The sequence below is a fragment of the Etheostoma spectabile genome, chromosome 12, assembly GCF_008692095.1.
Source record: "Etheostoma spectabile isolate EspeVRDwgs_2016 chromosome 12, UIUC_Espe_1.0, whole genome shotgun sequence".
Taxonomy (NCBI): domain Eukaryota; kingdom Metazoa; phylum Chordata; class Actinopteri; order Perciformes; family Percidae; genus Etheostoma; species Etheostoma spectabile.
In genome coordinates this window covers 6,925,897-6,997,985 of record NC_045744.1, presented here as the reverse complement: position 1 = coordinate 6,997,985, position 72,089 = coordinate 6,925,897, and the positions used below count along the sequence as shown (strand labels likewise).

Genomic DNA, 72,089 nt, shown 5'->3' with positions numbered 1-72,089 from the left:
AATCACATTGTGTATAGAGTCGGTGGGCGGGGCTTAACATGATGACGCAGCGTTGCGAATTTCCAACCTACTTGAACACAAAGAAGATGGTCTGTCAGCTTTGGCCGCGACTCGGCATAATCACATGGGATGCTTACGCGGTTGATGGCTGTGTAGCGTTAAAATGGCGCCAAAGGAGCTACGCTTCATCCTTCATCCGCTTACCCCCCCGACACATACATTTTCTAACACCTAGCAAGCTATCACACACTTAATGTTAATGTTAGGGCCTTTAAAACTATCACTCCCAAGGTTGGATCGGTCCCAAATGGAATAGATAAGAAGGTGGGTCCAAAACCAGTTCAGAGGGTTTATTAAAGTTTGGACCCGATGTCAGTGGATAGTTTGGGGACCGTGAATGTATGTACAAAATTTCATGGCAAACCACCCCATGGTAATGCATTTGAGGTAAAAAAGCGGACACTCGATTCACAGCTCTGTATTGGCGCTGACAGTGAACGATGCTGAAAAACAACTAAAAAACTCTAAGCCAAAGCAAAGCATGAAACATACAAATTTATCATGATTTCAGTGTCCTCAACATTTATTTATGTGGTCATATGCATGTGTGAATATGCCCTCATAATGATTTGTGTGTGTTGTTCCATTTACCTGTATAATGGTCTCTAACTGCCTGTATTTAATAGTCTCCTGGCATGACTTCTTTGGGGAAACACAGAGATTTGTAAAATGCTGGAACAACATTGTGTGCTGTGTGTTACTGTATGGCTTTACTGTTATTAGGGCATGAGTCTTGAGCTTTATATGTCAAAAAAATGTCAAATTATTTTGGATTATACATGGTGAAGACATATTTTACATATGTATTTCTTTAGTATATTTCAGCATGTTAGATAATATTTGATGAGGAGAGCATCATCGAGCAATTGTGTTACACCGCAAAATCAGCAGTGTTTGTTATTGTAAGTTCTGACACTTCCAGATATTGAGCTCTGAACATCTACATTTCAATAACAACCAAGCAACCTTCACCTGCTGATGAGGACATTTGATGAAGTCAAAGGCTGGATAACAAGCAAGTGAGAGATTTTCAAGGTTAAAAATTAACTGTCAAACTCTAATTTCCTTATAGTAATTGCATTTGTTCAAGTGTTACTGCAAAATTTACAATGGCAACTTGCTGTGTAGGTGTTTAATAAATATTGTGTGTGTGTGTGTGTGTGTGTGTGTGTGTGTGGTGTGTGTGTGTGTGTGTGTGTGTGTGTGTGTGTGTGTGTGTGTGTGTGTGTGTGTGTGTGTGTTTGTGTGTGTGTGTCCATTAGTGGCCCATATGTAACAGAACACTAAAATGCATTTTGCTTTATCCTAAGAGCAAATATTACACAAAAAATAAAATAAAATGTTCCTTTAATATTGTGTTGCAAACGACTGATGTTGGTCCTTTTGGAAATTGGCACTCACAAATAATTATAATACTTGCTCTCATCTCTTTTTATGCATAATTAAAGCAATCCATTTCACATGTAGCAAAAAGTGGTTTTTCAACCGCAAAGTTTGTAATACAAATATCTTGTTTTTCTAATTTATGGAAGTATATGACAGTAGCATATAGTCTTTTTTGTTGTAGTTTTGTGTGTGTACATTTGTGTTTCTCACCATTTTATGCCATCTCCACGCTGATATTTTCTTCTTTGCTGAATAACCTATTTACAGTATTCCTTGACTGCTACACCAAATGTCGTATGTCACACTCATACCAAACAACTTGGATTCAGTATTTCACCTTTTTTTCTTATCTAATCTCTTCTATTGCTTTTATCTTAAGAGTCAGCATGGGTGTTCGCTTCTGTCTCTCTCTCTCCGTCTCTCTCTCTCACACACTCACTCACACGTTAACATGCACATCGTGCAGACACAGACACACACACATGCACACGCACACACACACACACACACGCCAGCAGACAAACACCTTAACCTCAAACCTCATGCTAGGTGCAGACAAGACCACACATACTGTTTCACATACAAAATGTTTAGAATGCCATAAACATTTATTTCGGTTGAAAAAAATATTTTTTTCCGTGTGTGTGTGTGTGTGTGTGTGTGTGCACTCTCTCTGTTATTGCTGAAGGAGAAGGAAAGTTTTACTACACATTTAGGCCACCAGATAGAAAGAGATCAAAGATGACCAAATATTTTGGGTGTGTTGTCCATAAAACGAGACATGGTTTAGACATTAAAAGAGCTAAATCCATTGCTTAGTCAATGCTTACCCATGAACCATTTTCAGATTTTAAAAATCATTCTGAACTGGTGATCCAGTTGCTGATCCTCACAGGCCTTAATTGGTCATATTTTTTTATTATTATGTGTTTTTTTGTTCATACTTTAATTTAAACTATATCAAACTACTACAACTTCCTGTGTGCAGTAAGATTGATCTGATAAATCCATTGAACAAAAACGCTAATCACAGGAACAGGTAATACTATAAACTACTATTGTGTCATTTGATATTGTAAAAGACAATAAAGTAAATGTGCTGTATTTATACAGAGCTTTTCTAGTCTTAACGACTACTCAAAGCGCTTTTGCATCATACAGGATACATTCACCATTCACACACATTACACACACACTGTGGCCGAGGCTGCCATACAAGGTGCCACCTGCTCATCAGATATACATTCATTCACATTCACACACCGATGCGCAGCACCGGAGGCAACTCGGGGTTCAGTGTCTTGCCCAAGGACACTTCGACATGGGACTGCAGGTCAAGGGATCGAACCACCAACCTTCCGAAAGGCAGACAACCGCTCTACCACTGAGCAACAGCCGCCCCTAAAGCAGACTTGATATCCCAGGTCATTTCTGTAATTTGAACAGAGCATTTAATATAACATGTATTATACCTAACTATTTATATACTGTATACAAAGACTGTCTCTATGTGTCAGTCTGTCTTGGGCCACTTACTGTGACTGGGAGGTCCCTCAACCACACAGGGCAAACATGTAGACACACACAGACACACACACACACACACACACATTGAAGAGAGGGAAACTGGTTGAAAAAATGTGGTCAAACCACGATGGGGATTTTCTCTGACATATTTTCTTCCTTTCTTCCTTCTATCCTTCATCTTATGTTGCTCCTTATGTTCCTTATTCATTAAATTTGTCTTGTACTACTGTAACATTTTCACATGAAACATGAAATATATCACCCTTTTTGCAACTATATTTGGGGAAAGAAAAAGCACAAATGTACTAATTTTTACACCACAAGCTTGACGCAGTTGAACAGAAGCTATTACTCTCTCCATTCAAAACACCTGTCCTCGAATAGAAGATCACCCAGACAAAAAGCATCATATCATATTTGGGCTAATACAAAATAGAAAGGTTGACTGAGAGGATTTGAAAGACAACACTCTTAGTCAGTTGGACACACAGTTGGACAGATAAACAGCGTACAGAGAAAAGTGCCAGCGCCTTTGGGCAGGGAGTTGCCCAACTGTTCCCACTCTGGCTAGTCAAAACCCAGCCCAGATATTTCCTGGTTCTGACACCAGCTTGGCTCTCAGATCTCTCCTGCTGTGGTGAGAAACAAGAGAAGAATTACTTGACCTGTGTTCATGTGTAAAAGAATGAATTTCAAGCTCTGGTGACGCAGACTGTTGTACTTTTGGAAGAAAAAGAATGTATTCATTTGGAAAACATGCTGCATATCAGAGTTGTTTGGGTCGATGACACTTAACAATTTGCAGCTGGTTTCAAGAGGTGACAGTGACCAACTCTATTTGGTTTTGGGGTATTGGGGTATAAACTTGCACAACAAAAGGCTGAGTCTTTGTAAACAATACGGGAAAATACATTTACTGTAATTAAAAGCATGTACATCAAATCAGCTGACTACTAAGAAAAAACTGATTTAATGTCTGAGTCTCTTTATACAGAATCAAAATATCTGCAGCCTTGTTAAGCAGCAGTGCAGTGAGACATCTTTATCTGTGGCTTGTGTGTGTTTGGGTTAATCTCTGACATTGGGTGAACTTGCCTGTTTTGGTTTCCACGGCAGCGGTAAGGGTCCCACAGTGCACGGGCCCTAGAAGTGGCGCAAACACAAACCACAGTATATCTGTTTGTGTGTGTGTGTGTGTGTGTGTGTGTGTCTCTGTGCTCGCATGCGTATGTGTGAGACCACATTTGAATGTGTATGTGCTCCATTGCCCACTCTAAATTTGGGGGGGGCTTCACACACATACACGCCTGGCATCCCACGCACACAAACACAAACACACAACACAACCCCTACACATTTAGCCCTAAAAAGGGAAAAAAACACGGAGGATCGGTTTGTTTCCCAGGGAAAAACTTTGTAAAAAATTTTACAAAAGTAAATGTTACAAAAAAACAAAAGGGAAAAGTATTTTGTGGGAACAAGGCTCAAAAGCACACAGCCCCCCTTTAATTCACAAAAAACATACAAATTTCCCAAAATTAACTGTCAAGACATCGAGTTTTAGCTCAGAAAATTTTAACTCCGATAAACAACGTTGCAAAGTGTTTGTACACATTCAAAAAACCACCGAAAAAATTTTTTTAAGCGTACTTTTCTTCAAAATAAAAAAAAATGGCGCTACTTCAGAACGCCCACCCCTGCTAAAACAAGCGGGGGCCCGGGCCACACCACATTTAACACTTTGCAAACTTAACTTAACTACTCAAACTTTAAAAAAAAAACCCCCTTAAAACACCCTTGAATTTTAGCAATTATACCAAAAGAACTTTTTTTATATCCTAAAGTACCTAAAAAGGGGAAAATATCAGAGAGGATACGGTTATTTTTCCCTCAGGGGAAAATTTTTTTGGGTAATGGGAAAAGACCGGACCCCCCCGGACTTGGGGGGGAGACCAGACCCTCGATTCATCCCAAAGAGTTTTATAGTCACAGATCGTACTTTTACCCTTAAAAGGGCCCAAAAACAAAGAAGCAATAATACAATTTAAAATTTATTTAAAAATTAACCCCGTCACACGCTCCCCCGCAAAAAAAAAGTTGTCCCAACCCTTATAAATTTTGTCTCAACCATCTCTACTGCAGAACCTGGAAACCTTTTCTGTAAGTAGTATTAACGAGGCCCAAAGGTACTTTCAAAAAGAACCAAACAGGTTTTTTCACAGTCCCTCCCTTTGAAGGGCTGTATAAATTTGCCCATAAGCCTTTCCCACCTTTAGATCAACAGTCCCTTTTTTAAGATATATATCAAGCTGAAAAAGCTCAGGACAGTCAATGAAACACAGTACCCCCGGGGAACGCATAGCCCCCCATTACTAAAGCCACCTAAGGGGTTAAAGGGGTTTTTTTTGGCGCGGTGGCAGCCAGGAAATCATGGGGGTACAGGGAACAGGGAACTTTTTTGGGGGCTGATACTGTAGCGGGAAAGGTATACCTTGACATAGGGGTTACTTTGGGGATTTCCTCTCTTTTGGCAACTGGTAGGCTGGCCGGGGGTTTTTTGCTGCAGATTAAAAAGGAAAGGCCTTGGGGGACGTCCAGGAAATTCTCCCAGGGCAGTCAAATGTTTTTGTGTCCCCCAACGTTTTCAACATGGGCTGTGCTGGGAGGTTCAGGAACTTCGCCACAACTGTCTGTTTCACGATTCGGCCCGGGTTTTCCGCCCTTTTTGCGGGCTCAGCATACCTCTCCTAGGTACTAAAGGGGAAATTTTGGGAGCCCCTGTAGGGCTCATGATAAGGTCTTTTCACCCGTGCTTGTCAGAATTAGAGGCTGTGATGCAGGTGGTGCTCCTTTTTCCCTTATTTTTGCACCTTCATTTTTTTGGTTTTTGGCTCAAGGGGAAAGTGGTCCGGACAGAGAAAGTTTCTATGCAGCCCTGAGCGCCCTCTACCCTTTCTGGCTCATTCAAAATCGGCAGGCTAACCCCTTTTGGTCCACACGGTAAATTTGTATTTTTCCCAATAATAGGGATTTGCCTGGTCCTCCTTTGGGCAGTTTTTTACAGTACTCGTCCCAGGCTTAGCACTGAACTCCAATTTTAGGCTATTTTTCTTACTTCTTCAGCAGCTTTTAGCATTTTTTTTTGCATGGCTTGTTTTTCTTTCCTCGTTCTTTTGCCCAAAAGTCCGCGGGTTTGGGGAACCGCCCTGTCACAAGCCAAAGAGCATGTAAACGGGAACCCTGGTGATCCCCCAAAACAAAATAAAATGGCGAATAGCCACCCTTGCAGGGTGCTTTTAAGGCTAGACCATTTATTCAGAGACTCCTTCCTTTTTGATTTTGTGTCTCATTTAGTTTTTCACATTTGCAAAAATTCCTTTCATACGTTCCATTTACCGTTCCCCTGGGGGTGGGGGTTTTTGTCCTGGCCCCCTGCCAGGCCAGAGGGCTTTAACTGAGGAAAATTTGGATTTAAAAATTTCCCCCGGGGCAGGGGGGATGCGGGAGGGGAACCAAACTTCAGGAAAGTCTTTAAAGATGAGATTTGCAGCATTTTTCCGATTTTGGGGGGTGGCGAGGCTTGAGTGAACTGGGAAAATGATCAACATTAGGGGATTATTCAATCCCCCTTTGATCTTTCAAGATGGGGGATCTAACAACCGTTCAAAGGGTTTGGGGTGTCATAAGTTGTCGGGGAGTTTTCTTATTCGGGCCTGTTTTTTGCTTCACGTACTTTTTTAGTCACATGTGTCAATGCAGATGAAAATTAGGGCCAAAAAGCGTCACGTTAGTGATACAGTACGGTCGTACCCTGTGCCCCATTTAGTGAAACTCCCCATCACTTTCCCTTTGTACTGCTCTTTGGGACAACTGCTTGGGCGTAGGTTCTTACAGAACACCTGTTACGTCAATTTGTCCCATTCTCTGAATAGGCTTTTTGGCTTTGGGACGGACTTTTTGCTTTTTAACGGGCATTGGAACCAGCTGTTTGAAAGAAAAGCACAGGAGGGATACCGGGGATCAGATTTTGGGTTTTCTGTTCCTACTTTGGGGATTGAGCTGATTGATCAGGGGTTGCTCACTTCAGATACTGAATAGGCAGCGGAAAGTGCCAAAGGGGAAAAAAGACCTTTCGGCCCCTGCTTGTATTGGGGCAGCTAGGGGTCTGGCGGAAGCTCCCAGAACTTTTCTTGATTATGATCTACATCCAGTGGCCCTACAAAGCCTGATCACGTTCTCTCGGCCGGGCCTTCTTTCGTAAAGTGGAAATCAGCCCAATCTTCACCCACCTGGAAGTGGTTCGTTATTTTTGCATGACGGGATGTAGTGACGGGTTTTATCGGTCACAGTAAAGTCGGAGAAAGTCAAAAAACAGGGAATTATCGTGTTTCCCCATTTTAGAGCAAAAAATTCTGCTTGCCAAGGGGTTTGGAGTTTTCTCACTCCCGTGGGTTCGGACATAACAACCCAAACTTCCTTTTGCTTTTGTAAAAAACTGCCCTAACCCTTGGTGTGACGCATCCTTGTCCCACAAATGGCTGGGAAAAATCAGGGAAACCTAAGACGGGGGGGGTGAAGCAAACATCAACAAATTTCAGGCCTGTGATCGGGTCCCCACAGGTTTGGGGCTTGTTTGGGGCACCAAGACTTAATTTCTTGGTTTTGTTTTTTTGGGGGGTTTTCAGATAATTTATCTGAACTCTTTCAGGGGTATACAAACATGGTTTTCCAAAAAGCTTGTTTACGCCTGTAAAATATAACCCAATTTTTTCTGAGCCCCTCAGTCCCGGGTTTAAATTTCTTCAAGCCTTACTGTTTCAAAATCGCTGGTAAACTCTGCTGCCCTCTGGGTACATTCTGCCCAAATAACGGCCCTGGGGTTTAAAGAGTCACACTTACTTGGCTTAATTTGCCATACCTCTGAAAACGTGCAAAACGTTTTTCCGATTTTCGTGGCTGTCGAAAATTTGATAAAACTACGTGTCCCAATAAAGGGAAGCAGATTTGTCCCGAGCCCTTCCCAAACTTCCTCCTACACCGCGAAAAAATGCAGGGGTTCATAGGGCCAAAAAATACGTTCCCCATAATTTCCCCCCGGCGTCCAAATGCCCTCAGTGGTCTGCTCTCTTCAAAAAACCCCCGGGGGTACGCTTTTCCCTGGGTTAAAAGGGGGAACCCGGGAATTTCCCCTAAACTGTCCTAGTCTTGGGCCCAGGATGGGGGGGGCGGTCGATGTTTTTCTGTTCGTCTCTGTAACTACACAACTGGGGCCCGTCCTTTTTTCCGAACGCACACAACAGGTGGATATGAGAGTTTGGACTTCCAACCCAGCCCCGGGCTATGGGGCAGAAGGTACCTTTTATTCCTAAGAGGGGCTGGGGATGACATTAGGCGTTTCTGGTCGAGTCCTTTTGAAAATATCATTCATCGTTCAAAACAGCCAATGTTTGTCTGACTGAGAAGGGGCAATCTTCCTAAGCTTTTTTCCCAACCTTCCTTTGCTCGTTTTGGGCCCAATCACTGGGATCCCCCGGGTAATAGCAGACATGGGTTTGAACGGGTGGGGTTCCGGGCGTGGTACAGTTCTTTTAAAAACTTTGGCAGGAACACGTCCTAAGGTTGCCCGTCCCCGATTATGTGGTTTAAGTTTGTCGGGTCTGGGGTTTGAAAAACCCAAACATGATAACTGGAAAAAAAAAAACCCTTTTTCCCGATTTTTGATATTGGGGCAAAAACCAAGTCCATCGGGGCCCCTGCGGGGGTTTTGGCCGCTGGAAAAAACATTGTCAATCCTCTTTTAAAGGCGAGAAAACTACACACACTCAATTGAATGCTACGTTTTTTTTTTTTCTGAACTTCCTTTCTGGGTTTTCACTGCAATTTCTGTCGTTTGCCAAAACCCCGGGTTTAAAAATTTTTACCCTTTTTTCTTTAAGGCTTGGGAAGCTTTTCTCACTGACGTACCGTTTAGCTTTTCAGTCATTCAGTATGTCCGAAACTTAACCCCCATATGGGGGGAGAAGGGCCCGCCTTTATACCGACTGGTGATCATTCCTTGTTGGTCAGTTCAAGGGTAGGAAAAATTTTTTAAAACCCCCGGTATTGGGATTTCTTTTCCTTTGTGCGTCATTTTTTAGATCTCAGGTAGTCCAGTTTTTCTGAAACCCTCACCTTTCATTGGGGGGTAAACCCCTTTTTCCCTTTTACAAAGCCGTACCTGGGGCCTGTTCCCATAGAGGTGAGGGGGTGGCCCTTCGGGAACTAAAAAAGGGGGACGTTGCCACTAGTGAGGGGGATTATGTGGGGGGGGGGCTTTAGATAGGGACGGTAAAGGGGGCATTTTCCTCTTTTCAGGAAAAAATTTCAAGTAAGGGTTTTCAGGGAAATGCTTTTTTTTTTTTTACCAGTTTTTTTGACATCTTTTAGAACTACTTTCTTTTACATTAAAAATGTTTCAAGTTTCAAATGAATGTTCCTGGGACAATTTGCACTTCCTGGGCTTTTGGGAGCTACGGTTTTCATCGCCCTCAGCGGAAAACCCCTTTCCCTTAAAAGGGGGCCCCTCTTTATGGTTACTCCTCGGGGTTTTTCATCCAGCTTGAAAAATTTCCCCCCTCCCCCCCGGAAACAGTGTGGGCAGCGTCCATCTTTCTGGGTGGGAGCAAAACCCCCTTTTTGGGGGTTGAGCGTGGGGGTTTTATACAGGTTAGTGTTTGACACTGCACGGGCCCCGGGCCCTTGGGGGTGATGTAGTTTTTGTGTTTTCTTTCTGGGGAACTTGCGGGGGCCCTACGGGGGTCCTACTGGGGGGGCATAGCTAAGGTTTTGACGAAAAAAGGCCTGAAAGTCCCTTAATCGAACTATCTTCACTTTTAGACCTTTTAAAAAAGCCCACCTGGTTTTAGTTCAGCAACCCCTGTTAACATCGCGGTATCTTTGCTTTGGCTTTCCCTTTCCGGACACTTTCAGATGGTGTTCTTTTAAATGGGGCATTTAAATTTTAGCAGGCTGTGGGGATTAAAAACCCCTTTTTTTTGTCTTTTTTATCTCATTAGCAAAGCAATGTTAACTCTCTAGCAAAAAACCCATTATTTCCGTATCTGCAAAAGGTGCATGTTATCTGATACTTTCACCGGAGCCCAAGGGTTGTGTAAAACGCCTGGACTAGCGGGTCACTTAAGCCTGATTTTGACCCGTGATGCAAACCGTACTTTTTGCCCAAATCTAAGACCGCATCAGGGAAACTTTTAGGGGTCCTTTTTCCATACGTCTTCTGAACTACTTTTGTAAAGCTTTTGCACTCTCCTTGGAAGGGGGAAATAGAAAGCACTAAGTGTGGGAAATTAGTGGGGTTTTTCCCTTTCCCAAAGGTACGTACTGGCCCGGGAAATAGCCTGTTCAGGTCTCTTTTTTAACCAGGATAGCCTTGTGAAAACCATTTCAATCTTGGGGAAGGGGGAAAAAAATCAAATTATCTTTTTGCCCGGTTCACCTATCTCCAAACTTAAACTTTCCCCCTTCCGCCTGCGAGTGGGGTGTGCAGGGTGAAACTGCGCTCCCCCGAAATGGGGGAGGGGGGTTTGGGGGGGACAAAGCCCTGGCTTGGGCTCAGAATAGCCTTCCTACCCTTGTGGGGGGTTCAGGCTCAGTCCCCATTCAAATTTTTCCCCCGTTTTAAAAGGCTGGTCAGTTTTCCCCCTTTGGTTATCTTTTCCCCCCCGATCGTCTCATCTTTTTTCTTTAATACAAAAATTTCCAAATGCCGCCTCTTCTAACCTTTAAACTTCCTTTTTTCAAGAAACATCATAAAGTGTAAAAAAATATGCGGGGTTTTTCTGAAAAATCCCCTCTGTTGCCTGAATTCCCGGAAATACTACCTAGCAACTTGTCTTTTGCAGGGGGTGCAATTTTCCTCTCCTCTTTCCCTAGCTCTTCCAAGGCGGTCGCCCTGTTTAAGGAAGGGGGACTTTTACGTGCGGGTTGACTCTGAATTGATGGTCTTAAATGTCCTGATGGGCTCTCGTGGCCTCAGTGACGTCCTTAACCAAAAATTCCGTCCCCCCAAAAAGAAAACCTTCCCCGCAGCCCGCCGGGTTGTTTGTGGGGATTTTGTGGTGAATTCGGGAAACCGGGTGTGGAAACCGGTCTGAGCGCAATCCAGCGGGGCTCCAAAATGTTTTGCCCCCGAAAAGGGGAAAAATCAAGGTGATACGGTTATTTTCCTCCCGGGAATTAGTGTAAAAATTTTTTTCAAAAGTAACATATGTTACACAAAAAACCTACGGAAAAAGGTAGTTTTTTAGGGTACAAAGGCTCTTAAGTCACCCCCTACCGTAATCACAAAAAATACATTTCCAATTAACGCAACACATCGGTTTTTTCTCTAACTTAAATACCTTTACAAAACGTTAGCAAAGTGCTTTTAAAACTTCAAAAACCCGCAAAAAAATTTGCAGGTAATATTCCTTTACAATTAAAATAAAAAACAGTACCTCGAACGACGTACTCCCTTTCTGCACAAGCGAGGCTCGGCCCCACCACTTATCACTTTTCAAACTTCCCTTTACTCAAAACGTTTTAAAAAACCCCCTTAAAACACCCTTTTCATGTTAGCAATTATTACACAAAAGAACTCTGTTTTACAAAACCGAAAAGGGGAGAATAACACGAAGTGATACGGTTATTTTTCCCACGGAGAACTTTTGTTAAAGAGGAAAAACCCGACTCCCCAGGGACTTGGGCAGACCAAGCAATGATCTCGGCCCCCCATTAAAAGTATTTTGAGATCAAGCAGTACTTTTACCCTTAAAAAAGCACCAAAAACAAAAGCAAAATACAATTTTCACCACTTTTAAAATTTAACCCTCACACACACCACCACCACCCGCACACACCAGCACACAACTCTTTTTTGGTGTCCCTCCCTTTTGGGGCTCCGCAAAGTTTTTGATCTAAACCAAGCTAATCCAACTGGCTTGTTTCAGTGATTTGAGAATGATTTACAAGACGCAGCAACAGGGCCAAGGAGGGAGGAGGAAATCAGAGGAAATCTTCGGGCTCCATTTCAAGTTACTGACTATTCCTGCACACTTCTCTCTGTGTCTGCTCTCATGCCTATCTCCATCTGTTTCTATCCCAGAGCTGGGGCGTGTTACCTTTTTTTTCATTTGCCCCCTACTCATTGCATAGACGGATGTCTTCATTTGACAAATTAGCAGGGCAAAATACAAGGGATCAGTGAATTTCCAATTGCCTGTGAAGGCTCTCGCCCTCATTCTCATCTTTTTATTCTCCATTTTTAATTTCCCACAGACAATGGAGAAAAGAAAATCCTGGTGACAATCTGTCCCTGTGTTTCACACACACTTCTCTTCTTATGATGAACATGCCATTTGCAGAACAAGATGACGCAATGGCATTGTCTTTCCAAGGGAAAAAGGATATGCCTATACTGTTGCAGCATTTGCGGGCATGGCCTCTTCTTTTCTTGTGAAGAGACAAAAGACACTATCACCCACCTTTTGTATCTTTCATGTTTGCCTCTTGTCATGTGAGCTTTCAGTGACACCAGTAAGCTGCAGCCCAGTTCTCTAGTTTAGTTATGTGGAATGTCTTGCACCCATCTGCGCTCAGTGGTAAAGCAGTTAGGCAGTAACCTCTGTGAGTCTCAGTAGTTAGGCTTGACATTTATTGGAACTCCATTTTTTTTTTTGCAAGATCCCCCTTTTAATGAAAAGGAGGCTCCTGCACACTGACAACACCTTATCAATTCAGGAGAAACTGGAAAACAAAAAGGACTTTCTGTAGCTTGCAGCATTTGTCAGCTAAATGATTTCATCTGATTTTTTGGATATAAATGTACATTTGTCACAAAGTCAGTCTAAAATGCTCTCAGTAGTAACCGTTTTACAGTACAGTTGCATTGGGAGTTGACTTTTCCTCAGTATCTCCTGATAATTTTTCATTAGATGACGTTTTACAGTAATTTAGTGTGTTTAATAATCCTACCTGAGTCAAGATTATGTCTATAGCTTGTGACAAAAGGCTCCATGGCCACTACAAATCCCACATGAATAAATAATTTAATCAATAATTTTTTGGAATGGATATCAATCCAAATTACCCAAACAATGTCACAGAGTGTGCAAACTGAGGTTTTTTTCAAGATATGTTTGATGTCTCAAACAAAAAGCAGGAAATGTGAGACTGATTTAACAAATAAAGGTCAATTTACTAGACAGCCACATATGTCTTCAGTAGATATGAAAGAGCTTCAAGTCTATGAAAGTAATAAGGTTATATCAGCTTGGGCTTAGATACCACATGTTTTTTTTAACAGACAACATTCTTAACAACCTGGAAATGTGGGTTTTTAAAAATTGAAAGAATAGGGTATTTACCAGGCAAGAAGCGTTTAATGAAACACTGCTATTGGTCACATTGTGATTGTGTGTAATTATTCGTTATGGAAAATGTAACACTAAACTGATGGACTACCTAGTTAAATGTAACACCATTTTTAAATTGAAGTTTGCTTAATCATGCAACCATTAATGCTTGGTGTGGTATTTGCAAACTGATTCCACTATCTGTCTGGTCGTTTGGCTTTTACATTTAGCAGTAAACAGATTACTGATGAGACACCCTCACCCCCACCCCCACCCAATGGGATTAGATCTTTTTGTTGTAATGCATTAGTTACTCCATTTGTATAAAGGTGATGTATTACTATCTCGGTGCTATTGGCACTGACTTTACACCCCCATTTTGACATCATGAGCCATAAATTCCATGAATGTTTCACTCCTAAAGGAACTTAAGCTGAGCATGCGTCTATTCAATGTAGGACTGAGCCCTTTCTACAAGGTAACGTCATCAGCTGTTCACACCGAAATGTAAAGGAAATATGAAGCCTCCCCACAGTTTGTGACATCTTAGAAAACCCTTCTTTCTTCGTCTGTATCTCTGTGTCAGTGTCTGTTTTTCCCCCTTCTTTCTTTTTTCTACCCTTCGTACACTCCTCTCCCTGTTTCCTTTCTCAGACTCCTTTCTCCTCATTACTCAAGGACCCCTTTTCCAGGAACCTGTCTTTTTAACCAATTTTTGCTTCCTCTCTCTTTTTCCTCCAACAGTTCAACCCGCCAGGCTTGCTTCATTCATTGTTATCTTATTTCATTATTCTGGCATTCAGGCAACAACAGACAGACAAGCTTGTTTGTCTCCTCCTCTCTTGTTTCAGTCTCCTTCTTCAGTCGTTTCTCTCGCTCTTCTGGTTGCGCGCAAGCAGCAATGAGCAGTCAAGCTCATCTCCTGGCCAGAGCAAACAAAACCATGGCCACATTCCCCGAGCTCAATTTGCTGTTACGACTCAGCTCTGTGAATTGGGAGTTTTCAAGCTTGAAGTCTGGAGGAGTAGCTGGGTGGCTTCTGGCTGCTAATCGGCTCACACCATTTTGTGTGTGCGTGTGTATGTGTGTGTGTGTGTGTGTGAATGGTGTGTTGTGTGTTGTGTGGTGGTGTGTGTGTGTGTGTGTGTGTGTGTGTGTGTGGTGTGTGTGTGTGTGTGTGTGTGTGTGTGTGAACCCAAGAAATTTACTTCTATGTTCAAGAGGGGAAAAAGCCGGCATGTTTTAAGCTCTTTATTTGTTCCATAATAGTCAAAGCAACTGAAAAAATTGACACATGAAATGAATGTGAAAAAATGAAAGCATAATCATTAACAACAACCCAATGCACTCTTTCATGATTCCATTTAGAGTCTGATATCATATTGTCTATTATTACTAGTGTTACTTTTGTTGGGTGGTAGTGTACATTGATGATGGGTTTTCCACATAACTGGTGTTGGGTGATGGTGATGATGTTTTCAACCATTAACAATCGGGTTGGATAGTGATGGCTGGTTGTCGATAAACAACCTTGTACCAGATGTGATGCTACATGGTATATTACTGTATGTACAAGTATGGTGTTTAGCATTTCTAGCATCAAGAAACAGTTTGTTTTGTATCTTTATTAGGGTCCGGGTGCTGATGGAACTGGAGGAATTAATCTTCTTCTGGCAAATGAATGGCCTTTTTCAGGGACTTATCATATTCAAAAACTCACCACATTTGCCGGTCTTATCAAGTCTGGTGAAAATGTACGTATTTTAAGGGTTTCGGGAATAGGCGCACAAAAATGGCTCACTGGCGCCCCCTACAAAATATAGAAAATTGAGCCCCTACAGCACGTTTAGTGTAGACTCACAAAACTTGGTGCACATATATAGCAGGACGGACATAAAACTCCACTGGAGCCATACGGTAAACCCAACAGGAAGTCCGCCATTTTTAATGAAATTAGTGTGATTCTGACTTTTACTTTCAACCACTCAACTTCAAACTTGGTCTGTGTCATCTTAAACCGTTATCGATGAAAATTCTTTAAAAGAAAAACTTTTCGTCATAGGGCATGGCCGTGGCGGGGCGGCCATTTTGTGCGTTTTGCCATTGAAACAGATTCATTAGAGTCAGACCCTGACCGTAACCCCGACGGGCGCACATTAGCGAGGGCCCGTCCAATGCTGCTTGCGGCTTTATTTACTTTTATAATTTGTAACTTAGTATCTAATATAGTTACTTTTTGGAAGAAGTAACTAGTAACTGTAACTAATTACTTTTTAAAAGTAACTTGCCCAACACTGGTGGCTACAGTGTAATTAGTAAATGTTTCAATATGTAGCCAATCAAATACCTTTTGAACAGTGGCATAAAGCAGACAGCTAGGGAAGCCTTAACTTAAAACCAGAGATTATTTCTAATATGCAAAATGTGAAATTATGACCAGCCATGAACCGGGCAATTGGTGAGTATGGAATAAAAGTAAACCCTTGGCTACACTGTTGCATGTAGTTCAAAGTCAAGATCATGTTTATTGTTTCACAACTATATCAACATTTTATGTTGAGTCACCATATATATATATATATATATGTTTGTTATTTTATTTTTTATTGGTGTGAATGCACATCTTAAATAATAGGTAGCTGCTGAGCGCACATGGTGAATGGAGTTAGAGAAAATGACGTCCCAACTGGTGCATACTTGTGTGTACTGCTCATCTTTTTCCTTTCCACATTTTGTAAAGTGTTCTTTCTGCCATGTTTTAGAAATCATCAGAAATCACTACATTTATACTGTATATTCAAACATAAACAAACTGGTGTGCCATAGCAACAATAGAATCAATAACCATTTGGATTGAAAACATAAGAATACATGTTGTTGTTGTCATAACAACACACTGAATACTGGGACCCAACTTTAGTTCTGACACACATTCACTCAGACAGCAGTTTGTATCAGAGAGTATTTGACTGTGACAATCCAAACATGCACATTGCAACGGGAGAAAAAAACATTGGAAAACATGGAATTCAACTCCAGAGAGATTCAACCAATCAATTTCTGTCTCAGTTCACTTGAAGAACAAGTACGGTGTGAGCTGACAGCGAGGCAACTCTGATACAATGTGAACCTGAGGGAAGAGTTCACCTGATCATCCGAGAGGACTTGCTGGCCAGTCTCCTCGATCAGCTCCAACAACAGAGAGATGGCAGCAGTTGGGGCCATGAGAAAAAGCTGATGCAGAGGGATGTGTGACTTGAAAGTTCAGCTGGTTGATTGTGTCCCCTCACCACCCAAGAAAACAGAGCATCTGAAAACCCAGCTGGGAAAAATCAGCAACAGGCTGCAAAAAGCCCAAAAAGATCTGGACCTGCAGTACTTCATTACTGAAGACCTGAAAGTCGAATTGGAACAGACAAAGGGAGAGAAGGAAGCCCTGAAAAATGAAATGGAGACTCAGAAGATAGAGCTTTGTAAAGAGAGACAGAAGCTCAAGGTAAGTATGAGACCAACGTGGAGTTAGAGTCGGAGAGCTTTCTGGAGATGGAAAGGGCTCAAGCTCGGGAGCTGAAGGATAAATTGAGCAAGATGGAGGAAGCTCTCTGAGAACAGGAGAAGGAGGCAAAGGAGATACGGGAAAATCCCAGGCTTCCCGAAAACAGAGCGTCTGAAATCCCAGCTGGAAAAAGCCCAAAAAGATCTGGACCTGCAGACCTTCATTAGTGAAAACCTGAAAGTTGATTTAAAGCAGATGAAGGGAGAGAAGCAGGCCCTTAAAAATATTGTTGCGACTCAGAAATTGAAGCTTCGAAAAGAGAGACAGATGGTCACGGTAGATAAGACCACCAACGTGATGTTGGAGAGCCATCTGGAGATGGAAAGGGCTCAAGCTCAGGAGCTAAAGGATAAATTGAGCAAGGTGGAGGAAGCTTTCCTAAAACAGGACGAGGAGGCAAAGGAGATTCTGGAAAGATCCCAGGCTTCCCATAGAGCCCAGCTGGACATGCAGGACCAAAAAAACAAGAACCTCATGGATGCTCTTGAGAAAAAGTATGAACAACAGCTGGAGAGTCATCTCAACCAGTGGAAGGAGGACAAATCATCCCTTCTTCAGGTCACAGAAAGCCTGAAGTTGACTCAGCAGGAAAAAGAGCAGGAGTGGGAGAGGACTGAGAGTACCTTGAGGTCCCAGCTGGTAGATCTTCAGAGCCAGATAATGCAAAAGCCAAAGAAGAAGAAGTGGTACAAAAAGCTTCTGCCTGGTTGAGGAAGAGAATGCATGTGTGCGTACGTGTGGTTCTGTGAGTGTGTGTGTGTGTGTGTGTCTGTCTGTCTGTCTTTGTGTGTGTGTGTGTGGCTGTCTCTGTCTGTCTGTCTGTGGCTGTCTTTATGTGTGTGTGTGTGTGTGTGTGTGTGGGTGTGTGTGTGTGTGTGTGTGTGTCTGTCTGTGTGGGTCTGTCTGTCTGTGTGGTCTGTCTGTGTGTGTGTGTGTCTGTGTGTGTATCGGTATGTGTGTCTGTCCGTCAGTGTGTGTGTGTGTGTGTGTCTGTCTGCCTGTCAGTGTCTGAATGGGTCTGTGTGTGTGTGTGTGTGTGTGTGTGTGTGTGTGTGTTTGTGTGTGTGCGTGCGTGCGTGTGTGTGTAGGTCTGTGTGTGTGTGTGTGTGTGTGTGTGTGTGTGTGTGTCTGTGATTGCTCGCAGGGCGTGTGATGCGTCAGTGCAGTAGTGTTGGAGTAGTAGGGCTTGTAGTCAGTGCGTGCTACATGCTACATGCTACATGGTGCTTCTGCTCGCCACTCTCTGCTTCCAGCTACTGCCACCAGTCAGCCCTTTCGGGCCCATCGTTCAGTAGAAACGCCCTGTTGCCCGTCAACCACTGTCCCAGTTGGGAAACTGAACTCATTTTGGATGCGCCGGACCAATTGTGGGTGGGCCTTAATTTAAAAAACGTTATGAAGTTTAACCTAATACAAATGACTGACTAATTACACTGTTATATTTTCGGTGCTTACATAATACATATTTTAATAGCTTGATGCTATTTAAATATGTGGTTGCATTGTAAAAAGTTTCAGTGTAAAGGACGGACCTTAAATATGTAGTTGCATTGTAGAAAGTTTTGGTGCAAAGAACGGACGCATCAGCGATCACTCTCCTTGGCTCTGACCAAAGAAGAGTGTTTTGGCATCTCCATTACGCACCATACATGGCTGCACTAGCGTATCTCTCCATGGACCCAAGGCCTAGACTAGAACAGTGGTCAGGCATGTAATAGTTCCCCAAAAGATAATTTAGTTCTGATCATAACATGAGGCAGAAAATTTCACAATTCTGTTTAATTGTTTTAAGTTTTCAACCACACTGTCCAACAGTTTGAATCAACACATAACGTCTGCCATGTAAAACAAGACTGAAGTTAGTTCCTACCGAGACTTACTCTGTACTTACTTTAGTGTAATATTTCATGTTATAACATGTTTAACAAAAGGAAATAAATCACATTAACAAGCCCTAACACATCATTGGCCATGACAAGAAAAACCACAAGGGAAAAAACAACTTGACAACAGTAACAGCTGATACAGAAACACGCCTGCAGCTCTGTAGCGTTATGAATTAATTATTTTAATCCGTATATCTCATATGACAACATACAGACAGATCGCCTTCACACACCTTACTGTTATCCTCTGGCGGTCCTGCACAATAAAACTCGCTAAAGGAGAAGACCACTGGTTGAGTTGCGGGCTCATTCACTGAAGACAGATCTGTACTGAAGACAGATCTACACTGAAGACAGATCTACACTAAAGACAGACCGACAGGCTATCATCCACACGCGAGTCAGTGGCCCTAGCACCTGCACTGGTTGCGCTAGTCCTGGGGTGGCAGAGACAAAGATATGCTAGGTGTTGTGGATCTGAGCTCTCCTTCATCTCCTGGTTGCAGATGATTCAGAGACCGTCCATGCACACAAAAACTGTAACATTGTCCTTCAATGGAAATATTTTCCACACTTTCAGATTACTTGGAGCTAGCATAGACAGTTAAAGAAGGGAGCTAGCCATCCAATCCGAACCTCAGCCTGTTCAACTTATTCAGAAACATTAAAATAGACATAACCAGCTTTTTTAATTGTATTTGAAAACTAAACAACTATAAAAGTCCCACTTACTTCCATCATTTATTGTTTGAAAAGGGCTGTCCGAAGCGTGGGTGAACACCGCTGAATTCACTCTGATATTACGATGAAATGACAGGGTCAAATGCTGGGGTTAAACTTTGAGGGGGCGGGGTTAAATGCTTAATTCCACAATGAGGTCTGTGGGTCTGCAGTCAGGGGTTTCTCAAAGATGTGGCATGCAGGCCCACCGGTGAGTGGAAACGCCCTGATGCCTGTCAACCACTGTCCCAGTTATGGGTAAATAGCCCCATAGTGAAGACCCAGGTGCAGGTGGAAGATCTTGGTGTGAGAACCTCCACAAGGTCTGGGAAGGAGGAAGAAGGCAACCCCAGAGCCACGTGGGTTAAATCGGGAGGGTACAGTGGCTAGGGCGCAAACCTTGTGGCAATGTGAGAAAATTGAAACTATTCCTCACGACTATATAATAACTACTACACACACACAAATACTAGCATAAAAAATGATGTTTGTTGGTGTGATGGCCCTGGGCCTGTCCTACATGTGTACTGTGGTTTGTCTTGTTAACTTGCAGGTGTAGCGGAGGCAATAATGATATGACTGTGATCACCTGGCCGGTCCTCCCAGACTATTTGACCCCGCCTGCCCCGAGACCGACGGCGCACCAACATGTTTTCTCTCTGTTTGAGTTTTCCCTTTGTTAACTATGGACAACATACACCTTACATTCTCCATTACATCCATCCACCTTCATTCATCACTGATACTGACAATCATCATACTGATACTGACAATCATCGTGCTCTTGTTTGCATCATTATTTAATAAATGTCACTCTATTATTGTTACGTTTCTGTGCATCTCAGTCTTTTGTTGTGGCCTGTGAGCCAATTGTAACAGGTTGGGGGCTCATTTGCCGTGAGTACAAAACCAGGATCTTGTTTGTGGTTTTCTTTAATTAATCGTAGTTAGTTGCGGTTGAGGTAATTTGGTTTAATCAGCCTATTGTTGTTTAAATGAAGTTGCACTATAGTCATGTGTACTGTAGTTTAATGTATAAATCAGGGAAACGCAAACGCTCATTTGCATCCTAAACCCCCAAAATATAAATTGGCTCAAATTATTTTACATGTTAATTATAATGTACTAAATATAGTTTTTTTTCTGGAGGTACAGTATATAGTAACTTAATGTAGTAACTTTTATATAGTAGGCCTAACTTAAAACGCTGAGGTGTTAGTTTTACTATTCATTTATTTATTAGTATATTATATTTGCTGTGATACAGATATTAGAGAAAACTCCATGATCTACAAATAACACTTGTTGTAGTACCTCTTGTTGTTTTTGTTTAATGTTCTGTTTCTGTGTTATACTGTATCTGCATTGTAGGGAATGGTGGATAGTGACTAAGCACATTTACTCACACAATTTTGTATTTCTATTAGGGTGTTTTATATACTCCACTACATTTCAGGGGCAACTATTGCTCTCTTTAGTCTACTACATGTTATTGTTTGAGATTAAGATTTTACCTACCACACATATGGACGTGTTTACCAGTTTATATAATATGATAATTTAGATTGAACTAAGAATACACGCCATCTCGACCAACTACAAAATTGAAGTAGTGCTTATTTACACATGATTAATAATGATCCAATAATATAACACAGACAGAGGCTATTCTGCCTAATGAGTGCTAAACTACTTTTATTTAGGAAAACTGTTGAATGCATGAATTGTTCTTGTAATGGATTTCAAAAGTGTGGTATTGCTACTTTTAGTTAAGTAGCCTACATGATTTGAAAACTTCTTCTACCACTGGGTAAATGACACATGTTCAAATAATTATCTTGTAGCCTATGCAAACATAATCTGTAAAGTCAAGGATGTCCTACACTACACCCTCATAGACCATTAATATTATCAATATAAACAGTCTATGTAAACCCTCCGCTCTTCTCCTCTCCCTAGGAACCACTGTACGGAGGAAGTAGTTTCCTACACGGACGCATTTCACTGAAAGCACCCAGGTGTCATCATACTATGCTAGCCGTTAGCTTCTAAAACGTAACCTTTGTCAAAATATTAAACGAGTCATTTATTTTTTTTCCACAGACACTTATCCGAGTGAGCGTTTGCTTTTAAAAAAACGTGGCCAGCTGTTTGTGAGCTGTCTTTGAAGCAGCGGTATCGTTTGCTGCTCTGTGCTTACCGTTAGCTTAGTGCTAACAACAGTGACAGCAACTAACTTTGCATGCGTCTGCCGTTGCTGTCATTTCAAGTGGCAGCGGATCAACAGGGATCACTGACAGGTGCATAGACACATTTTTCAAACATTGAGCGAGTCGGCATGACAATTTCACCTCCTTCTTAATGCCATGTTGTAGTGTGCCTTGGCCATATTTAGCCAGTGCACGGCTTACATTAGTTGTAACAGATAAGTGTTAGCCCTGGTTGCTTTGTTGCTAACCTGTCGAATTTAGACATAATGTTGAATGAAATGCTGGTTGCCATCTTGATTCATGGGCCATATTATGCAAAAATGGCCATGCACAGTACATGACACGTGCTTGTTTCACATGTGTACACACACACACACAGACACAGTCACAGTGTACCTTGGATTTGGATTTGGATTACGTATGTGGTAGAGAAGAACATTTCATTTCTTGAGTTTGCAATAGACATTTAGCTTTAGTGTTAGAGTCACCAAAAATGAGTTATTCAATTCATTACCAACAGGTGTATCAAGTTCTCTACCTCTAGTAAGATAGTTAACCACCTCTGCAGCGCTTAGGAGGAAGGTCTGGCAAAGTGAGATCAACCTCAGAGTTGCCTAAGCAAAAGGCCATTAAAAGCATCAACTAAACTAAAAATGTACACATTCACAAACTATATACAAATTATGCAACCTTATGTTTCTATACAACACCTATCCACATAAAAGTGCCTACATACACATACAAAAGATTTTAATCTGAGTTGTGGTACATTTTGAACACATATATGTTAATCTATGTTTGTCCCTCCCTCTTTGTCATCCCCAGCAGACATCATGGAGCTCCAGGCGGTGTTAATGGCGGCTGGTGGGGGTTCTCGTATGACTGATCTGACATACAACACCCCCAAACCAATGCTGCCTGTCGGCAACAAGCCCCTCATGTGGTACCCGCTTAACTTGCTGGAGAGGGTGGGCTTTGAAGGTGAGAGCTAAAGAAAGTACTGCTATTACTACTACTGAACACTATTATAATTCATGTTTTCAACATATCTAAGGATAAGCATATCTAGGCCGAAAACACCAGTTCAGAAATTCCATCCATCAACTTCATCTGCTTCCATCACCAACCATCACAACTAAATGCCTAACCCTTACCGTAACCATAACCTATTCTAACCCTAATCCTAAAACCAAATCCATCCATTGATCTTCATCCATCTCCTTCCTTCATCCATCCATCTATCCGGTATCGTATTGCGGGGGCAGCAGCTCCAATGGGGGACCACAAACTTCCCTTTCCCCAGCCACTTTAACCAGCTCCGACTGGGGGATCCCGAGGCGTTCCCAGGCCAGGTTGGAGATATAATCTCTCCACCTAGTCCTGGGTCTTCTGTGAGGCCTCCTCCCAGCTGGACGTGCCTGGAACACCTCCCTAGGGAGACGCCCTAGGAGGCATCCTTACCAGATGCCCAAACCACCTCAACTTGCTCCTTTTGATGCAAAGGAGCAGCGGCTCTACTCTGAGCTCCCCACAGATGACTGTGCGTCCATCCCTAACTCTAAGGGAGATGCCAGCCGCCCTCCTGAGGAAACCCATTTCGGCCGCTTGTAACCTGGATCTCGTTTTTTCGGTCATGACCCAGCCTTCATGACCATAGGTGACAGTAGGAAAAAAAACTGACCAGTAGATCGAGAGCTTTGCCTTCTGGCTAAGCTCTCTTTTAGCCATGACGGTGCAATAAATTGAATGTAAACCCGCACCCGCTGCGCCGATTCTCAGACCAATCTACCGCTCAATTGTCCTTTTACTGATGAACAAGACCCCAAGGTATTTAATTTCCTTCACTTGGGGTAAGGAATCATTCCCTACCTGACAAAGGCACTCCATCGGTTTCCTGCTGAGAACCATGGCCTCAGATTTAGAGGTGCTGATCATCAGCCAGCCGCTTCACACTCGGCTGCAAAAAAAAAGCAGCATTGACATCCCCTGCCAACCAAACTGAAACCCCTCCCCACCCCGACTACACCTTGATATCCTCTCCATAAATACCACAAACAGGATTGGTGACAAAGCGCACCCCTGGCGGAGGCCAACCCTCACCTGAAATAAGTCTGACTTACAGCAGAGAACCCGGACACAGTTCTCACTTTGGTCGTACATTGGATGGCCCTGAGAAGGGACCCCCTCAGCCCATACAGTATCTCACGGGAGACCCGGTCATACGCCTCCTCCAGATCCACAAAACACATGTAGACCGGTTGGGCGTACTCCCAGGCTCCCTCCAGGATCCTTGCGAGAGTGAAGATTTTATCCATTGTTCCACAACCAGGACGGAATCAGCATTGTTCCTCTTCAACTTGAGGTTTGACTATCGGCCAAACCCTCCTTTCCAGCACCTTGGAGTAGACTTTACCAGGGAGGCCGAGAGGCTGATACCCCTGTAATTGGCACACACCCTTTGGTCCCCCCTTTTGAAGAGGGGAACCACCACCCTAGTCTGTCACTCCCTAGTCACCGTCCCAGACCTCCACGCATTGTTGAAGAGGCGTGTCAACCAAGACAGCTCTCTACACCCAGAGCTTTCAGTATTTCTGGACGGATCTCATCAATGCCTCTATCAAGGCAGAAGCTGCAGCCCTTCGGGCACTTTGGTACCTTGCAATTGCCTCTGGATCCCTCCGGGATAGCATATCCCGGAAAGACTCCTTCAGTCGGACGGCTTCCCTGACCCCTAGTGTCCACCAGGGTGTTTGTGGGTTATTGCCCCTTGAGGCACCTAAGACCCTAAGACCACAGCTCTCTACTGCAGCTTTAGCAATGGAAACTTTGAACATTGTCCACTCAGGTTCAACGCCCCCAGTCTCCACAGGGATGCACAAAAAGCTCCGCCGAATGTGTGGGTTGAAAGTCTGTTGGACAGGGGCCCGTTTGGGCTGAGTCTTCCCCCATTATTATTAGTTCAGAACCCTAGATTTCTGGACGGATCTCATCAATCCCTGTGGCTTTGCCACTGTGGAGTTGCTTAACTACCTCAGCAACTTCCACTAGGGAAATTGACGACAATCCCCCATCATCTTTCAGCTCTGCCTCTGCCATAGAGGGCATAGATTGGCTGGATTTAGGAGTTCCTCAAAATGCTCCTTCCAGTGCCCTATTACCTCCTCAGTTGAGGCCGACAGCATCCCATCCTTACTGTACACAGCTTGCATGGTTCCCCGCTTTTCTAGAAGCGCCTTGGTGCCAACCGAAAGTCATTCTACATGTCTTCTCCAAACTTCTCCCACACCCGCTGCTCTGCCTCTATCACGGCAGAAGCTGCAGCCCTTCGGGCACTTTGGTACCTTGCATTTGCCTCTGGATCCCTCTGGGATAGCATATCCCGGAAAGACTCCTTCAGTCGGACGGCTTCCCTGACCCCTAGTGTCCACTAGGGTGTTTGTGGGTTATTGCCCTTGAGGCACCTAAGACCCTAAGACCACAGCTCTCTACTGCAGCTTTAGCAATGGAAACTTTGAACATTGTCCACTCAGGTTCGACGCCCCAGTCTCCACAGGGATGCACAAAAAGCTCCGCCGAATGTGTGGGTTTGAAAGTCTGTCGGACAGGGGCCCGTTTGGGCTTACCAGATCTGTCCAGAGTCTTACCCCATTATTATTAGTTCAGAAGCTAGAAGTTAGTTCTGTTTTCATCTGTCAGTTTTATAACTATAGTGTTAAGCTGCTTATACATCCCACGATATTGGCTGTAAGGACGTTACTGCGTGTATTGAAACAAAGAATTTACAAAACAGCCTTTCTAATCATTAAAGTAAATCGTTAAAACAAACGGTCATACATTAATACAATAAATAATTTAAAAAGCAACAGAGCCTGCAGGGGTAGTAAAGCGTTCACTCTAGTCCACTTGCGGGTAACTATATTGGAGAAAATAATTAATTCACGTGGGTGGTGTAAGGAGGATTTTAAGACTGCGCATGAATTTGGAGGAAGAGCTGATCAATGCATCACTAATAGTGTGTACATGATATACTCTATGTATTTGTATACGAAAATGTATTGTGCTTTACACTAAAATAGCCAAAAAGGCTGTGCCTGATGCATGTTGTCTTGACTGCTTTCTTATTTCTTAAACTTTATTATAGTTACCAAGAAATTCAAATCAACTGGGATTGAAAAATAAATATAAATTGCAGTTGACATTCATTATGGCTAAAGTCAGACAGCAACTGAGGAACTATTTGGGTAATTAAAAAGAAAATTGATATAGGAAAATGGGTCAATTGGACCCAAGGACAACATGCGGGTTAAGTTTATCACTATACTGAAATAAAAAAGAAACCGTTCCTTTAACCCTTGTGTTGTCCTTCCTGCTAAAAACAAATCACTTTTTTTTTTTTACACTTTTGTCACTAACTACCGTGTTTTTGTCTCTTCAGTGCTTTTTTTTCCTCTGTTTTTGTAACATTTTTTGACATTTTTACCACTAGTTTTACAGTTTATTGTTTTTGTATTTTAAGGTCAATACACCACATGTAGCCTATATGACATTTTATCTAACTTATGAGTTAAAAAAGCAGAAAGTATGAATAATTCTAACTAATATTTAAGAACAAAGAAACGTATGTTGATGGATAATCACAGACTATCAAAGTGAAGTCAGAATAATTCTATACAGTTAAATAAAACACTAAAAATTCAATAAAATTTGGTTGAAAGAAACCGAAATGTTCTGATATAGAAACTTTGAACATGGGTCAAATCTGACCCGAGGATGACAGGAGAGTTAAAAATGTGCTACACCTTCTTTGAAGCAGTTATAGTTTTTAATAACAAGACCAAAATTGTACTTCTTTCTTCCATTCCTGGTCAGTGGTAGCTATGCTGTTTGGTTACTTTTTTCACATTGCCCCCCAGCAAGGTTTCTCCTTTCTCCTCTAAAACAAGTTAACAACTGTGCTGCTTTTTCTTGTCATACTTTGAGCAGCTTGTCATCACATCATCAGCCATTGTCAGGTCAGGTGTGCATTTCCTGTCTAGATTTACCGTCCAGATTTTTTGCCTCTTGTGCTGCAGCATGCAGTAGGTCCAGAAACGATGGGCTTATAAAGGGATTTGTTACAGTTTTCTGTTCTTGCCAGGAAACAGGGCCGTTTGTTATAAACGCCTGTAGGTCCTCACTAGCTTAAATAAAACTAGCGTTCTATACATAATCATCCTGTGTGGCCAAGGGTTTACTGTGTACAGCCAGCTAGCCAAAGCCCTGTAATTTGGTTTTACTAGGCTGACATAGAACAAATGCCCAGTAGAAAAAATTTTATGCAGACAAGGCTAATTAAGCCTCACGGACTCTGCACTGTTCTAGATTCATAAAGTGGTCTGTTTATGTTATCACCAACTTTCTGGAAAAAAAGGGGGAGCAGTCAGGTCCTAGCCTGATTTAAAGTTTAGGATGTATCCTAGTCAATAGACAACTTCTGTGGTTTTCCTGGTCATCTTTGTAATTATTAAGGTATTGTTCTTAGCTCTATGTGAGCAATACTTCACATTTAGGTAAACGTAATTCAGTCAAGGATCAGAGATAAATACCTTTACTTTTACAATTCTTTTTTCCTGTGAAAATGCAGTTCTAGGGAAGAAATGTCATACCATCATAAAAGGTTTTAGGAGGTCTTTGTTTTAGGAGCTAAATTTAGTTTACATAAGGCTTTAGTGAGCTACGTGATGTGTTTTTATCTCTTTCTGAAGATGCAGACTTTTTTATGTATTTCAGGCAAAACATTATGATTTTAGAAGAAATGATGCATAGCTTATTAGCAAGATAGGAACACCTAACTTAAAAGAAACACATGGAGCACTGCAACTATGTTATTGGGTTGCAGTAGCTCAGTCTGTAGGGAGTTGGCCTGGGAACTGGAGGGTCGTTGGTTCAAGTCCCCATACGGACCAAAATATGATGGTGGACTGGTAGCTGGAGAGGTGCAAGTCCACTTCCTGGGCACTGCCATGGTGCTCTTGAGCAAGGCACCAAACCCCCAACTGCTCAGTGCCCCTTTCCATGGGCAACCCCCTCACTCTGACATCTCTCCGTTTTAGTATGTGTTATTCAGGCCTGTGTGTAATAACAACAGAGTGTAAATTGTAATTTCCCCTTGCGGGATTAATGAAGTATCCATTGTTATTGATATCCTGACATTTTGCAGTGGTCTGCTGCATATGATGCCTGACACTTACTCGCTGTGAACTGTGTTTCCAGAGGTGATAGTGATCACCACCAAAGAGGTCCAGAAGATGATGGTAACAGACCCTAAAATGAAGGTAGACGTGAAGATGAAACTGGATGTGGTTTGCATCCAGGAAGACGGAGACATGGGCACTGCAGACGCTCTCAGACACATCCAGCAGAAGATAAAGGTGTGTGTCTTTTTTTGTATCGAGCCACTGGTGGATTGACCATTCGTTACTTTGGGGTATAGCCAACGTCATGGCAGCCAAATTGAATTCTCTTCCACAGAATAGTCTTTCAATGTTGTTCCAGATTTGCAGTGTAAATTTTGAATAATACATTTTACTTATTACATCAACAGTTAGCAATTATTCAAGCAAATTACAAAAGATGAGTTATGAAAACTATGGTGTGTTGTTTTCACTTTAAATGGCAAAAAGCAGCATTCAAAAATGAGTTCAGTTTCCCATTGGCCCACTTATACACAGGATATTCTTTCTCTCCTTATTGCTTCAATATAAATAGAGTAAGGTTTTATCAATCTGTATTATTTGATAAACTAAATGTGACAGGGATATACTATAAACAATCAGTAAACAATCTGTTTTGAGTTCATGAAAATAAGGCTAGTTCCTCAAAAGATTGAAGTGTTCCAGTGTTGTTAATTGATTATTGTTGACTTATTACAACCTTTGTTTGAGCAAGATAACATGGTTACTCTGTTTATAATGAACAACTGATCAGGTTTTATTATGTGGTGGAAGGGGAGAGTCCAACAATTGTTATGCACTCGCCAATACCAAATGTTCTGTATGCCAGTGTTTCGTAATGAGAGAGAGTTTTTCTTGTGTAATGTGAATCCTTAGAAAAATTGAGAGAGAGGTCGTAGGTAGAGAAGAAAAATGACAAAGCTTGAGGGGGAGGTTTAGGTGGGTTTTGTGTGTTCTGCTGGGTGACCACTGATCCGTGCCTCTCCCTCCCCCGAATGGTCAAGGCTGCTGAAGTGCCTCATTTCACCCTTTTAAAATACACACACAAACATGCACAGGCACACGCATTTACACATGGCATCCATGACCCCCAACCCCAATTTCCAGACACCCCTCTGTATATGGCCTGATGATCCCTCCATCCGATTCTCTCTAAACAGATGAGGTCATGGTTAAGACTCAAACTCCCCATGCTGCCCGTTTACCCGGTGCACCATTTATTTTCATCCTGTAGTCATGCACATCTGTGCAACATTTGTGTTTGGGTATGTTTGGCTATATGTCGTCCCTCAGTATATGCCATGGTTCTGACTGACCTCCTGAGACCATGCCTACATGTTTGTATGAAGTTTTGTGTAGTTTAAAACTGTTGATGTATTTCTAAAGCAATTGCTCTTGTTTATTGTTTGACCGTCACTGATCGCTTAGGGTTGGCATCTTGGCTTAGTAATGTTGAGTTTATAGAGATCTGTACTTTATTATATAATTACTGCTTCCTGTTTCTCTACACGTTCCAGGTTTGGGGGAAGTATTGATTTACCTAAGGATCATAGTTATTATCCTCCATCTCTAATACCCCCAAACAATAGTACATGTTAAAAAAATCATATTTCAACCTGCCCAATCTTCAATGAAGTCAAGCTTTTGGATGATTAACAATATGACTCATTCAATATGTAGGCTTTTAGGGATATTCTCTTACTTGTGCAATGTGCGCTAAAATAGTAGGCATTAACTATACCGTAGTATGAATAATAAGCTAAATAATGTTGATCAATGTTTGACTGAAACATTGAAAAGGAAGCTGAGAATAGCATGTGGTGTAATGAGGCTATTCTCTGCTTTAGTTAAGGTAACTGCAGTCATTTGCTATTTTACTGGCAGTTCTATGTAGTAACATTACCAAAAAGTATTTTGAATTTTGGCTTAAAGATTGGTTATGCATTTTATTGTGATTCCAAAAATTAAAAATAAATTATTCATAACAATCCCAAAAAATCCCACTCCCAACAGTCAGTCTTCTCAGTTGAGATGTGCTTCCAGATACCTTTTTTAAAGCGAACCACATCCAACATACATTTGAAGACGCAAGTGTCCGGCCACGGCAGCTCATTACATTCTTCACAGCCAAATCAGTCGGCTTTGTATATGAGAACAGATTTATCAGAGACTTACATTGCCGAATTTGTTGTGACAAGTGGGTTAAATGTTTTTTTCATTTGGCATTTGACTAAGTCTGTACAGATTCTTATTTTTGTATTTCTGTCTTTGCTCAATAGTTTTTTGATAGATGCATTACAATATAACACACACACACACACACACTACACCCACCACACACACACACACACACACACACACACACACACACACACACACACACACACACACACACACACAGGACTAGCTCCAGCATGCTGCCATTGAGAATAGTCGAGTCCCTAATCCTTTGAGCAGCCAGCTAGATTAGAGGCATTGAGTTACACACACTCACACACTGGAGGGTGATGAGTGAAGAACTGTAACCATTGCCTGCCAAATCCTAGCACAGAGATCACTCAAACTGTCAAACTGATGCAAGAGTACAGTATAGACACACACACACACACACACACACACACATCACACATTCACTCACTCATCTCTTTACACAAACACCCTCCCATGAGGGGATTTGGTGTAACCTATCAAACAAAATACTTACAGGAATAGTGGGTGAGCAGAGTAGGTCATTCCTCTTGATTATTGAAAAGAGAGATTACAAGCATCATATTTTATTTTGTTCACTCTTCAAACAGCGGAGTTACACATAAGTGGAGGGATGTTCCTGATTACTACTTACGTCTTTCACAATAAGCCAAACTAGTGAAAGGAGTACTTTACAGGCACTTTTTGCTTTGTTTGCTTAAAGCAACTTTGACATTTGTATTATCATTCAGGCTTAATCATCTGGCAGAATGAGTGTATGCAGGCTAAAAGAACAACATACACATTGCTGTTTCTGATTCAAAGGTTCACCTTTGGTCTACATCTGTTAGTCAGCTTGTAAGACTCGAGACAAAAGGTGAAGAGAGAACGAAGGAGCTGAGGTTTTCATTTGAGCGGGAAACTTTGCTCTTCACCTCTAAGTCTATACACCGTTTTCTTACTTCCTGTAGCACACAATAGTTCAAATAATCTACAGAACATTATTTTAAGCCATGTTTTGGGCACAGCTCATGTTAAAAGTTGCCCGCGGGATCAGATGGTGTTGGAAATGCACTAGTTTGGTATTTGCTATGTACAGGAAAAATAGAGAAATATGAGAAGATCTTATGAATTGTATGGGTGCCATCTTGGAACATGGTATTCAGTTCTCATGATACATCTATGAGTACATCCTGGAAAGACACATTCAGGGCCCTATTGTAACGATCCAATTGGCACGGCGTGAAGCGCATGGCACAGGTGCATTTAGGGCGTGTCCGATTCCACTTTTGCTAGTTTAACAGCAGAAAAAAGAGTCCGTTTGCCAGGTGCATGGTTCAAAAGGGTTGTACTTGGTGTCTCCATTAATCATAGGTGTGTTTCGGGCATAACGTGCAATAAACCAATCAAGTGTCATCTCTTCTCCATTCCCTTTAAAAGCCAGGCGCGTTTGTACCTTGGCGCGTTGCTATTATGATGTCAGATTTGCACCCTAATATTTTTATTTATTTACTCAAAACAGAATAACAACAGAGAATTGAGAGCTTTCCAAAACTTTCAGACTCTCATAGGATATATGGCCAGTTAATTTCTTTAGTCTTGTTCTCTACAGTTCAAAATATGTCATCATAGTTCTTTGATTTGAACATTTTTCAATTTAGTATAAGTAATGTTTTGTCCTCACTTAAAACCCTTTTTAGGGACAGTGTAGACATTATTTGATGATAAAAAGGCTTTCTTAATGCAAGCTCAAAATGAACAGGACACAATCGCCATACCATACTAAGTTTCAAAGTACTAATAAACTGGGTTGAGATTGTGTAACCAGTAGTTTTGGACCACTGAGACGTGTGTGGTGTGTGTGTGGTGTGTGTGTGTGTGTGGTGTGGTGTGTGTGTGTGTTGTGTGTGTGTGTGTGTGGTGTGTGTGTTGGTGTGTGTGTGGTGTGTTGTGTGTGGTGTGTGTTGCGCGCACATCAGTGTGTGTGGTCCTGACCTGTCCAGAGATTGTGGCTGTTGAAAGGCCAAAGTGTCTCTGTCTCTCCAGCTGACTCCACTCTGCTCTCGTCTGAGTGTGTGTGCGCCTGTGTGTGCGGATTGTCCAGGCGTGTGTTTTTGTGTGTGAGCTTATGTGTGCGTGCATACTTTAGTGCTCTGTTTCTGAACGTGTGTGTGTGTGTGTGTGTGTTGTTAGAAGGAGAAGAGAGTTGAAAGGTCTGTGACTCTCAGTGTCAGTAGATCTCCTGCAGACACCTCCAGCTTTGCTGTGGCAGCTTCCTGTCGCCAAGTCCAGACCAGGTTATGCTGGGAGTTACTTCTAGGTCAACTACACAACCCCTGACCCCACTGATACTGGCCCTCTACACACGCACACGCACACTTACATAGAGCTGTACTCAGATCGTCGACATTCAACCACAGTGCTCATTACTTACAAAATCAAGTGAATTTCTTAATCCTTTTTAGTTTCCACAACCCATAATCCTCATTTTCAAGTGTTTCAAATCAACTGGCAATTGCAATGTGAAAGCAGGTTGAAGTGTGCTACAGGTTGACTTCTGCTTCCTCTCCACTTTCATTGTGAGCCATTAAGAATGTAGAAGACAGAAAAAAGAAACGTACTGATGCAGTTTCTTTGTTTTTTCATGGATTGTTCATCAGGCTAAACAGTTAAGGTCATTGTTGTTTTCTAAAATATCTTAAGATGCATCCTTTTACATTCACAATGCACTACACCTGTATGTCGATGTGTTGCAGTGAATGCAGTACATGTCGTTTTACCAGGAATTTGTTGATTGTATCGCCCTCCATCATCCCTTTTCTCTTATGCCTTCTTCTTTTTAAGTCCTCTATCCCTCCATCCATCTTAGCATTTTTTCTATACTTTCCATCTATAATTTTCCTATTTTTTTCTTTCTTTCTTGAGTGGTGGTTGTTTTTGTTTTACTCCAGAGTTTTTCTTCTTTATTTGACGCTGCCCCCTCATCTCTCACTCTTTCTTTTCCTTCTTCTATCCGTCACAGACAGAGTAAAGATGTCTCTGCTACAACGGTGGTGCAAGGGTGGGATATTTTTTTGTGACCCCTTATCATGGAAGGCAGTGGTACGCACCCAAAAACACAAATGTGGTTGCACCCACATGCAAACACAAATGCAGACAGTTTCCCTGGAGGCAGTTTAAAGATTGAGTCGTTTTTGCTCACCTTTTTTTGGGAGAGACTGATTGTTATGGAATTAAAGTGTGAAAGTTAAGTTTTTTTAAAATATATGGTTTACAATTTTACATAGTGGAAAAGCTGAAAAAGTTTGTTTTTGAGGAAATTTTAACTTGGAGATTCAAAGGCTAAACAAATATTCTTTCTTTTTCAGTGATGGAGGGTTTCTAAAACTCAATGATTTTGTCATTTGAGTTTCCGATATCAAGATCTAAGATTCTTCTTCCTTTGTGTCATAGAGCAGTGCAGTTTTTGGATCAATTCATAGGAAGGTGCTTAAAGCCAGCCAGCCTGATTAGTTGTACTGGGTAAAAGATGGAGGTACGTTATTTATGTTATATTGTGTCAGTCTCTGCCAGGAGAATAATACAAAAATGAGCCAGGCCTGGATTCAAACATATTTTGATATTTGCACATTTAGAGGTGGCCTTTATTTATTTTACCCACTTATTTTTGCCAGAGATATGAGCACCGACACAGGCTGAAAAGTAAATGCATCATATATGTCATCTGTCAAGCACTTAAACGGTCCTTAAAACAAAAAATGGAAAAATATAAGTAGTACCAAAGAGTTGAACAAAATTCCAAATGCATTTAGCAAACAGCAGAAATGCTAGCTAGGGTTTGATCTTCATAATATCTTATAGGGCAGTTTTCTGTTGTTGGGAACTTAAATTTATCTGTAACTACAGTATTGGGAACATTGATAAATCTTAATGAATGTCCCACCATTTATTTTCCGTCATTTTTTTGAATTCATTGCTTTGATCTTGCTGTACATATAGCCTAAAATGTAGGCTATTATAAAAGGTTGAGTATGAAAGTGTCATTTAGGCCATAAAATGCAACACACAAAATTGGATCAGCTGAGGAGAAAACAGACATATTCTTAAACCATGAAACAAAGCAAAATGTATTATTTATTGTCTGTCTTCATAGTTTAAGTCACATTAACTCAGGCCCTGTGGTGTGTGTGTGTGTGTGTGTGTGTGTGTGTGTGTGGTGTGTGTGTGTGTGTGTGTGAATACAAACAATGCTAAACTTAGAAGAGCTCAATTTTGACCAAATTGTATTATTTATTCATTTTCTCTCTCTGTATATATGTATGTCTCAAAATCCTGGTCAGTGAGCCAATTTCTGTTGTGAATATTGAAAATAGCCCAGTCTAAGCTCATGTTTTGAGGTGTTTATGTGGACCAATGTCACCACATATATTTTTGTATAGTCTAGGTGCATGCCAAGATGACTGTCATGAGTGAGCAAACCTCCCTTTATAAACATCACTCACCCTTCAAACTATATTTCATAAATTTTTGTGTTTTTATGGGCTTCTCTGTGTGTGTGTGTGCGTGCATGTGTGCGTGTGCGTGTGCGCGTGCGCCGGGACTGACATAGGAAACGTTTTTAAAATCACAACAGGTAGAAAGCAAGATAGAAACCTCTATTTGAAAGCCTGAATGATCGGATATATTATGGAAATTGTGTTCTATCTTACTGTTAGACAGTAAAAGTAATGGCTGGTTTGGATGTCTCCCTTTACTCTTTGCCTTTCCAACCTTCCTCTTCAGACGGATGTCCTGGTGGTGAGCTGTGACCTGATAACAGATGTTGCACTTCACGAGGTGGTTGATCTTTTCAGAGCCCACAATGCAACCCTGGCCATGCTAATGAGCAATGCCCATGAATTCACAGAGACAGTCCCAGGCCAGAAGGGCAAGAAAAAGACAGGTAACAGGACAAACTAATCACAGGAAATGAGACCGTTACTGGAGACATTACATGTATGACATGATTCTGATACGATGTATGATTGCAGTGTTTACTTGTCAAATATTAAAGAAAGGAAACAGGCTTCCTTGTCAATTTAAACAAAGCAAAAGTGTTGTGGAATTGCTAAATGTGTCACTTACTGTTACCCTTCATTGTTTTGTGTTAACATTAAATATTGTCTTTTTTTCCCAGCTGAACAGAGAGACTTTGTCGGAGTGGATCAGTCAGGGAAGAGGCTGCTGTTCATGGCCAATGAGGCAGATCTGGAAGACGGGCTATCAATTAGGAAGTCTATCATGAGGAAGTAAGTCATTTTAATAAGCCTGGAGAGTTGGTTCATCCAAATTATTAAAACACACACACACGTACATACGTGTGTGTGTGTGTGTGTGTGTGTGTGTGTGTGTGTGTGTGTGTGTGTGTGTGTGTGTGTGTATATATTACATTTTCTATAGGGACTTTTCTAGAAAGTGGTACATTGAGAACTGATTACAACAAGACATCAGCATAACAACAACGTAGTAACGAGTTAACACAAATTCCTTTTAATGCCACTCTGTGATTTGGGCCTTGTGCCACTTCGTAGTTTGGGAAATCGGGAAGCAATTCAGCACCGCTGCACTCACCGGAGTCTAATCAAAGTTACCCTGGGGTCACAGCACATTGTTTTGACCCACAGTAGGAACTTCTATGCAAACTTTGACTGTATGATGATAGAGGAGAGGCATTTGAACATAAAGTCAGCACTCTGACCAATGATAGTGTACGCAACAGCCGTCCTTTTCTATGGACAATCATGCGAGTAATCTCAATAAAATATTTTAATCAGTTTTACACCCCTAAAATAATATATAAATGTGTTCTGTGTGTCTGTCGTTTCTAGTTAGGTAGAGAATTAGTGTTTTAGGTTGAAGGTTCTGTGTGAGACTCTTGTTACAGGCAGAGTACTATAGGTAGGTTTTCTTTTCTGAGTCCTAAAATGCATGTATGTGTCAGAGCGGGTGTTTTGGGAGCTCGTAAATACTTCATGGAGCCAAAGCCACTGTAAATTCTGGCCAACAAGGGGGTGATGGGGGGGGGGGGTCCAGAGCAGCTGCTTGCATGCTTCTCTGCACAAAGCAATCTTCAGACACAAACATACACACACACATATATATATACATATATATATATACACACACAAACCCACATTCTGTCTTTTTCACACAACACAAATGCTTATATTAACACACATAAAAACACGTAACACAACTTCGAGGTGGACATTTATGGAGAGAAAACACTCACACGTCATCAGTAAAAACACAAGCCTAAAGCTAAACATTTATGGCTTACATTGAAGTACTTATAACGCTTAAATCACCTCTGATAATTTATAAACACACGTCGCATATATTTCTTGCCTAAGGTAATTCCAGACTAAATTCCAGAGTTGTAGATTTTGACTGCATATCAGTATCATCCTGCTTAGATGAAGCTTAGATCGCATTTTTGAGAAGCATCTTAACTTGCGATGACATTTTAAGATATTGGATCAAGACCAGGCTAACGCTTCATCATGGCACGTCATACACACACTACAGGTGCCTTCCTTTTGTAATTTTTATTTTCCATCTGTACATGTGCCTTTTTCATGATCATTTGTTCTCGCTAGTGTGGTCCTAACTTGGTTGTTTGCACAAAAAGTTAAATCTCCAAAGACAATTTTTGCCTCAAGTTTCAGTTCATGCTTTCAGCCATCTTCCTTGTGCTTCCGTCCATACAACTGTTTATCTAATCTTAATACTTGTCCAAACTGATACCGCATTTACAGCACAGTTGTTTTTTGCGCAATAAACACATCGTGAAAAACTCGACATATCGCCAAAGACACTTAGTTGAAAGAAGATATCAATAGAATACGGCACTTTATGATGTAATTTTTTTTAATGATGCCTTTTATGATCAATTCAATGTTCAATAAAATAATGATGGGAATTTGTTTTTTTTTATTCAACAAGCAATTTGTTGTATTTTAGCAGAATACTGAAAGCAACAGAGTACCCTTTAATATCTGTGTATTTATCGCAAATTATATTGTTATCGCAGTATTCAACCACGTAATTGTATATCACATATTTTACTCGTATCATGCAGCCCCACAGTCCCTTCATCCTTTTGAGTCTGCAATAGTCCAACCACTTCTCGAAAAATCCTCACTAGACCCCACTATCCTGAACAACTTTATTCACATATCCAAATGTCCATTCCTGACCAAGGTTCTAAAAATAAATTGTCGCAGAACAGGCTATTTTGTTCATGATTGGAAATGTTATCTTTGAAAAATTTCAGTCAGGCTCAAGGGTGGGCCAGAGGACAGACTACACTCCTTACTCCTAATTTCCACCAGTTGCGGAATGGCTGCGGATCCGCTCCGGAACGGTGGCAGAGTAGTTTGGTTTCCAATAAAGTCAAAGTGCGTTCCGACCCGGTCCCAGCTCCGGCGAGCCACTTCTAATTTTGCTGGATGCCGGAGAGCTCCGCAGCAATTCAGCACACGGCAGATCGTGCAGGACAGGAGCTCAGGCACAGAAACCAAATAAAACATCCAGGTAATTTACAAAAATAAAACCGACCGTGCTCACTGCGGATCATATTTCCCTGCATTACACCTTGAGAACTCAGCACAGAGTTGTTTCCCCTCTACTCCTCTGGATGGAAACAAACTGTTGTTGGTCACAGAGGCAGATATTCCACAACAAATCCGGAACTGGTGGGTATTGACAGACGGCGGAACACTGAACCGACGTGCAGCGGAGCTGATCCGCAGCCGTTATGCAACCGCTAAACATTAAGGAGTTAAAGTACTCAATGATCTTCCTTTAGCAGCTGACTCTGGCCTCTCATCTGTTTTAATCCTTTTAGGTCTCACTGCTGCAGATGACACATTTTTATTAATCTTAAGACTACACCAGTAAAACTAATAAACTAACAAACTAACATAGTAGAGTAGTTGCTCGTAATTTATTTGTATGCATATGCATATCTTAACTGCACTGACCTTTTAAGATATTGGACCAGTTTGTTTGCATCTGTTAGCAATGATGGCGCAGGACAGAGGGGCTAAAACCCACCCAATCAACACAAATACCACATGCTGTACCGTCCAAAAACTAAATAACTTCCATTGCAGTTCAACTAAAGAGCGGGATTGCATTGATTGCTATGATTGTACAGTACTAAATGTAACAAGGACCATCAATTTGACCATCAATATGCTACTAATGTCTCTATAGACCGGAAGCCATAAAGGGATAGTAGTATTATTAGTAGTAGTTATTATTTTTTATTTATAAGTTCATATATGAGTTATTTTGTGCCTCCGCTTTATTTGTTTTATGGATATTTGTTTACTTGCTGGCTCGTTATAGTATTTTGGAAAATGTCAGAACCTCTGAATCATTTGGCAGGCTTAAAAGCTAAAAGCTAAGTGCTGGCATACATGTCACCCGGGTTTTCATTTTCCTCTTTCTTTAGCTTGTCTTCAACTTTTTGGATATTGATGATTGATTATTTAGTCATTTATCAAACAAAAATGGCAAACACATGCATGTGACCTCTTCTAAAATGTGAGGATATTAAATTATTAAGTTATATGAAATTGAACATCTTAACGCTTCTGATGGTTTGTTTGACTAAAATGCAATTTTAAGATCTGACCTTATGTCCTCTGAAAAACTATTTTCTGACATTTTATAGACTAAATAAGATATGTCTATGATCTTACAAGACCGACTGTGCTGGTTAGTCGTCAGAGTAATCTTACTACACCTGCATGATCTTGTATACTTTAGGCTTATAACAGGTTCAGATATGTGAGTCAGCTCAATTAAGGAAGCATCTATTAGACTAGCATCGTATTAAGTAAATCACACATTTTATTTTGGAAGCAATAGTTGCATGCCCTGAATACATCGTAAGCCCTTCATCCCTGTTGGCTCTGTACTGGAAACCTGACTAATGAGGGTATTAACAGTCCTTCTGCTGTGTCTGAGTCATTGTCCGCTGTGGGGTTTTAGTTGTAACTAAATAAGACATTATGCTGTGTGTGTGTGTTTGAGAGTGTGAGATATGTGACTCCTCTCTCCCACTGAGGACTTTAGTGGTCCTTTAGTAGTCCATGATTAATCCAAGGAGTGAGTCATCCTTGCCTACAGAGGCACTAAATTCCTGCTCCCCTAGACATTGAGCTCTACAGCACTCACAGCAACCAGAAATCACATGATGCTGCTGGAAAAACAAGATGTTTACCCGTGTTTGGGAAATGCAAGATGTTTGATTTTGTTGGATTCTGTAAAAAGTTTAAATTAATGAAGTGGCATGTGGCCAGTGCTTAGTGTTTGAATCAGTAGGACTAGCAACCCTAACAAAATACACAACGTTTGATCAGGTGCTGTCATTTGGCACAGACAATTTGGTTTAGATTCTGGATTTTGGTGGTTTATAGAAAATCAATATGTTAATATCAATAAATACAAAGATATTAGAAAATGTGACTTTGCATTTTAGGTTGTGTTCCATTTTTAATGTTTTAGCCTAATACAATAATTTTGATTTGTGTGCTGTTTTGTTCTGATTTCACTTATGAAGACTTAGGTGCTAATATGATATATTCAGTGAAACAAAAGGTCATAGGTTAACTAAAGATTAGATTAAATTAACCTTTAAGACTCTAATTTTGTGTTTTGTTAGGACTTGTGCAAGTAAGGCCCGTGTTGGCATTTTCCTGATCTTGAATTGTGTGTTTTGATGTGGGGTTCATAGTATTTTGATAAAAATTTGGCTTTTTTAGGCACATCTGTTGTATTTAACTATTGAATGAGTAATTTTTCTGACATCCTCTGAGGTGCTTTTTACTTTACCCAAACCGTTTCCTACATAGGGAGCAGCTCATTGTCCCCATGCATGTGACCCAGCAAAATTCCCTCTGCTATAATGGAGTCCTTTGACATCATAAAAACAGCCTGTGGCATAGCGTCTGATCAAACTATTTTTGCTATTGGTTTGGATTTTTTTTTCTGGATAAAAAAAATCCTGTCTCACATGAAATGGAGTGTACTTCTGCTGACGTAAAAAAGAAATGAATACAATGGCTGGAGTACTACAATCAATGGCTGTCGTCAGACGGGCTGCAGTGGGCAGAACCTCACTCTGCTGTAAAATCTGTTTTTGTGATTAAAGAAAAAGTCTGCACATCCGTTATACCTGTTCTTCACCCTGCTACTCTAAACTTTTAAGGGCACCTGTTCCTACTTTTGCTCTCTCTCTCTCTCTCTCTCTCCCCTGTACTCTCTCCTGCCCACCCGCAGGTGGCAAACTGTGATGTCACATGCTGGGTGTTCCCATAAATTCCACTGTAAGCCCACAATACACACACGCAGGCACACACCTGGGAAATGTAAGAATAAATACATTTGACAAACACCCACAGAGCGTGTCTGTGGGTGTATGCACATGTGTTTTTATACTTTTTAATAAAATGGCTTAACACAGACGGACACACGCAGTTTAATATATGGCTTTCAGCATCTGGTTGTAAAATATATGTGACCAAGCAATCCTCCTGAGTCACTCTAGTTATACTACAAGCCTGGTGAAGAGCGGGACAGAGAGTTGAGAAAGCTGGACAATTGTAGAAAGGACTTTTTGATGAAAGATATGGCAAGGGAACAAGCGGAGGAGAGGTAGAGAAAGAGAAATGTTGATGTGCCATAATTTTCTTTTCAGGTCAACCATTCTCAAATGCCATATCCTATCCTGTATCATTGAAGATATTTTATATGACATTTATTAATTATTACGAATTTCCATGTACATGTTTAAGAGTAAAGAGGAAATTGTGTAAATTAATTGTGTATTAATTGTGTAAAATCGATCTTTATTTGGTGTTTTAAGAAATGTTCCACTACTTTTAAATCGTGAATAATAGCTGTCTATACATAAGCCAAATATCGGCTAAATATATCAAATATTGACACTTAATCCTGTTTAAACCTGTTTATGTAAGCCTTTTCTATATGCTTCTGGAACCACAGGTACTGTATTGATGAGTAGCTCGTTAGGGAAACCACCGATGTTGATTCTGGCTAAAAGCAAGTAACACCAACAACAAGATATTATATTAGAGTGACCAGTCAGTCACGGAATATATATCCGGTTAAAGACCTATAAGAGATTTTGACCAACACTTTAGACAACGCTCTATACCATCATCAAAAACACAAAATAAGGGAATCTCGTTTGGAAAAATTACAATAATTCCTCCTGTTGAGTTCCACATACATGTACAATAAATGGCAAGATGCACTAAAGCCATTCTGCCTGCTTGCAGTGGGCCACCACTTACAAATGCATGTTTGTAGATGTTTCTATTAATTCATCAGACAATTGTATTTTATCCTGTGTTTGTCAGGCAATGCACAACTTTGACTTGCATCTTACCATGAGAAGTTATTATCCACGGTTGTTGTATTACTTCTTTGCCAGGGGACTGTAGTCCAATACAAAAACTGACTAAGTGCATTGAAAAAATTAATACTTTTGGAGCAAAAGAAGAACAGTTGAAAGTCAGCGCTCAGCTTCAAACAACAATGTTAAAAACAACAGACAAAGCCAGAAATCTTGGTGTAGTCATGGACTCTGACTTAAATTTTAACAGCTACATTAAGACAATTACAGCCTATTACCACCTTAAGAATAGATCAAGGGTTTAAGGACTTATGTCTCAGCAGGATTTGGAAAAACTTGTCCATGCTTTTATCTTCAGTAAACTTGACTACTGTAACGGTGTCTTTACTGGTCTCCCTAAAAATTATCAATCTGACAGCTGCAGCTGATTCAGAGCGCTCAAGTCTTTACACTGGCTTCCGGTGCCTCAACAAATTAATTTCAAAATACTTCTGCTGGTTTAGGAATCACGGTTTAGGACCAAAATACATTTCTGATTTACTAGTAAACTATGAACCACCCAGATCTCTCAGGTCTTCTAGGACAGGTCTGCTTTCTGTCCCCAGAGTCAGAACTAAACAGGTAGAACCAGCGTTCAGTTGTTATGATCCCAGAGAACTGCAGGTCTGCTGAAACTCTCAGCTCTTTTAAATCGAGGCTGAAGACCTTTCTTTTTGATGCTGCCTTTCTTTAAATGACTTCACATTTCTTATGCTGAAGTTGATTTTTGTTGAAGCTCTATGACACCGTATGCATCACCAAGCGTAAGATCAAAATTAAATGACTTGAATAGACAGTGATTTGACTCTTCTGATGAACATTTCTAAACAATTAAGCAACGAAAAGGACATTTTTATTATTAATGTTGGCTGAAAACAAATATTGAAGTGAACTGAATGACTTGGTACCATTTGGGTTGTTTTTGTTAACAATTTGTGAGATTAGAGTTGTGGCCATTCTGGGGGTATTTTTGAACAGGAAACGAATATGTGTCTGAGAATTTCTCCAATGCGGGTGTGACATAGATTTTATGGTAAGATCTACACAATAGAGTTGACGCTGTTCAGGATTTTGCAAAGTTTGCCGTGATTAAACTAATCTTTATAGTGACGACTCTATTGTAGTGTAAAGAGAAGTACTTCCACTCTTGGTTTTGGGTAACCAGAGTACAAAGTCACATGATCCTGCAGGGCCCGTGGTGGATGAGATGGTAAAGACATGTGGTTCTGCCTGTATAGAATGCCGACCTTATTGGTCAACAAAGTTTGAGTTTTCACAAAATGGTCATTGCGCCCCAATAAAGTGTGCGGGGCAGCGACTTATACACTGTCCCATACTAGCAGCCTAAAATCTGCTATTTTATCTGCTTTTATATGTTTAACTGTTTTTACTTGCTCTGTAATGTTTTTAATTTCTTATACTGCACTGTAACTATTTTAATCTTTTTATGTAAAGCACTTTGAATTGCCCTGTTGCTAAAATGCGTTATACAAATAAAGCTGCCTTGCCTTCTTTGTGGGCACAAATACTTTGGTGACACCTGCAACGCCCATCCGTTTGTTTTTGGCTACCACCCATATTGTTTGTAACATAACGTAGAATCTCTGATTTAGTTTCTATTGATTTCAGTATTAAATTCTAATTTAGCTTGCTCACATCTGAACATCACTGTAAACAGTGAACATCATGTCTGCTTTTAATTTTGTCAAAGTTATGTTATTGTTGTGTGGTAACGAGACACAGACTTTTCAGATCTACCTGCTTGTACAACTTTAAAAATCGAAATCACTGCAGCATGCTTTGAAAGATGGTTAGCAGTAATAGAAGGAACAGTAAATGAGATTTGTAGTAAATGGACTAAAACATGTAAAAGCACTGGTATGATCCTTTTAACGATCATTGCACCCTGCAGTTTTTATTATGTAATAATTAAAAGGGCAGAGGAAGAGGAGGACAGGGATAGGTAGTCATAGAGAATAAAGGGGTAAGTGTGGATTTGTTTATTGAAACCTGGAGGATGAAATGGTTTTCTTTGGCTCTCGCTTCATAAATGTCACATGTTCAAACTGGGTGTTTGTGTGTGAATGAGTGGATGCATGAGTGGGTGTCTCTGTGCATGCGGCCCCCCAGTCAACATAAACCTGTCTCACTGGCAGCTGTCTCATGACAGCAGCTCTGTTGCGCGACATCTACGGTAGCTGACGGAGGACAATAGACAGATGTCACTATTCTCTGACTTTTATGTGAGCCCATGGCTGTGTCTGGTTTTCATCTAATGTTCCTGTCCTATGTGCAAAGCGGAGGTAAATTAAAAGGGTTTTCAGTAAATGAGAAGAAAACGTAAAACATAAAAACAGCAGGCGATGAGATGAATCAAAGCAAATTGTCCTCAAAGTAGCAGCCAGGGTTGCACAGTTTGTCATGAAATTGGTGCATGTGTTCAGTGTGGTGGGACGCCACAAATCCATATCAAAAGTCAAATTTGATATTATTTTTCTCTCTTGACTTTGTCTGTTTATCTTTTATCTGCAGACATCCCAGGATGCACATCAAAACAGGCCTCGTGGACGCTCACCTCTACTGTCTGAAAAAAGCAGTGGTGGACTTTCTCGCTGACAACAAGTGAGTTCCTCATTCATTTCTGACTATGAATATAGCAATAAACATATATAATAAAATAATTAGCTATCCAACCCTACATTTTTATCATAATTTCAAAATAGTTTGAAAATGACCAGTTTATATCTGGATGCATACACTTGGACATGAACCAACACAGACCGGCATTCCCATTCGCTGCTTAATCTGTAACAAGTGTTAAACATGGTTACATGGTGTGTAAGGCTTTGAAAGGTCCCGTTAGCAGGGTATTTCAGCGAGGTGTTAATTTGTTTTACTATGTGCCACTGAGGCAGGCTGTTAGGCCTTTAGCCTCTGAGGTAAGGCAGTGTCACAGGGACCTTCTGTAGCCGCCCTGGCAATACATGCATGCATGGTTAGAACAATCAAAGGATCTATGTATGAGCTGTTTTTGCACTTAAAAAAGTTAGGCCAACTGATAAGATCTAACTGATATTGCAAAACATATTAAGGGACCTCATTGTGTATTGATACATTTGTGTATTGTAAAATATTGTGCCAGCCCTCTAGATAATGTTTGGTCAGAGGATGTCTTACCTCATTTTATTCTTAACCATTAATTATAAAGTTTTTGGCGCACACTTGAAAAGGAGATCTAGGTTAGCACATTCAAAGACTATTTACAAAAATATCAAGTGTGTTTGATAGCGACGGGTCTAGATCCAGATGCATTCCCGACAAGGTTGCGAGCTAAGGAGCAGCATGACCCCAAGCTTCTCAAAGCAGGGTGGTAATGAGATTTTGCCAATTTGTGTATTTTGATGAGTTTTTGTGAATGGTCCCATTGAAAAGTGGGCACTTGGCTAAAGATTGTGGCAATATGTCATTACCCAGTGTTACATTAAAAAAATTGTAAATGGAGTGTCTAGTTTTGGTGGACACATAAATAAATCCAAGGCCATGCCATAACACAAAAATCCCCCAACTGCACTCCATCTCTGCTGTATATTTTGGGTTACTGCGAGATGTACACTTGAACATTATAGGAATTTTCCAGACATAAATATTACGTTATTACATTACAAATGCAATTTCTGATGCTGCCATATATGATCTTTCTTGTTAGATAACTATTTTCTTTATTCAACTTGTTTCTTGGACTTTGTTCTAACAGCTTCACTCTCTCTTCCTTTCTCCTCCATGATCGTTCTCTCTCTCTTGCTCTGGGAGAGAAATGGACAGAGTAACTGTTGTTTTTCTCCTGTCATTCAGATGGAAATTCTAATCCTTCTTCAAAAGAAAGTAAGAGAGGACAAGTGTGTGGGGGGGGGGGGGGTAGCACTGAACACAGCACAGTTCAGGAAGGGGGAAAAAAAAGAAATTAAGACGGGGAAGTTACCTCCTGGTTTACACAAAGAGAGACCTGAAGTCATCATAAGGAGCTGAGGTGGACTTTGTCATTATCTGCTTTTTAATAAAAATATATGTTAAGCAATAATAACTGCATTATACATCATTCACTGCATTAGTTTTCTTTTTCCTTTATTACAGTAATGACACATACTGTACGCAACATTTGGCTCCCTTTTTGCAATATCTAAAAGTCATATAATTAATAATAATTAAATAATAATTAAACAGGTCTGATGTAGTTATGTCACCCTCTTAATTCATACATTACCAATACATAGTGTCCTGTGGATTTCACATGTAGTGCATGAACTTGCAGTAGCTAAATGAATTAGTTTGAGGATTAGGTTTAGAATTAGGTTTACACAACCATGGCCTTTTCCTCTATGTTCAGACAAAATCAGATGGGGAGCACAAAAGGCAAGATGAAGTGAATACAGGAAAAAACGAAAGTCAAATAATTGCAAAGTGACTGCAATTATGTTAACCATCTCAGCTGTCTTTTCTATGTTTTTGGTGCACAGCAGCAACAGGTACGCTTTCTTTACCAAGTGACAATTAGGAAGCGAACCATTATCCAGCGACGGATCATTGGCTCTCCGCTTATGTCTGATACGGATGACTTTGCAGGATGCTTAGCAAATGCGGCATGTTGAAATCTTGTTTTCTCTTACCTCTTGTATCGTAGGTCTATTTCTTCAATCCGTGGTGAGTTGGTCCCGTATTTGGTGCGGAAGCAGTTTTCCAAAACAACCAGCAGTCCAAAAATCAAAGACGATGCAGAGAATCAGAACCAGAAAACAAACGACGGCTCTACAAACCACGGTCAGTGTTTGCCTTGACATACTATCACAAAATTCACATATTCGAATCAGAGGGAAAGCCCCATTTTACAGCCACAGCAGGGTGACCTATTTGGAATAGCTCTGGGTCTTATTCATGAGTTATCAGCATGGAGAATATCTTGTTGCCTTTTGCTTTAAATGAATACTGACATAGAACTCGTAACAAGTTGACTATTAGGACAACTTTGCCTAAACCCAAGTCAAACTAAATCCCCCAATACAGTGTATATGTGTCATGATTCTAACTCCTAACTATGCTCTTTCTGTCTTTCTTCCTGTCTGTCTATTGTCCAGAGCTCCTCATCTCATCACGAGACGAGCCTCTCCTCCAGCTGGCCCAGGAGCGCTCGTGTTGGAACGACCACCGCGGTGACATGAGCGAGGCTTACCATGGAGGAAAGCTCCGCTGCTATGTTCACATTATTGATCAGGGCCTTTGCTGCCGCGTCAACACCTTAGCTGCATACATAGAAGCGAACCGACTGGTGAGTCGGACGCCTGCTCCCTCGAGGGGTTTTGTGAAAGATGCATGTTCGAATGTGCACGTTCTGTACATATGTACGTATGCATGTGTAATGGAGTAATTTTTGTATAGCTATATGTAGCTATCATTTTATTGCTTGTAGTATTAGAACTGTAAAGATTAGTCAATTACGCTCTTTTGATAATCAATTGATCATTTCAAGCTAAAATACCAAACATTCTCTGGTTCCACACTCATAAATGTTATAATTTGCTGTTTTTCTCTGTCATGTATCACAGTTATTAAGTATCTTCAAGTTTTGGACGGTTAGTCTTGAAAAAAATAAGCAATCACCTCAAGCTCTGCAAAATTGTGAATGCCATTTCCCCCCTAGACTAAACAATTTTAGCTGAGAAAATAATCAGCAGATAAGTCAATAATATTCTCTCTTCCGCATTTCTTATTCCTCTCATTCTTGTGAATGTCACTGTTGTCCATATAGCATTTAATGTTGCTTCTATTTTGCCACTTTTAATGCCAAATTGCTTATTAGAATCATTTGTACTTAGCCTAATATCCAAATTCTTCTACATGAATCATAACAGTTATTAAATCATCTTTCTATTATTTTAATTTCACGTCTCACGCTCTTCTGTCTTCTTCCTATAAGGCCCCAAAGCTGTTTGAGGAGCCAGCAGTTCACCCTTCAGCTGTCATTTCTGAGAGATGTCAGGTGTGTAGTTGAAGTCAGTGTACAAGTCAGAATTGAGATTTGTTTGTGTTGTTGTTGCTATCTTACATTTCCCTTTCAATTAGCAGTTTCACTCCTATATCACAGCTCACCTGCCATCATCTCTGCCAGAGTGTAATTTGCACTTGATTGTCATTGGAGAGGCCCGTGTATTTATTTATGTCTGAGTAATGTTAGCGTTTGTGTGTGTTGGCTCTGCCCTCAGATGGGATCAGACAGTATCATCGGAGCACTGTGCCAGGTAGCAGATAAGACTTCCATTAAGAGGTCCACCCTCGGAAACTCCACCACTGTAAAAGAGAAGGTCAAAGTCACCAACTCTATCATCATGCATGGTGTTACCATCGAGGAGGGGTGAGAACACACACATCTGTGCACACGCACGCACGCACGCACACACACACACACACACACACACACACACACACACACACACACACACACACACACAACACACACACACAACACACACATACTCGTTGATAACATGTACTTTCAAGTGCTTTTGCGAACACATTAATTTAGGCACAAAGAGAATTTCACCTTCGAGGCATGTTTATGTTTAAAGGTTTTAATGCTCACGTCAGCTTTTGTTAGGTGTTCCGTTAGTACATGCATACTGTGTGGCACGAAGCAGTGGAATTTAGTAAACAAACATTTCAAAGCAAGTTGAGTGATCTAAGGTTTCCAGAAAAAAACACTGTCTTTACACTATCTTCTGAAACTACTAACCCATCTGTAAACACTGTTTGGCTTTCACATGTAGAAGCAGTGGTATGACTAGTTATCCATCCACTGCATATCTTTTCATTTAGTTTTCTATGTGCTCATATGTGCGCGTGCGTGCGTGCGCGTGTGTGTGTGTGTTTTAGGACAGATGCTTGTGAATGTGTGTGTCCGTTGATGGGAGGTGTAACAGGTTTTGTTTTCTGTGCTCTATGGGGTCAAACAGGGAGCGCTGAGATAACAATGCATCTATTGGTGTGCAGCCAACCAGAGACCAGTTCCAAACAAACACATAGCTGTTGTACCGAAACACACAACATCAATATATTTCATTTAGCCGCTAATTTACTTGCTTATACCAAAGTTCCTAATGGTTTTGGAATTTGTGGAACATGCTGGGGGTTTGAAAGGTGTATTCCAGACAGCAACAGTCTGAGCTATTTAATAATTGTCATGAAAAGTATCATTAAAATGATTTAATCGATCAGAGTTATCAATACAAGCTAATCCAATGCCTGAAAAGGGTCAATTCGATGATTTATAAAGTACTTTAATAGTTTTTTTTCTCCTTTTCATTAGCTTTAAGGTTAGCAATATGATATTTACAGCGACATACTCAAACCCAACATTTTTTATGACTGCACCAATCCATCAAATTGAAATTTCCTAAAGGTCTTGTAGATCATTTTGTACACATTTCCTCAGAAGTTAGCCCAGCATTTTTGGTATGCTATGAAACTTGAAACTTGGATATAAAGTTCTGATGCATTTGAAGAAATGTTGGCTGTACAGCATGAGTTTGTAAAGATTGGCTCACTAGTGGGTTGGTACGGTTTGAAGGGATATCTAGCATTTGCTGATTTAATAATTTTATTATTCACTATTTGTTATGGTGGCTCGACACAAGCACCTTTCACACATGCACTGCAAACCTGAAATTATCTAAACAACGGCAAATGTCCAAATCAGTTTGATTGGACTTCAAACGGTCTTTACCCTGCCAGCTCCCTAGTCTTGTAATCCAAAGTGTTAGAATTCACAGCAAGTGTGTGGGTGTGTGATGACGTTTCTATCAGCTTTTGCCAAACTGGGAGGAATAAAACTTTCAAGGGTGAAGAAGAAGGGGGATTTACACAAAGACGGCAAATAAATGTCTAACTGGAGAGGACGCTGAAAGCATTAGACAATATTAAGGAACGGCCATGACGCGGTGTAATCTGCATCTAAACCAAACAAAGTTTTGCTAGTAAGTGAGAACACGTCTCTCTTGTTGTGTGCAGCATGTGTGAACTCCTGACAATGTCAGGACTTGATTTTCAGGCTATAACAACAAAAACTACCAAAGGATGTGCTACAAATCCTAACTTTGTGCTCCTTTTCTTCTTAGAAATTCTAGAAAATGCAGGACATGGCAGATATTGTGTATGCCACATTAGGATTTCACTTCGGGAGGGCGAAAAGCCCAAAACTGAATCATGATCAGCCATGTTATTGCACATCACAATTGTCAAATGTAGCAAGTAGTTAAAGTGGTCAAAATTGGCTGCTTTGTTGCAACAAAAGAGGACTTGCACCGAGAGCGCCAGTAGCCACTGTAGAATTAGCATGTAGATTGATCTGCTTAGTCTCCTAGCCAGAAGCTCTGGTGGAAAGAGACTCATCTTGGCCTCAAGTCTGGATTTTAATGCACTCATTCACAGTCTACTTTTCTTTTATGTCAATTTCGTACTCCTCCCTCTCTTTTCTCTCCATCAAGTCCCCGGCGCCATCTCTCTCCTCTCTCTCTTTCTGTCTCTCTCCATCTCATCTTAAGCCTTTCAGGGACCCCAGCCAGCCAGCATGGGGACCCTCATCATGCCCATGTAGGTGCATGCACAAAGGCATGAAAGAGCGAGAGAGACAGGAGAAGGGAGGAAAGAAACAAGGGCAAAGCAAGCTAGCACGCAAGAAAGAAATTGCAATTCTTTCTTTTCTTTATTTTGAGGACATAAGAAGGAAGGAGAAAGAAGGAAAGAAAGAGCCAGTGTGAGAGGATTAGCAGACCCCGGCCATGTCGCAGAAACCCCTTGCATTTCTGCCGTCTTTGTTTGGAGCTGACCAGAACTTGTTGACAAAGCGCTGCGTGTTTGGGAAGGGGGATAGTAAGGGTCAACTTTACAGGGGGGTTGGCACAGGAGGTGGGGGTTGACGTCTGTGTGTGTGTGTGTGTATGTGTGTGTGTATGTGTGGTGTGAGTGAGGATGGGGGTGGGGGGGTCATGGCAAGGAGGAGCCCTGGTGTTAGTAATTAGTGGTGTTTCAGCTTCGAAGCTTCTTTGGTGGTCTCTCTCTCTTACCCTCTCTCTCTCCCTCTCTCTCTCTCTCTCTCTCTCTCTCTCTCTCTTCTCTCTCTCTCTCTCTCTCTCTCTCTCTCTCTCTCGCTCTCTCTCTCTAATGTTACAAAACTCTGAATCTTGTAATCTCCCATCACCGACTACCACCACCACCTCCTAGGTAGTCCCTTACACATACACATCCACACACTCCTTTCTCCCTCTCCCTTCAGGCCTAACCACCTGAATAGAATCGGCCAATACAAACCTGTCTGTGTGTGAGGTGCAGAGGGCCAAGTGTGTGTGCGTCACTGCCTGGGCAAGACCAACATGTGTTCTCCACAGGGCTCCCCAAGCTACTGAAGCTCACATTCTCTAACCCACGCACTTACACACACACACCCTCCACGGTTAGCCGACACAGGACACACAAGACTGTCTGTGTCTTCCCTCCAAGAATTTTATGGTCATGGTTTGGCTGAATGTGAGCATGCACGGTGGGTTGGCACTGCCAGCTCAGGTGGGACTGAAGTACAGGGTCAACAATGTCTTAACGCACACACACACACTCACGCACACACACGCACACACACACACACACACACACACACACACACACACACGCACATGCACAATGCATGAATGGCTGTTCTTCTTTAATAAAGACACTAATTTAATGTTCAGTTAAGTTTAGTTGATTGGAAGTGTTTGAGTGTTGGGAGCAGGTGGGAGGATCCCTGATGGGGAAACGAGCTGAATGTTCAGACTGTCACTTTGACCTCCAGAATGGCACTCCCTCCACAACTGGGCGAGTGGAGTGGAACAGTGGTAGGGTGTGGCTGTACTGGGCAGCACCCAGTATGGATGTTCTTAGCCCCGGTTTGCCAGACCATCCACACGCTGCGGAGTGGCGGAGGGTCTGGCTAGTCCACACAGCATTCCGGGAGAAAACGTGCTCTGGTTTATTGGCATTTCTTTAAACCAATCACAATCGTCTGCGCTAAGCTCTGCACGGAGCCGCTGTCAAGTAGTCATGTGAGAGAAAACTCAGATTGGAAAGCTAGTCTAGTTAGCTGTCTCAGTTTACCCTGCAGAGATCTGAGGAGCAGTTAACCATAGAACCATAGAATACCAACATAAAGAAAGTAGAAGGAAATGGAAAATACATGCATCCAGTTGAATTTCCTGTAACGCCGGAGTAATCTCGGAAGTGGAACGTCAAAGACATAGACTAGGATGTTTTTAAGTGTGTGTGTGTGTGTGTGTGTGTGTGTGTGTGTGTGTGTGTGTGTTGTGTGTGTGTGTGTGTGTGTGTGTGTGTGTGTGTGTGTGTGTGTGTGTGTGTGGTGTGTGTGTACATTACAGAATTACCCCAGTAATTGTGTCCTAGGGTTTCCTGAAAGGCACTATATAAATAAGTTGTTATTATTATTATTATAAGGTACACAGAAGAAAACAGAATGTGAACCATAAACATGATTGAATCTCCAGTGGACCCAAGAATCAAACAACAGAGTCGGAAAATCATGTTTTAACACTACCAACCGTATCCCAGCAAAATATATACCTTTATTTACTCACGAGTAGCTCACAACTTTCAGACCTGTATGTAATAGTTCAAAGTTTGGAGATATTGTTGAGTGGCTGTGTTTCATTATTAAATCTTTGTACTGTAAAGTTTAAACAAATATTAAACATTAAACCTTTATGAAAGATGGTTTTATTGCAGGTCTGTTGTATTCGATTAACCCTCCTGTTGTCTTCGGGTCAAATTTGACCCATTTTCTATATCAGAAATTTGGGTTTCTTTCAACTAAAAGTAACGTTGATGGGTCTCTACAACGCTCTTGCCAAGTAAAAAACATCTTCCCCAATTCATTCATTCATTCATCCATTTAATTTGGTTGTTTTATTCAATTTAATAGCATTTAGAAAGAAAGAAATAGATAAAAGGACGTTTAAAAAAGTTGAAAAAAGTTTGAAAAAAAACGTAAAAAGGCACTGAAGAAATTGACAAAAACTGGGTGCCTGGGTGGCCTAGTGGTAGAGCAAGCGCCCATATAAAGAGGCTCTAAAATAAAAGTATGAAAAAACCTAACCAAAAAAGGTGTAATTTTTAAACAAAAAATTGCTTGATGTTTGATGGGAAGACAACACAAGGGTTAAATATTTTTGTCTTCTGTTTATTCCCTTTTATTATGTTGTGACCCCATGGAGAGTCCAAACGCCCAGTTAGGTACCAATGCTATAGAAATCAAAATGCAAGAAGAATGTGATTAATGTATATTGTGTGTGTGATTTCCAGGTGTAACATCCAGGGCAGCGTGATCTGCAGTAATGCTGTCATAGGCCGAGGAGCAGACCTCAAATACTGCCTGGTGGGAAACGGACAACGGATCGAACCAGAGGGTGAGGTCCACTCTCCCCCCCCACCCCCAAAATAAAAATAAAAATCTCACAGTAATTGTCAACACGTGATGCCTTGCTCAACAACCTCTCATCTCATTACCCAGGGATGCTCAAAGAGCATTTTAGCATTTCTAGCATTTTGTTTGTAGTATAACAAACAGTAGTTGACCATTTTGCATCCCCAAATGAAATCAACTGTATGCTAAAAGAAGATACACATTAAAACACCATTCAGTACAACGACTTAACAAACAAGCAGCATCTCTAAAGCCCCTGGCACTTCTCCTCAGTTGACTCAAATAGGGTGTTAATGTATGTGTGTGGTATCTGTCTGTAAGTGCCAAGTGTATCTGTCTGTAAGTGCCACCTAGGAACGTTTCTTAATTCTGAAGTCTGATAGTGATAGAGAGATTTGTCGGGGAATTTTTTTATATCCGTAATCCTCTTGTCCTCAAAGCTCTGTGTGTGTGTGTGCGTGTGTGCGTGCGTGCGTGCGTGCGTGCGTGCGTGCGAGCGTGTGTGCGTGCCACATTGATGGAGAGGTTAGAGAGCAGGGCCAGAACAGGACCACCCGGAATTCAACAGCAGTAGCCTCCAGCCACATCCAACACACATGCACACACACACACGCACACACACACACACGCACGCACATATAGAGAAAGAGAGAGCAAGCTCGGCTACCAGACTGAGCAGCCTAATTGAGTGAACAACAGGGTGCTCTACGTAACAACAGCGTGAGTTTGAGCTAAACTCAAAATGTTTGTGCCGTTTTGGAGCATCCAGTGGGCGGCCACTGGATGCTGGAGGGTGACCTGCTAACTTTATGTTATTGAATCCTGAAAACTCGGAACCCTGATTGCATAATTGTTTTGCATACACTGTATAGCCAAAGTTCCAATCTCTTTGTCTCTGATGGACAGAAAGTCTGTTTTTGTCTCACATAAAAATGTCCTCCTCACACATGCAGACACATTGTTTTTCATATTGTATTTCTTTCCCTTTTATTATTATTTTTTTAAATACCTAATTGTCTCTTCAGTAGGCGTTTCATAAGGCATCTGCTGTATATTGTCTGTTGAAGATTATTTAAATAGCCTACAACGGGGCTTTACAGTATGTCCAACATACAGCTGTCACTTATTCCTATTCTCAATCTGGATGTAGGAAACTAGCTAGCTATTTTTATATATTTGTCTCTGTTTTTGTATTTTATTGTTGTTATTGTTTAATGTTTGTTTGTATGTATGTATGCACAAATCACCAAGGCAAATTCCACATAGGGTAACCACTTTGGCAATAAACTCATTCTGATTCTAAAATAAAAAATGTCAGAAAGAGAACCAGATGACCCTTCATCCAAGCCTGAAGGTGGGATATCACCATATCCCACCATATAGGTCCATAATTATTGACATTTGAAGCATTACCTTTCTGGCACACAGACAAGTTGTGGATACCAAAATCCATGAGCGGAGTACCAAGGAAATAAAAACAAACCTGAAATGAAATCTTTAATTATTATCTTGGATCATAGACACGCCTGTATGGCCAGTGTCATCTGTCTCTAGCATACACTAATACTCGACTAGTTGTCCTTCTCAGCAAATAAGTAATCAGGGTAGTAATGCATTTGAAAACATGCCTCAATAGTTTTTGGTAGAATCATCTGCCAGTTTGTTGATCAGATAACCGATATTGGGTCAGATTAGATCTAAACCAGCTGTCCGGTTGACTTTATATTGAATTGTAGGAAAGTACAGGATTGTCTCTCGCCACTTATCTAGCTGGCTGACTGCAGGCTGCGAAAGACATTACAAACCCACTCTACTGCTGAAGCTGTTAGCAGTGAAGGACCACCCTGCTAGTTAGCTGCACACACCACACACGCGCGCGCACACACACACACAGATACAGGTCTGTCAGGTGTTGATCTTTAAAAGATACATACCTCTCGTCTGGGTGCTTTGATAAATACACACATATGCATGCATTAACACAGTGGCCATACGTTGCACATAAATACACACTGTCACTCCTCTTCTTCCCTGTGTCCTTTGGAGGTGACACAATGTTTTTACCTAATGCTGCCTCCTGATTACATTTAACTATTTACCTGACAATCAACTATACTTAGTGTATGGACTTGCAACATATGGCTTGTTTTTCTCATTTATTTGTGGATTTGAGGCAGAGTTGGATCTGTGTATTATCATTGGCCCAGCAGCGGAAATAGGTAAATATATAGTCTCAATACATTTACAACACTGTATAAGTTACTGATGAATCAATAGAGCCAATTGAGTAACCCTTCCTCTTTCTCCCCAGTCGCCCCCTCTCCTTTCCTCTCCTGCTGTCCCATGCTTCATTTGTCCTCCCCTCCACACAGCAGTGGATAAACTCGCTCTGAGTCGCAGATTCCTTCACACTAAAACCTGTCTGTGTGGATGGAACATTAGTCTCTGCCACCGTTTGCTTTGGATCAGTACCGATGCTCGAGGAAGGAGGGAGGAGTAGCTGCTGCTCTCTTCAAGCTGAACTAGCTTTGGGTTGAGAGAGATAGCGAGAAAACGCTGGCAGACAGTTTCAAGCGTCATCTATTTCTTTTTGAAGGGTTCAGGTAGCAGTCAGGGTGACCTAACCACACTGAGGATTCTGGGACTGATTTCAAATAAATTATACTATAAAGTGGGTTCCCGTTTTGTAATTACAAATTGCTTTTAGGTTTATTTCCTATTGGCCAGACAACCATTGTTTTCCATGCATATTGGGATGGTATTAAAATTAATATGCAAAATTAATTACTTTAACACTTTAGTGCTTTTAAATCTTTTGTAAAAGATAGTTTATCTGCGTCCTGTAATAGAGTTGTGAGCAAAGGACGTTTTAGAAAAAGTGTTGATGAAAGTCTGACATCCAAGAGTTGACAGTCACCTGCCAAACAACAATTGTTTTATTTCCTGAAACTTTATTTCCCGACCACATTTTTCAAGATAAAAGAAAAAAACTGCCTTATTATAACATTTTGTGTGTAATGTATACAATTCTCTCTCATTTCAGCTGAGAGGACTAACGAGGTCATTGTTGGAACGGACCAGCTGATGGAGATCTAGCACCCACAGGGGATAGAGTGGCATCTTAACCAATCAGAGAGCAGCAAAACACAGAGGACAGCTTATTCATTGGCTGACTGACCAATCAGAAGCCTGGATGCTACTTGACTATTCTACACTCTCTTCTCATTTTGTACATTGTGTCCAAATAAAGACAAGTGCTTAAACCCATGCATCATTTGTTTATATTTGTTCATCTTTTAGGATTTTTTTTGGCACGTGTCTTCATTGCTTTAAGAAAATAAACAAAAACGGCATGTTCATTTACTCACTGAAAGAAATCAAAGATGTCAACTGTTTGACAGAGACAACTTAACTGTCAGTTGGAGGTAGATCTTTGTCATTTTTTGCCACACTAGTTATTATCAGACTGTTGCTGTCTCCTATAATGGCAGGGCTCAATTACTCAATTCACCCTGTTTGAGAGGGAAGAGAGTCGTACACGTTTGAGTGCATGGGTGTTAACGTGCACACTGCAGCTGTGAAGACCAGAGATGGAGAGAAAAAAGATGTGGGAGGGGTGACCACAATGGCGTGGGGGTTAAGTTTATTTGTACACAAAAATGGTGTATGTGTAAGCCCCGGACCACCCAACTTGATCCTGTATCAGTTAACACAGACACCCCACCCTCTCTCAAACACACACACACACACACACACACACACACAGCAGAGGAGGAAACTGACTCGCGCCTGACACTTCTTTCTTTTTTCTCCTCTTCTTTCCCTCTCTTCTCCTTTGCTGTCACAAGATTTATTGCATTCCTTCGGCAGAGCATTTCTTAAATTACAGGTTTGAAGTTCCTTAGTCACGAAGAAGGATGTCTGTGGGGGTGCTTGTGTGTGATTCTGTCCTGTTTCCTATTGTGTCTGTGGCCTTGGAGGAGTCATTAAGACCGTCTCTTGTGGCCTGTGTGTGTGTGTGTGTGAGTGAGAGAGAGAGAGAGACAGAGATTATGATGTCTCGTCTTCCATCTCTACTGTCCATTAGAAGAGCTTGTTAGCCTGTCAGATGGGCATGTTTGCATGATTATTCCAAATTACTGATGTGGCTTTCATCCGTGTATCGTGCACAGTAAACTGCACTAAAATTGTGATAATGCCAGGAATAGACATATAAACTTATGAAATTATTAAAGATTTTTAGTGTACAACTTTTTAAAACATTCTTAAAGTACACTAGATTTGCTAACCACCTGTTACTTTTTGTGTATTTGGTAAATTCACACTCCAGTATTTTCCTTCTTTCGAGGGACATTTTATGTATTTTACACATCAAGATCAGTTTGCTCATGGAGGGCACTACTCCGTCCGTAAAACACTTGGAAAAGGTCTTCTGTGGCTCTGGAGGAGCTTTCTGATGTCAGAGAATATAAGTTGAGTTGAGATCCCGGACTGAAATACTTTTGTTGAAAATCCTTTGTTAAAGTTAAGTCAATGGAACTGCAGGATGCAATATTTTTCAACCTGTCGTCTACAAAGTAAATTCATAGATGGATTTTTTTCTGTTGTCTACACGATTGAATGCAAAAGAATGAGTCACACTTTAATTTGATCCTTTTCCATGCAAGAATATATTCCATAAATGTGTGTCTTAGGAGAAAAATATGAACTGCTATACAAACAAGGTATTCTTAATGTGTCTCCCACCGCGGAATTGTCTTCTCGCTGTGTTTACTCTAAATGTGGCTTCAGCTCACAGACTGAAACATATCATTGTTCAGTACTTTTCCATGCCCCTTTTCCTAACTGTGTTCCTCTTCCTGTTCCATTGTTCCCTTTTTTTCCACATTGTGTACTTAAGATACCTAATTTTTCATGCTTGCACTGTCAATTATTTCCTTCTATATTGTAAATTTGGATTGCAAAAAGCTAGTGATTTTCATTCACACGACAAGAGAGAGTAGAAGAGAATGTGAAAGACTACATTTGTCACCTGAGTTTTGAGCTTCATATCGTGAAAACCACAGTCAAGGTTCATTTTGTCCGTGCTTTTTTTGTCTTGGCTGTGTTAACCTTTTTTGCGGTCTCACACTCTGAACTCTCTGTTCAACCACATGATGAGATCTGGCAGCCGGGTGTGTTTGGGTAGAGGTTTGTATATTTACTCTAAGACCCCAGAGTCCCCTTAATGCAACGCCACCAAGGCCGAGCCCGCGTTCCAGCACATACATGTGTTTGCTGGTGTATGTGCACACATGTGTGCAGGCTTACCTGTGTGTGACCATTGTTAATCCTCTGTCACACAAACCAGTCAATGCTGCCTCGCACCCCTTTGAGTGAATGCACACATTCGTACACAAATGTGCATGTTTGCTTTGCAGATCTGGAGATCAGATGTCGGCAGATCGTATATCAGGCAGTCTTTCGGTCTTTGGTTTTGTAGCCTTGAACCGGAGAGAAAGAGAAGTGAATTGTAAAATGAAACATTTTTATGCACAGATTATCATCAGTTAACCGTTTTTCTGGCAACACATTTGCCCACGAGATTCTTTTAACAAGGATGAAATAACATTATGTGAAGATGCTCTTGCACATCTGCAGTGACATTTAAAAGTTGGCTTCTTTTATTTTGTGTCAAAAAAATATGAGCTCTAAGATCTGTTTTTGTTGCACTTACTCAGTGTCTAAGCACAATGTGTAGTTGTCTTGCGTCTGTGTGCAGAGTGTATTATGAAGAGCACTTTTTGAGACTTCCACTTCTGGGACATTAATGTCCCAGAAGCTGACAGAAGTCTGGAGATTGAAAGGCTTGTTCACAGCAGAGTTTTAAAGTCTGGCAAGGGACCCAAAGCGGGTTGGGGAAAATTCCAATGGGTGTCAACATTTGGTGCTTACAGTGAATATAAATGTGTTATATATGTTATATATATTCAGACTCTACAACGCCTGCACTACCTGATAGTGTTGTAGTTTCTGTTCCTGTTTTTCTCCCATCTACATCACACACTTTCTGTTTATCTTTAATATTGGTATTTATATTATTTTATTACAAGTACTTACTTTTCAATATTTATGGTCTCAGGTTAATATAATTTAAATTATGCTACCGACTCTTGCTTCTTTGCTCTAATTACACATTCAACTTAATTTTTAACGTCACTTACACCGCAATATTGTTTTCTCTTATCATGGCAACCGCACTTTAAAAATTCCTTTTGTTTGACGGCATTTTACTTACTCAGTCTACCATATTTTCATTGTCTATTTCTTGCCTGTATTTCTTGCCTTGTATTTCTTTCGTGCTTACTTGTTTGTGTGTTATTGTTTTGTTTTTTGTTTTTTGCTGTTGCTGCTATGCTGCTACTGTAACGACAGAATTTCCCCGTCGTGGGATAAATAAAGTATAATCTAATCTAATCTAATCTAATATGACACTTCGGGACATCTTATCCTGATGCTGTCTCAGGTCTCACATGCACTTCCAAAAACACTAGTTTTCTAAATAAAATCCAGCTGGTTGGTTAGTAGTTTAAAGGGTCCGCATTCCCAAATCACATTGAGCATTAGAATTAGCATTTCTCCACTTATCACAAGTGAGTTTGGGCCACCATTCTAAAATATTGGCTTCTGGGCCCAACCTGAATACAATGGAGGTGAATGGAATTGTGTGTGTGGCGCACAACATGTTGAAAAATGGGTTTTTCAAAATTTCAAGTTATTCTGGATAATCCAAAAAGCCAAATGTCTGGCAGTAGTTTTTACTGGAACTACTTTCTACTGAGGAAGAAGCTACTATGGAGAATGTCCAAAATAAAGTCTGTGAAAGTTAAAGAAAAGAAAATGAGATAAAGAAAGTTGATAAAGTTGGGGAGGAAGTGTTTTACCTTTCACAACGTTGATTTATGAAGTGAGATGTAAACTAAGAAACAACCAAATACAGAAAATAATGTAGTATTTATTGATTTGTAACTTGAATCAGGTTCTGTTCAAATTAAACCCTGTTGGTGTGCATTGGATTTTGGTCATGAGTTGGAGTCCAGCATTGTTGTTCAGACACCACAATAGCAACCAAATAGTTTGGCCAGTGCTTCTTTTACGTTTTCCAGTTGAAGATTATCCCCTAAAGCAACTGCTCATTACAAACTCAAACCTTTGCACCCAAACATTGTAACGGGGATCCCATAAACTCCAAAGATACCAAATGTGTCAAGTTGGAATTTATGGGACTTGTATATGAATATGAGATAGTCATCTGCATGGAATTAGATGGTTTTAACATTCAAAGATAAATATGGGGAAACAAAAGGGGACAAACGTGTGTTCAGGGCTAAAATGTTAACATGTTGAGCACCTTCACACATGCTTCAGATGTCTTGCTTTTGCTTCTGTGGAACCTTAAGGGTGGGAAATAGAAAAGATCCATACCCCTAGACGGATGGATGGATGGCAGAAAATAAATGTGCGATACATAGTCATACCCAGACGCACAGAGAGGTGGAGTGGAGTCTGAGCTCTGGGTTGGGGGGTTGGCTGAGTAGCTGGGTGGCTTCATGGCTTGAGGCCTGATCGTGGGTGAGCGAGAGAGAGACAGAGAGAGAGAGAGAGAGAGAGAGAGAGAGAGAGAGAGAGCAGGCCACCCAAGTGGCAGTCAGTCAGAAACCTGTGTGTCTGCTGCTGACCCCTACACATTAGCACAACACTTCCTCAATTTGTCTTCTGTGTTCTCCGGCCACAAATGAATTTCCTCCCTCCTTTTCCTCCTCCTTTTTTTTTTTTTTTCTCCGCACATTACCTTTCAAGATGCTACCACCACCACCCACCACCCACCCCATCACACACAACACCCCATCTCTAACTTAAACATCTGAATACTTTCACACAAACACTTGTTTTACAAGCTTTAGAGATACAACAGTCATTGCTGTTATTGCTTAGCCAACAAAGAGTGTGTGTGGAGACACAGAACCCATGTATGGGATAACAACCTCAGTGACATGCCTTACACACACACACACACAAACACACACGCACACTAAGCCAGATATCTGTCACTGTGGAGGCCCCCAGATAATTAACTAAACATTGACTGGGTGGTTGATTGCGATCACATCTTAAATTGCTTTTTGCCGTAAAATCACAGGATGAAGCAGAAGACTGACCTGCTTTACCCCCTCAGGTTACCTTTTTCTTTTAATCTCATTAGTTAGAATGTTTATGACATCTACAGCTGTAACTGCAAACAGATTGGCTTTTCCAAATCCTTCCAAAAAAAAAATTCTACTTTAATTTTACTCTCACTTTCCCTTAAAATCCCTTTAAACTGCTCAATTTCACACCGAGGCTACTAGCAGTGAGCCAAATGGATACAAGAGCTGTTTAAAATTGAGTGATTCCTGAATTGCAAACTATTAGATAGTCAGATTATTAATGTAAAAGAGATGTTTATAGAAAGTTCCTGTGTTATAAAAATCAAAGGGCTAATTTTCCTTCTTTCCTACTGCAGTTCTTCAAAATTGTATTTCTGTCCATAAAGAGACAGCTGTGTGTCGTCTCAAAGCTTTTGGATTGCAGCGTTTCTGATAGGCCCGCTCATCATTTGTAACTAATCACAATATTGTTGGCTTTTTTTGAAAAGCTATATCGTTTCAGCTATGTTTGCTCACATATAATTACATATGCACACACACAAACAATAGCGAGGTTCTGTGCTTTCTTTTAAAGCTACAGGTCTCAGTTTGCATTACCACCTGCTAGCTGCGTCTGACAATACCTCTGTTACAACCGCACCAACAAAGACTTAAAGAAAAGTGTGTTTCTCTGTCTCTCTCTGTGTTTTGTGTGTTTTTCCCCCAGAAAGGCAACCATTCATTACGATGACAAAGGGGTAAAGAAATGCATTATCATAATTAATCTTGTGCGAGACTGTGGGTGGCAGCTCCGACTCTGCTCTGAGACTGACAGAAGTGCTCAAAGCAGAAAGTGTCTCTCTGCTACCGGGCGACTTTTTTGCCTTTTCATTGATATCTGAGGAACATGCAATTATAGACTAGCAAAGTTGGAAAAACCTCATATGGGTTTTCCCAACAATATGCAAGATGACTTTGTGAACTTCAAATCAAACAACCAAAATGAAAATGTTTTACGACTAAAAAAAAAAAAAAGGTTTCAGTTCATCTGAAACATGGCGTGTATTTTTTTCCCATCGTCAAATCGCACAACCTCTCTGTGTGTTTTTCAAACAGCTTTATTTGTCTAGTCTGCCGGCCCATAGCCAAATATTCTGTTTGGTTATCATGAAAATGATTTGTTCATTTGGATTAGCCTTGACCCGAAATGTGTTTGGGCTTTGTTATCTTTTTGTCGTATTTTTTTCAAGATCTAGATGTGATGCTCGTTAGTTATACGCTTTAAAGTGGTTTGCGTAATGAAATTGCTGTAATTTGCCCTCACACATAGATAAGTAAACACAGGGTGTAATGAGAGGGCAGAAAAATGATTATCATATGCCCTCAATCGCGTTCAGAACGCTCAGTGATTGTATAATGTGAACAGGGTCCTTATCTTTGATCCAGACCTGCATCAAACATCTTTTCTTTTCTTTCTTTTTTAGATTTTTGGGGCCAGATTTTTTCTGTACATAGAGGGCTAAATCTAAATCAACCTTATATGTAGGATGTAAAAGCGTCATAACCATGTGTAGATCTCAATCCTCCCATTTGACTTTCTTGTATGTGTAGACACGGGTTCTGAACCTTACGTTTTTTTTGTCATTTAGATGCTGTAATACATTTAGACAATTAATGGGCACGTGTATAAAGGTTCTTTTGAATGTACACATAACTTTGACTATGTGATCTCAACATGTTTCTATAATTATGTGTGATAGGTGTTTGTGCCATGCAGGGACTAACTATGAGGACACATTGAAAAGACACAAAGGACTAACACTAAAAGGATCCTTTTCCCTTTAGGCTTTAAAAGATAACTACTTCTAATAATTTTTATTGAACTCTTTGTTCACTCATGCCTCTATATTGTTTCTGTTTAGAGTATGGATATATTGTGTATATATTAGTGTGTATGTTGTCGTTTTGGTTGTTTTGTGTGTAAGCACAGTGTGAGCAACGGTGCTCCAAAGAAAAATTCCTCGTATGTGTCCTCATACCTGGCAAATAAAGCTGATTCTGATTCTGATTCTGATATAATGTTTTAAAGTAAAACTTGGATTTTCACCGCTTTACTTTTTTGTGCAACCAGGAACATGTGACAATAGTACATATAACATACAACAAACAGTTGCCATGTGGGTACTCAGACATGTATTATAGACAATATATTTATAATTTAATCAGCTAATTTCAGTCAAAAATATTTTCTTTCTTGGGAATATCTGCCTCGTCGTTGTGACACCGCCTCAATGTTCCCCAGATACACAGCACTGTTGTTGGAAATGTCATATGCCATCATATCTTTAATGGTTGCATTTTGAATCTCACTTCTACTGTGACTATCACTGTTGCTCCAGTGAAAAACAACATTATGCATATATTTAATGCATAAAATATATATAATATAATATATATAATATATAATTTTGTCTTTGATTCTACTCACTCATCATCTCTACTTAGTTCTTATGAGAGAAAAAGAAGGAATGCAGTCGTGAGCAGTCTCTCTGCCTCTCTCTTCGATAAATAAACACTCTCCGGGCCTGAACCCTGGGCGTCTCGGCTGGTGTGCGACGGCTGAGTGCCAGAGCGGTTCCGTGGCTCTGCCTATAGCACATACAGAACCCCGGACGGACAGCCAGCCATGCATGCATGGATGAACGGATGGATGGATGGATGGAGTCACTGGGGAGACATGAAATAGAGGAATGGAGATAGGGGGGAGGAAGGAGGAAGAGAAGGAGTAGAGAAGCAGATGAAACAGAGGGGAAAGATGAAGGATGTTAAAAATAAATCAGAATAAAAGGCAGAGGTGGCTGAGCGGTTATATTGCATGTCATAACCACAACGTCCCTGGTTCGATTCCAACCTCGGGGCCTTTAGTGCATGTCATACCCCTCTCTCTCCCCCATTTTCGTTTGTCAAATAAAAGCAAAATTGCCCCAAAAAAACTAATATTAAAAAATGGACGAGTAGAGTAGATAAAAATGGAGAGGGTATATAGAGGGAGGGAGGGAGGGAGGGAGAGAGAGGGACCATGTGGGACACAGGACATGGAGAAGGGAAAGGGGGAGTGAAGGCTTGGGCGTTTTGTGTTTGGAGGCCGGGGCAGCGTGATGGCAGATATCTGCACAGCGCATGGTCATCTCAGATGGTTTATTTATCCAAGGCCTCCAGACCAGGCCTCGGACCTCCCTGAGTTTGTTAGGCTTGAAGGGGCCCCCTACAACACAACCCAATTCCTCACATTCCACATTAGCTCCCATTTCCAGCTGCCTGTTTCCCTCTACCACTCAACCCGACCCAACCCAGTCCAGGCCAACTAGACCCGGTTCCAGCAAAGCAGGAAAGAGCAGGCCTAACCAGTGAGGGGTTATAAGAACGTGCGCTCGCCTCCATTCGGGCAGATGGGTGAGGACGTGTGTTTGTATAGATATGTAGACCTGTGTATCATTTAACTGCCACAGAGCGCTGTGGTGTGGTGGTAAATGACAAGTTTACAACGGGATCTGTGATATACGTCCCACGTCAATAGATAGACCGATGCAGTCAGAGGATACATCCTGTTGATTCAAGATGAACCAAGAGATTTGAGGAGACCAGTAGAAAAGCTTGACTTCAGGACTATTTCTTTTAGACATGTAAGGCTTTAAAAATGCATCTTTATTGCTTTTTTTCTTACCAAAGTCATAGTGTTAAAATGGAATATTGCCCATTTCTGCCCTCATTTATTTATTTAGAGAATAGGAACGCTGAATAAGATGAAGATCTGAAATAAAAAGTTCAAAGAGGTAGTGATAGATAATAAGATAATGACAGAGAGTTGCACAGCCTTTTAATTTATTTAATAGCCCACCTTCTAAGAAATCTTTGATTATTTAGCCAGACTGGTGACTTATAGTCTTTACTCAGTGAACGAAATCACACTTTTGAAGTAAACACACACAAAACAATTTAGAGCTTTATCATTATTTATTTTATAATGTCTGTTAAGAATGGTTGAAGAAGTATTCGGATCCCTCACTTACATACACTTATATACCAACACAACAAAAGAAAAAGAAAATCATCAGCGTTACAAGTCCTGCATTCACAACCTTGTTTAAGTATTATCAGCTAAATGTACTAAAAGCATCAAAGTAAAAGTACTTGTCCCCTTTTATATTGTATCATTAGATGGTTAATACTGATACATCAATGTGTAATGTGCTCATTTAAACTACTTTACCTATACCTAATCTATAACGCTTTCTATTATAGAGGCTAATCATGTTTGTTATATTCTAATATTCAAAGTAATTAGTATAAAAAGCTGCTCTTCACTCAGCTGAAAAAGGGCAATATTTATTACCGAAATGTTGTGGGGTAGAAGTATAAAGTAGCAAAGTATGCGTCAAGTATAGAGATAGATAAGAATACCTCAAAATTATAGTGTATATTATACTGTACCTGCTTCATTCATAATTATTCTGATTTGATTATTGGTAGAATTATGCCTTTTTATGTATTGTTTTAGCTAGAAAAAACTGCATATCATGTTTGACACTGTTGGTTAACTCTTTATGGATGTTACTTTAAAAATGTACAGTACATTATGTTCAATTCATAAACATCATCATCTTCATCCTGACAGTCACTTTCATACAACTTTCACAACATGTTGGATATACGCTAGCTTGGCACGTAATACTTTACGTACTGGACAAACGTGTCAAATAAAGTACGTATGGTGTAGTATATCAAAAACACATTATGTAAATATAACATTGTATAAAATCTGTGAAAATAAGACAACACACAGGAAGCTTGTGCATTTTGTTTTAAACATACAGACTTTCTTGTTTTGTCTTTGTAAATTGTACATCTTTGGATTTTGGAGTGTTGGACTGCCACATTGAGCTTTGGGATGTCATTAAAGACCCAGATATTTACTGCTTATTATATATTATATATACATTTATTATATATTATAGCTATTACTACTTAGATAGTGTAAATACAATTTCAGGTGAATGACAACTGTCAGGAAGCTGATTTCATCTGCCATTGCACGACTACAGTATTTATAAATACTTCATTATCATTTACTTCCTTACTTCTTTTCCCCGATGGAGTACTACATTAATGTAAACAGTCTTGATGGACGTAATGGATTCGAATGAACGGGCACCGACTGTAGCTGTCCCAAACAGATTGAGCTCAGAGCACCGACACCTACGTTCAAATTGCTTTGCACAACTACAAATTGTTTTACAATCGCCCAAAGGGCCTCACATTAGCACCCGCCACCTGACACATGTTCTACACAGCAGCAGGTTGGTGTTTGGGCAGAGAGCGTAATCTGGTAAAGTGTTTCTTCTTCACCCCCATACTGTCATGAGTGGGGCCAAAAGGGTACTTACATTAGCAAACCACCAAGACACTCATACTCCTTAACCTATTTTTTTTTTTTCCCTCCGAGAGATTAGAAACAATCGGGTCCGAGAACCCCCTTTTCTTTCTTTCAGTCTTTCTGTCTCTCTCTTTCATTTTCAAACGTTGTTCTTAGGTTTACTGCTCTCTGAACTCGTGAAATCATGCATCGCAAGACATGGAAACTTTCCAAAAGTCTCCACTGAGATAAGGGTGTCACACTGAACCAGGCAGCTCCAAGGTGTGGTTATATTTTCTAGGGTGTAAGGAGGCCTATCAACCTACTTTTAGAAGCTTTTGGCCACAAGAGTTGAGGTTGCAGCTGTTTGCGCTAAAAAACCTACACACACACACACACACACACACACTTCTTCTCACAGCTGCCTATAACACACTGCACTGGCAGCAAAGACATGAGAGGGTAAAACAAATAGTTTGGGGTGTCAAATGTGAAGCTCCAAAAGATGGCCTAAAGTGATAAGAAAAGTGCTGAAAGACGTGTAATTCTCCCATACAACAAAAGTGAATCACGTTTCTGTTCATGTCTAAAAAGCTGAATTAAATTCTTCTTTTTTCTTTCACTGATTGGACTTTGCTGATGAAACAATAACACTGTGTGTGTGTGTGTGTGTGTGTGTGTGTGTGTGTGTGTGTGTGTGTGCTGTGCGTGCGTGCGCGCGTGCGCGCGTGCGTGCGTGGCTGTGATATCAATGGATGGCATGTGCGATTGCTTCCAACAAACAGGAGGGCCCGGCCACTGGGAATAATGTTCACAGAGCAAGTGAGGCGGGCAGGCAGCAAGCTGTGTGTGCGCGAGTGCGCGCACGCGCGCGTGTGGGCGGTGCGTGGGTGCGTGCGCGGCTGTGCAGAGTTTATTGAAAGAGTTCCTCTCTCCCTACCCCTCCTCCTCCTCCCCCGCCCTCCTCCCCTCCCTCCCTCCCTCCAGCCCAGGCAGCAGCAGCCTGGGTGGTCCCCCTCTCTCTCCACTTTGGTGAGCTGTTGCTTAGCAGCTAATAATAGGCGATGTTTGCAAAGTAATTTGCCTCTTCCTTGGCCAATGGGAGCCGGAGCACTTTTCCATCAAACCTCCCTTTTCAGGATTTGCCGAGAGGCGAACTTCTCCAAATGTTACCGCTACGGGATCGGAGTTAGACTTGACACGGACGGCTCAGACCGAGGCTACTACTACTATACTACTACTACTACTACTACTACTCCTAGCAACTACAACTACTACTACTCCTCTCTGAGACCTCGTTTCATAAACCATCGGGACGAATGAAGACTGAAGGATTCATACGGATTTCGGCGCATAATGTTGGGATGGAGTTTCGAGACTTGTTTGGCTCCAAGGAAGACTAGAAAACGTCTCTCTAATTTGTCTCCGGCGGTGCTGGATGCGCTCCTCTTCTATGTTGGATTATTGTCGTTTTTTCTGAACTCGCACCGATTCTCTGTCGCTTCGCTCTGCGCACCGTTCACCCTCTTTGGACTATGGCCTCGGATGGCGGGGTCCCAGGGGCCGGCGTCTATGGAGATTTACCCCCGAGTTATACGCGCTCCCAGCAGCCTGCGAACCCAGACGTACTCCGGAGACCCAGCTACTGCCACGCTGCTTTCGCACTTAAACAGATCTCAAAGGTGACACAATGCTCGCAGTATAGTGTGGGCTGACTATGAAGGCAGCTTTCATTCAGTCGGCAAATATGAATGAAAAGTCTTCAAAGGCAGCTTTTGATTTAGCTGTGATCTGAGTCGTGAGTTGAGGGCGCATGAGGGAATGTAGGGTAGGCTGAAGAAGCAGCTCCCAAACCGGGGTCCGGAGGACCGGCAGAGCTCCCCCGAGGGAGACGACAGGGAAACCGGGAGTCTTTCAGTTTAACTATTAATCATTTGGCGAAGAAAAAAATAAGTTATAGAAATGGTCATCAGGAGGGTAAAATGTAGGCGAGACAACAGAAATGTTATGCTTAATGCAACAAAACCTGTTAAGATGTCCGAGCTCGCATGACACTTTGGGAACACTGTTGAGTAGAGTGTTTTTTATTTATTTATTTGGCAGCTTGTTAACTATGCTGTTTGTTTGAATGGACACCAGACTCCCATTCATTTATGTTGCTAAAGCCAACGGGAGGGAGTGAGTGAGGGGTTTGTTCCCATATCCCAGTCGTGTTGTGCGTGTTTTTGGCATTGTGCAGGCAGCCGAGAGCGCACTGGCCCGGGGTCTGTTTGGAAATGTGGTGGGTCCTGTAAAGGAATTCACTGATTGAGTTTGATCTGACAAAGCATCTTTGGACCGCCCGGATGCTTGGACGTGTTTCAGCACTGCTGAGAGAAACCACAACACCAGTGCAATGTCGTCTGCAGAAGTGACATTTGTAGCACAGGAACTGAATGTTTAGCCCTAAAGTCGAGATTCTAACAGATATTTTACAAATTAGAGGGGGAAAAAAACTGTAGATTACTGCGGCGAAGTAGATGTCAGCTGGAGCTCATTCTGTTAGTATTAGTTTAGACTCGTGCAAAAAAGTGATTGAGCGAGGCTTCCACTATACCCACATATTGGAGAATGGAAACCAATATTCTGTTCAACGGCAGTACACATATGGTGATAGCTTTGTATTACATTCTCACTAAAGACCAGATTCATAGAAGGTGTCCCATATAATCCATTAAGTTCCGGGTTTGTTCTGTATTGATGAAAACTGTGTTTTTAAAGCTCTTTTTCATTGCTGTTTCTCTTCACTCTGTGCGTTTAAACTATTGAGACTTATCATTAGATAGATAGATAGATAGATTATTCATCCAGAGGGACATTTTAGGCAGCCAGTAGCTTAGACAACCATAACACAACAAACACATACACACATATATCTCACATACATAAAAATCACTCACAGAAATGTGCAGAGTTAAAGGTGCTAAGGTAGACTAGTCCTAGACAGACTTGACGTTAGTGCAAATCATTGCCACAACTGTGCAGATTAAATCATCTCACATGTGGGGTGCTGGGTCTGGACTGAGTTCAAGCAATAGACATAAGGTTTTAGCAGGAATCTGACAGCACACGCTATTGGTAGGACAGCACCGGCATCAAATCTGTGGTCAGCTAGTTAGCACCTTGACACCATGTTATACAAAGTGTCACCTTAAATTCCACAGAAAGACTCTCTGAATACAGATGCATGTGTTTTCCAGTGTCTTGGATGTAAGTTGTCATTATGCTTCAGATATTTGTCACACATTGAAACACATATAGAGATACACTATAAACTATAAAACCTGCCTTTGTGGAGAGTTGTGCGATGATGAATTATTTATGTGTGGCAACACAGTGATGTTAACTCTGTCCTTTTCTCGCCCTCCCTCCTGCTTTCGAACTAGGGGAAGGCGGTAGGTCAGAAAGCTCCTCTGTGGATCCGGGCGAGGTTCCAGGCCCTCCTGTTCTCTCTGGGCTGCCACATCCAGAGGCACTGTGGGAAGGTCCTCTTTATTGGACTCTTAGTATTCGGGGCTCTGTCTGTGGGACTCCGAGTCGCAGCCATCGAAACGGACATCGAACAGCTATGGGTGGAAGGTGAGTTTGAGAGATTTCCATCGGTCCTTTGAGCAATGTTCTTATGACGCAGTAGACTGTGGTGTCGTTGCTGTTTCTCACACAAATACTACATCACTTCTCCTTCGGGTGGCATCATTCTGTGCGTTTCAGTTTTAGGTGTCATGGTTGGATTTATGGGACTGATGAAGAGTCAGCTGAGGCTCGTTTTCCCCCCACTGGGTTTAAATGGAGGTTGAATGACAACAGTGGCTGGTGGGAGATCCAGGGTGGCCATGATTAGTCATCTCAGTGCCATGGGAGGGTTGTTCAGTGACTGATAGACTTACTGCTTTAGAGTCCAAAATCAAGGAATAAGATAAGGAGGAGCTGGTTTCAAGTTGTTTTTATGTTTCTTTGTATGTGAATTAGAATGATCAAATCCGTCATCGTTGTATAGAAGGAATGCTTGAACCAAATAGCTTGTCGATTTTGCATAGTAGTCCATGTCTCTGTTTCCTGCGTGTTGTGGATGGGGAATATAGTGTATGTTGTATTCGACAGTGTTCTCAGTGTTGTTCGCTCATGTCTGTTCATGTCTTAAAAAGTCACACTTTACTTAAGAACACACGATTGCATTACTTGTATATAACAATAGTCTATCTCCCCCTTCTGTCATACAGACGCGGACTATCTGTCACTTGTCCGTGAGACATAACTGTGTTTGGGATTCTATGCTGACTCACAAAACTTTAGATTTGACAGTGCTCTCTTCTCCACTCTTTCTGTGCATTTTTAGATTCAGGTTATCTGTACATTTTCAGGGGTAGATGCAGCTTTATTTGGTTTTTCGCACTGGCCAAATTCCTTTTAAACCCCCAGGCTTTCAGTGCCGGGGCTGATCCCCGCAGCAGATGGACTGTGTGAATGGTTAGCCATCTTTGAGGGCTCTGACCCCTCCCCCCCTCGGCTCCCTGTGTGGTCTCTAACTATTCTTGGATTCCATTCAACAAGAGGCAAGCAGGCAGGCAGGCAAGCAGGCACCACCTCCCTAAAACCCCCTCCCTCCTCCTCGCAAGAAGAAAAAAATATAAGTGAATGCAGCTGAAGTTTACCCACCTGTTTTGCACACTCTAAAAGCGCTACAGCAGTTGGTGAATATAAACAGACTGTATGGGGTTGTTTAAGCCCACCATGTCACTAGTGGATGGGGACAGACGGCTCCCACAGGAGCTGTGTGGAGGTGTTTGAGAAATCACACGCTGCTGGTGTCAGGAGAAATGGTTTGAGGCTGTGCGCTTCACTTACACAGGAATTTAAATAAGTTCCTGTATCAGGCACAATTAGAAAAAAAAAACAATCTTGTGTAAATGTAGTCACTGAAATCATTAGCTCTATGCTACAAAAGCCTGGATTTGCAACAAAAGCAGGAGTTTGCATTTCCACAGTCTCTTTTTTTCCCCTTTGGTTTCATTTTGGTTAGTGTAAAGCTTCAGGATTACTTCTTGAGCTAATTGGCAGATCCATCTCTTAAAGGAGATGTTTAGATGTTTGTGTGCCAGTTGTTTTGCTGTGGGATTGAGAGAGTTGAACTGGGGGGGTAGGGGGGGGGGGTGCTGAAAAGGAATGCTGTGCCTTTAAGAGGCCGTGGCCATGTTTCTAAAGTTTCTGCCTGCCTTGTTTCCACCAATAGCCCATTGACAAAGCTGCTAGGGCCTCAATGGAGAGTAAAGTGGTTCGGTAACAAGGAGAGGTTAGCTCGCTCTCTCTCTCTCTCTCTCTCTCTCTCTCTCTCTCTCTCTCTCTCTCGCTCTCTCGCTC

The 72,089-nt window shown here is 41.2% G+C and overlaps 2 protein-coding genes and 1 long non-coding RNA gene across 5 annotated transcripts in view; 2 read left to right on the top strand and 1 right to left on the bottom strand.

The window, feature by feature from the left end:
* Positions 1-21,487: 21,487 nt before the first annotated feature.
* On the top strand, positions 21,488-56,381 carry eif2b3 (eukaryotic translation initiation factor 2B, subunit 3 gamma). 3 transcript variants are annotated; one of them, XM_032531889.1, is made up of 12 exons: positions 21,488-21,823; positions 22,562-22,714; positions 27,986-28,143; positions 34,915-35,074; positions 35,309-35,420; positions 44,135-44,224; positions 46,281-46,417; positions 46,732-46,922; positions 47,571-47,633; positions 47,857-48,005; positions 52,994-53,097; positions 56,158-56,381. In XM_032531889.1, exons 1-12 carry the CDS (start codon positions 21,766-21,768, stop codon positions 56,208-56,210), a joined length of 1,428 nt encoding a protein of 475 aa, XP_032387780.1. In that variant the 5' UTR covers positions 21,488-21,765; the 3' UTR covers positions 56,211-56,381. The 3 variants fall into 3 exon arrangements, with proteins under 3 accessions (XP_032387780.1, XP_032387779.1, XP_032387781.1); XM_032531888.1 differs by having other exon boundaries at positions 22,559-22,714; XM_032531890.1 differs by having other exon boundaries at positions 21,688-21,823; positions 22,549-22,714.
* LOC116699355 (uncharacterized) lies at positions 52,674-55,264 on the bottom strand. The gene is made up of 3 exons (XR_004334414.1): positions 55,251-55,264; positions 53,339-53,340; positions 52,674-52,759 (listed from the first exon to the last, which is right to left on the bottom strand). It is a non-coding gene; the product is annotated as an uncharacterized LOC116699355 (long non-coding RNA).
* An 11,340-nt stretch (positions 56,382-67,721) lies between the features above and the next one.
* ptch2 (patched 2) overlaps positions 67,722-72,089 on the top strand; it is a 28,945-nt gene continuing 24,577 nt past the window's right edge. Inside the window, exons 1-2 of the mRNA XM_032531837.1 lie at positions 67,722-68,374; positions 70,118-70,310. Of these exons, the coding sequence (XP_032387728.1) occupies positions 68,228-68,374; positions 70,118-70,310 (340 nt within the window). The 5' untranslated portion in view covers positions 67,722-68,227. The remainder of the gene's footprint in view (positions 68,375-70,117; positions 70,311-72,089) is intronic.

Bases quoted from the DNA above. Each gene is read 5' to 3' on its own strand.
- eif2b3 (XM_032531888.1), top strand. From the start codon at position 21,766: ATGCGTCTGCCGTTGCTGTCATTTCAAGTGGCAGCGGATCAACAGGGA. The intron at 35,421-44,134 runs GTAAGTCATTTT...TTTTATCTGCAG, and splicing joins AGGAAGTCTATCATGAGGAA to ACATCCCAGGATGCACATCA. The intron at 48,006-52,993 runs GTGAGAACACAC...TGTGATTTCCAG, and splicing joins GGTGTTACCATCGAGGAGGG to GTGTAACATCCAGGGCAGCG.